The sequence below is a fragment of the Marmota monax genome, unplaced genomic scaffold (assembly GCF_021218885.2).
Source record: "Marmota monax isolate L192 unplaced genomic scaffold, Marmota_monax_Labrador192_F-V1.1 WCK01_AAM20220418_F8-fsc01149, whole genome shotgun sequence".
NCBI classification, from domain to species: Eukaryota; Metazoa; Chordata; class Mammalia; order Rodentia; family Sciuridae; genus Marmota; species Marmota monax.
This window is the reverse complement of record NW_026694724.1, coordinates 1,205-73,293: the sequence shown is the minus strand read 5'-3', so window position 1 is coordinate 73,293 and position 72,089 is coordinate 1,205. Positions and strand designations below refer to the sequence as shown.

The window sequence follows — 72,089 nt, the reverse complement described above, 5'->3', positions numbered from 1 at the left end:
ATACTTATTGGGCTTACTATATCTTTGCTAAATAGTTTTAACAGATGAATGGATAAAGAAATTGTGGTATACATACACAGTGGAATATTACTCAGCCATAAATAAGGATGAAATTATGGCATTTGTCAACAAATGGATGAAACTGGAGACTATCATGCTTAGTGAAATAAGCCAATCTCAAAACACCAAAGGCCAAATGTTCTCTCTGGTATGTGGATGCTAACACACAATAAAGGGTGAGGGAGGGAAGAATAGAAGTTCATTGGATTAGACAAAGGGGAATGAAGGGAAGGGACAGGGGATGGAAATAGAAAAGACAGTGGAATGAACTGGACATAACTTTCCTATGTTCATACATGAATTCATGAGTAGTGTAACTCCACATCATGTTCAACCACAAGAATGGGGTCCTAATTAGAATAAGTTATACTCCATGTATGTGTAATATATGTTAATAATAATATACTCTACTGTCATGTATTATCTAAAAAGGACAAAAAATAGCTTAAAATGTTCTCAGTTTTACAGTCAAATGCAGAAAATATGATATTATCCACATAAACAAAATTTTTGAGTTTCTTTGAGTTGCTTTGAGTTTCTCAATAAGTTTTAAGATTGGAAACGGGTCTGGAGACCAAAAAGTTTCAGAACCCTCACTCAGATCAATCAACACCCAGCCCTTGAGGCTGCAGCCAGCATCCCCTAGAGTTCTAAGGCTTCAAAGGAGGGTTAAATCAGGGTCCTAATGAAATTAGTAAGGGTGAAATAATTACTGAGCAGGAAACCAACAGTGATCACTATAGTACACAATAATTTATATAACTAAACTGAGAAATGAGGTGTTTTGCCCAAGGTCACACACAAGTTCTGGTAAAATCAGAACGTAAAATCAGGTCTTTGGACTACTGGTCAAAATTAGTCACCCTTCTGACTGCCATACTTTCTGCAAAGCCACATTGCTTTCTTGCAAAAGGGCTGAAACTTATTTAGAATTTCTAGTAAAGTTGGAGTAAGCTGAGCATGTTCATAAAATGCAGGTCAAATGATACATGGTACAGTCTTTCCAGAAAGCAATTTGGCAATATGCATCAGGCACTTTAAAATGTTTGTATCCTTTAACCCAGTAATTCCATTTCTAGGAATCTACACAAAGGAAATAATCAGAAATGTGAATAGAATCTATGTATGAGGATACTCATCAAAATGTTATCTTCAATAATGAGAAATTGGAAACAACCTGAATGTCCGATAATGTGAGAATGGCTAAATGAATTCTGATGAATTAAAAATTAGTCACCCTTCTGACTGGCTGTTTATAGTGGCTTGAGATGGGAGATGTGCTAAGTGTGAATATTTTACAAGAAACATATATCTTCAAAAAATAATGAAAATAAACATATAATTTTGACTTTGAAAGAACTTAATGACATGGGAAAATCTAATATGGCATTGAGTAAAAAACCATGGCACAGGGGCCTAGTACGTGCAAGGCCCTGGATTCCATCCCCAGGACCACACACACACACACACACACACACACAGCCATGATAAAATACTAGGCATATAATAAAACATCACTAACATACCTGTGGGAAATCTTTCTGGAAGGAACTATTCCAAAATGTTATCATTTGCCCATTATCTCTAGGTAGGAGATTATTTGGGATTTTGCTTCCATTCCCTCCCAAATATTCCAAGGGTCTAGAACAAGCATTCTATGCCTTTGTAATTCTGGGAGGAAAGAAGGTTATTTAACGGAAAGATTGGTGAACAGGAGGGAAATGAGAATGTGGCAAAGCCCAACATTGCTGCTTACCAGGCAGGGAGAGGGGAGCAGCAGCCGTGGCCCACCTGGGGCAGACACTGTTGGTTGCCTTGTTGGTGAAAGTCAGTTTCTCAAGCTCCAAGATGTTCTAGCTCCACGAGAAACACTCCCTTAGGTTCCCTGTGGCCAGAGGTGGTCACGTGGTAAACTTCTGGCCAAGGAGACAAGAGCAGAATTTTACTCAGGGCTCTAGAAAGCAATTCCTGCCTTGTTTCCCTTTTATACCTGACTTACAAACAAATATGAAGGCGAGTACAGTGGCACACACCTATAATCCCAGGGGTGGGGGTGGGGGGGCTGAGACAGGAGGACCGCAAGTTCAAAGCCAGCCTCAGCAAAAGTGAGGTGATAAGCAACTCAGAGAGATGCTGTCTCTAAATAAAATACAGAATAGGGCTGGGGATGTGGCTCAGTGGTCAAGTGCCCTGGGTTCAGTCCTCAGTACCTTCACCCCCACTCCCACCACACCCCCAAAAAAGGAATATGATGCCTGGCACAAGAGCAGCCATCTTTCAAACATCAGGTAGAAGTCAAATAATCAGTGATGTAAGCCCTGACATGGCTTCATTGAGTTGATGAACCACCACCAACATTATGTGAGAAAATACCTCCCTCTGTGTTTGAGCCATTGTGGTTTTCTGCTAATTGCAACCAAATGCATTCCTGATACACCACCAAGCAGGAATGTGGAGAGGATTAAGAGAGACCATGCACATGAAAGTGTTTTGGAAATGGTAAAATATTATCACACAAGAGAGATAATGACATCCATCAAAAACAACTAGTGCAAAACAGAAAAAAAATTTCTCAAGACAATTGTTGGGAATCTGAATGAAGGGATAGATTATCTCCTTTGCGGAGGGGTTGGGGAGTTCCAATCAGAGAATGAACCCAGGGTGCTTAACCACTGAGCAACATCCCCAGCACTTTTAAATAATTTATTTATTTTTAAATTTTGAGACAGGGTTTCACTAAGTTCCTTAGGGCCTCACTAAGTTGCTGAGGCTGGCCTTGAACTTGTGATCCTCCTGCCTCAACCTTCTAAGCCACTGGGATTGCAGTTGTGCACCACTGTACCAGGCAAATGATCTCCATTTTGTAACTGACCATTGGATATAGACATGCAGAGTCAGGGTGCACTTCTCTGAATTAAATCTAAATATCTTAAGCACATGGCTATAGACAAGACACTTCTCTTTGGGCCTCAGTTTCTCCATCTGAGAATAGGATTATTCCTCTTAGCCCTCAGATATTCCATTCCTGTTCTGGCTCCCAGATTCCTGAACTGAAACAGCAGGGTAAAGGGACAGAGTTGCACCCCATAGGGACCACAGCTCAAGTTCTACATCTTCCCCAACAGTGCTAATGTCAAATAGTCTGTACCACTGTCCCAACGAGTATGTTCATACAGTATAGATGATGTGTCTTGATGTTGTTTCAAATATTGCTGACAGAAAACACAGAAAATCTCTATAGAGAGACACTGTCTTGTGCGTAACTAAAATATTGGATGTGCCTATGGTTCTATTTTAAAATGTTCCTATTGCCAGCCATGGTGGTAGAGGCCTGTAATCCCAGCAACTCAGGAGGCTGAGGCAGGAGAATCAAGCTTGAGGCCAGCTTTGGCAATTTAGGCGGGGGTGGGTGGGTGGGATGTAGCTTAGTGGTAGAGCACTTTGGGTAAAATTCCTTGTACCACAAAAACAAAAATAAAAAAAAAAATAAATAATTAAATAAATAATTAAAATGTTAAAAACAAAACCTTCCCCTGCTTCAGATTCTCTTTAGCATTCTGAGATGAAACTGACATGAGGTGGGAAAAATCCTAAACATCAGTGAAGCATGGCCAGGAAATGAACTCAGAAGCTGTTGTGAAAATTAAGCTTACAGAGCTCAGACTTTCGGTTCCACCTGAGCCCACTGGGCCCTGACCCTTCTCCATATCCTGCCTGAAATGGTCACACTGGGACCTCAAGAGCTGGGACTATTCGAAGTCCTCTTCCTGGGGCTCTGCCTCACAGCTAGTGTGTGTCCCCATGGGAACAATGTCATCCTACAGTCCAACCTGCCACCTCCATGGCCAAGTCCAAGAATAATCTGCTTCATCTTTCCACATGATATAAAAATGGCTGAGGATTTTTAATTTTTTTTAATTGGAGGGGGTCACCAGGGATTGGACTCAGGGGTGCTTAACCATGGAGCCACATACTCTAGGCCTTTTTATATTTTATTTTGAGACAGGGCCTCGCTAAGTTTCTAAGACTGGCTTTGAACTTGCAATCCTCCTGCCTCAGGCTCCCGAGATGCTGGGATAATTTGAAGATTTTTTTTTTTTAATCAAATGTGAAGAAGTGTTTTAGAACAGTCTGACTTAAAATATCGTACATACTGGGTTGACTCTTTTCCTGTTACCTTAATATTCAGGGTACCAAAAAAAAGGTCCAGAAACCCTTACAATTGAAAGCAAATTTGGATGAGTCAGGGCCAAACACCTCAGCCCCCACCACAGGCTTCAAAAAGGCAGCCAAAGCCGCCCCTCCACTAGATCCGTGCCCTTCACCTCATCTCCCAGCAAAATTGGAAGAGGCAACTGGAAGGGAGAAGCCACTGGCCTTTCCTGGGAGGCAAGTTACACAGAGAGAGGGGAGGAGGATCCAAAGCCCCTGAGGCTCAGGGAGAGCAGCTCATATCAGTGAGGTCAACCAGGAGGGCCAAACCTCTTCCACTCCCAATTTCACTCCAGGCTTTTGCTAACAGAGTCCCAAGGCAGTGGAGATGGACACTACCAAGAGCCAGAGTGCTTGAGCCCTCTGGAGTCTCTAGGTCAAGGTCACTGAGCATTCTTGTTGGGGTGGAGGATTTGTTTTGAAAGTAAGGAGTCCTGAGGAGCTGAGTACAGAGCCATCATGGCCCTTCTGGATCCCTAGGAGGGTACCATGTTGGGGAACAATGGGCAAGCTATCACCAAGCCTAACCTTGCTAGCTCTTTCAGCATAGTCATGTTCTGGGGGAAGTGTTGAGTGTCAGGTAAAATTTGGTTTATGTTTAGGAATCATGCTATATTTTTCAAAATGCAATTTTTAAAAATGCCAGAAGGTGAACTATGACTGATGGAGTACTAAGAAAATTCTTATTTCCTACCTTTTCTGACTCCAGAGAAAGTTATTTAATTTGTGGAGAAAAGTGGAGAAATACATTTAACTAAAGTTTACCAATTCCTTTACGAAATCAAGTGCCCTTTCCTGATACACACATTAGGGACCATCATAATGTGGTGAACCAAAACACAAGCATGAAGAATTATAGACAGGGTTTTATTCCACAGGACTGTTCAAAAGAAAGATGGCAGATAAGATCAGGTTGTCCAGGGGTCATTGTCTTAGTTACTCTGATCATTAGCTCACCCACAAATGGCCAGTTCTCCTGGGCTCCATCACCAGAACTACCAAGATCTAGTTATTCCTGGGAAGCGTCCTGTGCAAAACCGGACAGGCCTGTGCTTCAATCCCTGCACTGCATTTACTAGCGGTGTTTGGCCTCAAGTAGCTCCTCCTTCTCTCTGGACCTCGGTTTAATAGTATGATTAGCAAAATTAGGAAATTGTGGGGGGCATGTGAGAAATGCTAATGACCTTATTTTTCATAGCATACTTTTTCATAGCATAACATATTGTTACTTGTGTGTGTATGTGTGTGTGTGTGTGTACACCAATTATATGTATGCAATGGTTCTAACGTCAACATTGTCATAATTTCATAACGTATTTTCCTTAAATGTGGATTTTATTGCAACAATGTCTCTTGTTGAAATACATTTAACTAAAGTTTACCAATTCCTTCATTGGATTTCCAGTCCTTTTTCATCTGTTGAATCCTAGTGAAATTTAATTAAGCATTTTTGTTTTTAAAATGTTATATGATCCAATTTAAATAAAAGTATTTCTATTAACTTGTCTGTTTTTCTATCCATCAAGATATACATAGACACACCAGAATAATGTTCATTCAAGGGTAGATATTTATAGGTAGTGAGTCGTTTATCTTTCTTTTGTGTTTTTTCTTTCTTTGTTCTTTTCACCTTTTTCTTCAAGTATCTGTAAGCACTATATTCACAAACAATGTTATTTAAGAAAGAAAGAGATCAGAAGGAAGTGCACTAAGCTGTAATCAAATAATTTTTATATTCAGAGAAATCATGATTTGTTTTATCCCTCTATTTTTATTTTTTAAAAGTTGTTCATTTTTCAGATGTCAGCTTAACCATTATTATTTCTTCCTGGTCCTTCACTGACCCCTCTATATGGGATCCATTTTCTCACTTTCTCATGGGTCTGTATTCTACCTCTATAGTAGCATTTATTGTGACATGTGATGTTACTGATAAAGTTGTCTTTCTTCCCTGAAATGTATTAACCACTTTGAGAGCAGAGGTCTTGCTTTCCCACTGCCCCAACTCCCTCCCTCCCCTCCACACTTTTCTCTTTTCAATGCTAAAATACCACAAAGTAACTCTACCCAATATTTGTTAGGTCAACATACATGCTGAAGTTGTATCACAGAGCAAATACTACTGCTGCACAGCACGTGCCTTTCTAAATTGAATTATTATTTGAATTATTTTCTAAATTTCTAAATTGAATCCCCTGACTTACCAAGCCCATTGGACTCTAAGGTCTGTGAACAGTTTAAGGAGGAAATAATTTTAAAATTCAGAATGTAGTCCCTGGCTTCCACTTCTCTGCTTAAAGAAGACAGTCAGACATTGGCCCTATAAGTCCTTCCAAAGCCAAAGTCCCATGATTAGAACAAATGAAATAACTGAGGGTTGGTAGTAATATTTCTCTAAAAATTTTCTTTTTGTGATCTAACACACACAGCATTTTCCTTTTAAATTTGTTAATTGTTTGACTTGGAAAATCACCCTCTGTCTTTCTCCATCATTGTTTTCCTCACTTCAAAAGAACACCCACATGGGGGTAGGAAAGACAGTGGAGTGAGATGGTCATCCTTACCTTAAGTACATGTAGAAAGACACGAGTGGTGTGACTCTACTTTGTGTAAAACCAGAGATATGAAAAATTGTGCTATGTGGAATATGAATTGAAATGCAATCTGCTGTCATATATAAAAAATTAGAATATTAAAAAAAAAGAATGCCCACAGTATCTGGTCCCATTTTTTCCTTTTTCCATTTGTCTTCACTTATCCTCCACCCAATTCAGTCTCCAATTCTATTCCATTGAAACACCTCTTTGCAAAATCATAAATGGAAGTTTGCAGATTCTTTGGTCCCATAGTTCATATCTCCTCCTAAAAATATTTGACATGGTTGATTGGATCCTCTTTCTGGAAATCTTGCTTCCTTTAGCCCCTACTCTCTCATTTTCCTTCCCCCCCCCCCTTATCATTGAGGATCCATTCTGATCTCTAGAGAGAGTCTAAGACTGTTGTTGGGACATGGAATCTGTGGAGGAATGGAGTCTCTTAGGGGAATGGAGTAAAAACCAAATGGTTTGTTCCTCTGAGGGGTGTACACTAGGGTTCTGATACCAGCAGCTAGGGCTTTTTAGTAGGTAAAATAAACTATACATGAAAACAGTTTATGGATTAAATCTCACCACGCCCTCTTCCTAGCCACCAAAATCCCTTTTAGGCATCACCTGGAGCTTGAGCAACTGCACAGGAGTGTCTAAGACAGTGGTCAACAACAAATGAAGAGGCCAGAAACCCAGAAATATATTCTATATAGCATCCCCCCCCAAAAATAGAATAAAAACCCTTTAAGGCTAAAAGCAAAGCCAAACTAGTCACTACTAATCTTAAGATAAACTTTGTGAATGATGAAAGTGTTAATGGAATGAATGAAGCATTTGCAAATATATGAAAGGGACCTGCACACATCTTAAAGTCCCTTCTTGTGGACCTCTGCAGAAAGAGCTGATTACTCAACAGCATCCGGGAAGTCAATTACTTAATGTTGATGAAGCTGTAAGATCAATAGGTTCAGTTGTGATACAGTGAGATGTATCAAATTTCCCCCAAAAGATCAATAGATTAAATGTTTTATTTTAAAACCCCTTTTATTCCTTTCCTTCTCTCCTTGCCCAGATAGAAGCCTACTGGATATGAGATTTAGGATGGAGAAGGAGGTGGCTAGATCAGCTCTGCTCTAGCCCTTGATCTTCCCTTTATTTTAAAGTGTTTATTCATCTCCTCCTTTGGCAACTGTGGAGGTAAGACCCCAAGGGTCAAGACCAGGAGGAAGCATGAGGAAAGAGGCTGAGAGGAAGCTGCCCTATCAACATCTCAAGTCAATCATGGGCCTTTTGGACTCAGCACTGGCCATGCCAGGTCACCAGTGTGTAAGCTCCAGCTCAAGGCAAAGACGGTGCAATTCCACAGGGCGTCTTCTCCACATCTTCTCTTCTTTAGGAATCCACTATATGTAACCAAGGGAGTTAATCCAAGAGTCAGAAATCAGGTTTCTACATTTCTTAATCTTGCTTAGGGGTTCCTCTTCCTCCATTCTCTTCTGAAATACCAGTACTCCATATCCTGGGTCTTCCTCTGTTAGTCCATTGCTCTCCCTGGATGATCCAACCTTAGGATTGCTTCAACTATCACCTTTATGCCAATAACTTCCACTTCTCTACTTGGAGGCCTGGTCTCTCTCCTGAAAGTCACACAATCACCTATATCCTCCAAGCCTAACAATACCAAACCCCTCATTTTTCTGACCAGATCTACTCCCTAATGTCTTCTAGGCTAGTGATGGTACCCATAGCTCCCAGAGGCACCCAGCTCACTAACCAGGGCTCATCCTTCATTTCTTCCTGTGTTCCCTTCCCATATATATACTCACTTCTGTGAGTCCTTTCTGAAAATCTGTCATAGCCCTGCATTTTTTTCCTAGGTCAAATGGTTCATGCTGTAGTCGACAGCCTGTTACCTTCTCTCATTTAGAGCTTTTGAGAAAATGTTTGATATCCCTGCACAGCTTTATTCCTTCTCAGTTTCATTCCCAGAGTGACCATTCTGAAATATAATCATATTAATTCCATGCTTGAAATTTCCAGGTGTCCCTATAGGCTGAAGGTTATAATTCAATTTCCTTCACATGCCGTAGAAAACCACTTCTAATCCAACTCTGACCACCTTTCCCCTGATTTTCCAATGCTGCTCTCCTCATTTTATTCCTTGGCCATATGGAAATTCTTATGGTTCTTCAAATATGTCTTGTTCTTTGATGATTTTGTGCCTTTCTACATGTCATCTCCTCTCTTGAATGCTCTCACCTGTATCACACTTGGCTCTTACTCTGTGGTCCACCCTCTGTGAAGCCCAGCCTCACTTTCCTTGCTGGTCTAGAAGCTCTTCCTGCTGGGCTCCCAGAGTATTTTTTTTTTAAATCCAATTTGTTATATATGACAACAGGGTGCATTTCAATTCATAGTACGCATATAGAGCACAATTTTTTCATGTCTCTGGTTGTACATAAAGTAGAATCACACCATTCGTGTCTTCGTACATGTACTTAGGGTAATGATGTCCATCTCATTCCACTGCCTTTCCTACTCCCATACCCCCTTCCTTCCTCTCCCTCCCCTTTGCCCTATCTAAAGTTCCTCCATTCCTCCCATGCTCCACTCCACCCCCCTTATTGATCAGCATCTTCATATCAGAGAAAGCATTCCTCATTTGTTTTTTTTGGGATTGGCTTACTTCACTTATCATGATATTCTCCAACTCCATCCATTTTGAGTACAATCACTCACAGTGGTTGTCTCCTCTGCAGGTGCTTCCTCCACCACACTTGAAGCTCCTCGAAGGCAAGAACAATGTCTTTTCACCCATGGACCCCTGGATGTATTACAGCATCATATATGTCAGGCATTCAATGTGTATTCATTGGATAAACATTCACTTTGCCTCACCCTGAAAGACCTTTATGGGGTGGGAATGGAACTATAATATGAATATGCTCATGTTTTTTTAGAGACTGTTGGATGCTTTAAGAAAATACAAGGAATGGCAGGAAATATTGAGTAGGTATTATGAGCCAGATACTTTGCCTAAGAGATATTCTATCTTCATTTTATAGACATGTTTTCTAAGGTCTGAGAGACCAAGTATCTCATCCAAGATGACAGCCAGTTCTATGGTTCAGATAAGTGTTCCCTAAAAGCCCATGGTTATAGGTTTGGTCCACAGCCTGGGGTGCTATCAGGAGATAGAAGAACTTTAAAAAACAGGGCCTGGTGAGAGGTCTTCTAGTCATTGGGAGTATGTCTCTCAAGGGGTTATTGGGACCCCAGCCCTTCCTCTTTCCCTCTGTTCTGCATCCTGGCTGAGAGGTAAACAATTTTACCATACCTTGCCACCATGATGTGCTGCCTCACCAGAGGCCCAAAAGTAATGGGGCCAGCCAACCATGGGCTAGAACCTTCAAAACTGTGAGACAAAGTAAACCTTCCTCTTTATGCATTGATTACCTCAAGTATTTGTTACAGTGATGGAAACCTGACCCGCACAGGGCAAGTAGATGAGTATGGGCAAAGAGAATTAACACATCAGACATGGAGCCAGAGCCCCCACACCATATGACCCATCAGAAGAACACTGGTCTATTCCACATCCCTTCAGGATTCCCCAGCTGGAATGCACAGAAAAGCAGAGCACTGGACCCAGTTCATTGGCTACGACACCTCCAGTCAGCCAGTAACCTGTTCCAGGTCTCCCTGCTCTTGTGCATAAGTGAAGGTGAACGTACCAGTCTTGTCTCCTTACAGAGTGATGAAGTTCAAGAGTGTCTTTGAAAGACAGCAAGGGAGTGAAAGGTTCTCACATGGTGCCAGGTGATGGTGAATGGATGAATTCCTCAAAAATACAGGGATACATCTAAAGAAAACATGTGTGCTACCAACACTCTGTTCAGGAAGCTGCATGGAGCCCTGAACACAGTAATGTGAACAGAGGTTGAACAGAACAGACATGTTTCCTGGAGTGGGAAATGTGAAATGTGAAAGAATTGGACGTAAAGAATAATCTGTCACTGGGCATGCTGGCACACCTGTTACCCCAGCTCCTTGAGAGGCGGGGGCAGGAGGATTACACATTTGAGGCCAGCCTGGGCAACTTAGCAAGACTCTGTATCAAAACAAAACAAAACAAAACAAAAAAAAGCCTGGGGATGTAGCTCAGTGTTGAGGGCTCACCTAGCATGTGTAAGTTGCTGGGTTCTATCCCCAATACCCAAAAACAGAAAAGAAAAAAATTCATCTTGAACTGTACAGCTCCTGTTTCCATAGCAGTGTCACACTAAGCTCATTTGTCCTCATGAGCCTTCAAAGAAGACTGGGCAGAAGGGACTGTCCTTACTTGACAAACAGGCCAGTGCAGAACACTGAGAACACGAGTTCAAGTTTACTTGGCCATTCCACAACAGCAGCCACGTGGCACCATTGGGATTTGAACCCAGGGCTTTGTTTTTGTTTTCTACATTATTTATTGGAGCATCAAAATTGTACATAATTGTGGATTTGTTGTTACATCTTTGTACATGCACACAATACAGCAGTATGATTTGGCCAACATCACTCCCCTGGCATGTCCCCCCTCCAACACCTCCTTCAGCCCCACCCCCACCGTCCCTTTCCTCTATTCTATTGATCTCCCTCTGGTTTTCATGAGATCCCCGCCCCCCCACCTTTCTTTTCCATTTTCCTCTCTAGCTTCCACATGTGAGAGAAAACATATGACCCTTGACCTTCTGAGTTTGGTTTATTTCATTTAATATAATGGTCTCAAGTTCCATCCATTTTCCATATGCAAATTACATAATTTCACTTTAATCTATGATATTTTTGTTTTATTGCTGAGTTCAGTGTTCTTTCCATCAGATCACACTAAGGGAAGAATTCATTCTTTCATTTACTGAATACTTTCTAGGCATCTAAAATGGATCCAGCATCAGAGATAACTCTGGAAATAGCAATAACCTTGAAAGTCACCTGCAAGGAATTCATGATAGGAGGGTGAAGAAAAGAGACAACAGCAACAACAGTAATAAAATCTACTCTATACCAAGCAGCTCTATGTGACCTCTTCACATGAGATTAAGTATTCTATGGCAGATTATTAAACTCTCCCCACAATCTAAGGAGGCTGGTACAATTTTATTATCTCCATTTTTCAGATAAGGAAACTGAGGCTCAGAGAGGTGATGTAACTTGACAAAGATGGCCTGTGTGCTGTAAAGCACAGCTTGACCCAGAGCCCACAAGGCTATGTTAACTCTCAGCCTGCTAAAGAGAAAAAAGGTGCTCCCCAGGGAAGGGCTGCGGTGGGCAGAGCACAGAGCACTGAGGCTAAGCTCTGTCTCCTGGTGGCCACCAGCTCTTCCCACGCAGCAGGAGCATCCTGTCTGTTCCTCACCCCCACATCTCAGCAACCCTGACCTCCAGCAGGCGGCGGCGGGGGGGGGGGTGCCTGCCCCCGGAAGCCCCAACATCCTGCACTCTGCTGAACCCACAACGTGTCAGGCTGCCCATCCCAGCTGCGGCACACAGACAGCCTGAGCTGACAGGCTGGGGCTGAATTACCGGCCCCTCAGCTAGAAATAGCCCTCTGAGAAGTGTGTGGTGGCTACGTGTCCACAGAGAGGGGAGGAGGCAGGACAGGGGAGCCAAGGAGTCCCAGGATCCTGAGATAACATGAGTCTGGATGTGCAGCATCCCAAACACCATAGGCTAGCCCAGGTCATGGGCTCCAGGGAGGTGAGTAGGAACCAGGATGTCTGTTCCCCGATGTGGGCTGCGTGACAAGCCCCAGGCATCCTGAGAGGGTGGGCTGGGTCCTGTTGGGCAGCCTTGGAGCGCCAATCAGATTGGGCAGCCTGTGTGGGGACACACACACACACACACACGCACACACACGTGCGTGCACACAAGGTTCCTCTTAGTCCAGTTTCTATTGTTCCTTCCTTGGGCAGAATCTCAGCTTTGGAAGCATGACTGATCTCTCAGACAAAAGAACACAATGGGAGAAGAGGGGTAGGAGCAGTCCGCAGAGACTGCAGGTACAGTAACTCAGGGCTCCAACCACTGCTCCTTCTTCCTCTACCTAAGGAAGACACATTCAGAGCTTACCTGAGGAGCGCTGTTCCCAGGGCTGCGAATCCCCTGCCTCCCCCCTATCATGGCCCTCTGCACACCAGGTGCCCAGCCTGGTGGCTTCAGCACTGAAGATACAATCTTGAAACAGGGACATTCACAAACCAGGTGTCCTTGATAGAGCTTGAATACAGAGAAAGAAGACAAGGATCACACTAGGTGTGTGATCTTGGTCAAGTCACAAATTGCTCCTCAGTATCTTCATAGGAAAGATGAGGATCCTTAATATGTCGTGGGTTCTGGAGAAAAACCAAGAGACTGCATCTGAGGATGTTTTACAAAGAGCATGCAGCTAGAAAGTTCTTTGTAAATGTGAGACGTGATGCAAAATGGAGATAATAAAATTGTACCAGCCTCCTTAGATTGAGACTCCACTAAGTCTCACCTACATCTTGGCTTTTCACTGAGTGGAACAAACATAACGCTGTTCTTATCACCCAAAGAGAATCTTTTATGAAGACTTTCATGAGGCTGGGTCTCCCCTGCCTGGGGATACACATTGTTTCATCTCCCATAAGCTGCAGAGGCTGGAGAGGGATTTCAGTAAGGAGGAGGCTGTGAGCAGGAGAGGGGAGAAGGGGAGGAGCTGAGAGGGGAGGAAAGGAATTGAGGCTGCCATTACTGATCAGTTGCAAGTGATCCTTCACCCTTCACTCTCAAGCTCTTCTGTGATCTTGCTAGTGTCCCCAGTAGAAGGCATCTGAGAATCCTCTTCTTGTCCAGGCAAAACAAGCTTCTGGTTATGGAACCAGAAGCTTTAGCAATATCATGGATTCTGCAAAGTTACAGAACTCACTCGCATTTCATTCTGAAATGTCCGGTGGGAGTCTATCTGTGTTTTTAGATTTACACTTGAGGAAATTTGTTGGGTTGAGACTGATATTATAGTGACTTTAAAAAGTATGTAATATAATAATTATATTAAATATTAGATTAAAGAAACCTGCCTTCCTTCCATTTATCCCTCACCTGGGACAGACATTTTAAGCAAGACATGGGAGAGAAACAAGTCTCTTAGGAAATTTAAACTCTTCCAGTCACCAGCCACATTTGATGATCAAGCAAAACAGGTGAGAAAGCAAACAATTGGAGGGGCTGCAAGACCAGCGAGCACTCCACATCCAGACAAAGCCCCTGGAGGAACCTTAGAGATTCTTCCCTCTCCCCACCTCACACACAATTTCTCCTGTTATTAACATCGTACACTAGCGTGGAACATTTGTTATAACTGAAGAACACTATTGACATATTGTTATTAGAGCACCTCTACAGTTCAAATTAGGACTCTACTCTCATTTTGTACATTTCTTGGTGTTTGACTAATGCATAACACCATGGATTCAGAATAGTGTCACTGCTCTAGAAAATCTTGTGTGCTGCAGTTGTATTTTGTGTGCCCTCTCTGCAATCAGTTCTCCTCATTGTGCAGTGGGCCAAGCATATGTCACAAATGACAGCATGAAGGGATGTCAGGCACATACATCCAGCTCCAGCCCCTAATGTCTTGCAGAGTCATGTTCATTGTGAAAAGCATTTGCAGAGCTCTTGGCTGTATCACTGGCATTGGCTGACTTTATGTACTCCTGGGTGATATCTGTCACCTGCATCTGCTGCTGATAAATCCTGCAAGCCTTTCAAGGCTTCTTTCTCCATTGGTATTTTCCCCCCAGTCATCCTCTATCAGATCTCTCTTGCAAGGTTCTTTAGAATTCTTAATCTCAGCCAAGGTACAAGTGGTGCACATCTGTCATCCTAGCAGCTCGGGAGGCTGAGGCAGGAGGATCGCAAGTTCAAAGCCAGTCTCAGCAATTTAGGGAGGCTCTGTCTCAAAAAAAAAAAAAAAAAAAAAAAATTATACTCACTCCAGCTGTTTTAAACCCTAAACTCCTAAATAAACAAGCACTCAGCTATGCATGTTTAATTATACTTTCTCGAACATTTGGCATTCTTATAAAAATCTTTATGCTCTTAACTATATAGGTAGCAAAAATTTAATGTTATGCATTTGGAAAATTAAAGCTTATTTTCAAGTTAAGTACTTAGCCCTTCTCATCAACTGTCAGTGTCAATATAAATTCACACATGAGGTCCCTAGAAATCACTGGAAGCTTGGGGATTCAATGGCAGGAAAGGCGGGAGTGAAAATCATTCACTGTGGAGGATCGTGGAGGAGCACCTTAACATTTTATGGTTTTGAACCCGTTTTGGGGCCCAATCTCCCACTTCACTTGAGTTCTTGGCTCCCTTGCCCAGGATGTCTTAGAAGCAGACCTTCCTCTCTTGGGCCCTTATTTTGGAAAGGCTGCTATGACGAAAACAAATGGAAAAATTTGTCTTGGGGAGGAGAAGCTGGAACATACCAATAGGAAAGAAAGAAGGGAAGTGAGGGAGATTGACTCCATGAGACATATTGGTTCTTGAGTAAGAGATGGTAAGTTCTTGAAGTAGCAGAGAACGGTGGTGACCCCAGCCACCAGGGCCACCCCTGCAGGGCCATTACTGTGCATGTATTCAGGTATGTGTATACGTAAATTTGAATATGTGGACACGTGTGTAGTCATGCATGTATCTTATAAAGTCCTGTGGCCTTGAGAATCACCCTCAGATCTCTGGGGCAGAGCTTGGAAGGGAGGAAATAAGGCTTTAAGAAAAGCTGACCCTCTTATGGAGTAGAATGGAATTCTTAAGATGAATTCTAGATAGGGAAGAGGGATGAGAAGGAAAGGGAGGGGCAGGGGATTAGCAAGGATGGTGGAATGTGATGGACATCATTATCCAAAGTACATGTATGAAGACTCGAATTGGGTATCAACATACTTTATATATAAGCAGAGATGTGAAAAATTGTGGTATATATGTGTAATAAGAATTGTAATGCAAAAAAACCCACAAAGTACATGTATAAAGGCATGAATTGGCATGAACATACTCTATATACAAAGATATGAAAATTGTGCTCTATATGTGCAATAAGAATTGTAATGCATTCTGCTGTCGTGTATATCATCCTGATTCAAAAAAAAAGAGGGAGAGACATACATACTGACCTGGAAAGATAGTCAAATAGACTTTGGCATGGACGGAATGTGCTTATGCTAAATAGTTTGCCCTCAATGTTGACTTTTTAAAAGAACATCTATCTATTACATGAATATATATATATATATATATATATATATATATGAATTATATGTGTGTGTGTATAATTATCCCCCAAGCTACAAATATTATTTTACCTTTGGTAACATCTTACCTCCACAGGGTAGAGCCTATATAGGAGATATTCACCTTCTATTTCATATTTTCTTCAGTGATTAGTTTTTTAAACCAACAGACTGAAAATAATGTGTTTTTTTCCTTTCTTATTTTCCTTTAAATCCTGACAACACAGGATGTGTATATAAGGATCCAGGATTCTCTTGGGAAAGTCACCCCAAACACCTTCCAGCATATCTCACAGGGCTGTTTTGAGCACCAACTGACACAGATGTTGTGAGCATCTATTGTAGGTGTGAAGTGCTGGGCAAATGCAAAATCCATTCTGTTCAGTAAACTGCAGGTTCCCTGAAGATCACAGCTGAACTTTTCATTCTTATGCTTCCCTGAAGATTTTCTACAAGGTATTACCATGTAATAGGCTTTGGCTAAATAGTGATGTGTTCATTGAATAGGTAGTATATTAAAGCAAGAGAATCTGCTTGGATATAAATAAGTGTATTTTTGTTTTGTTTTTATTTGTTACCTCACTGAAAGAGGAATCCAGGGCCTCACTGGCTCTATCACTAAGCTACACCCACACCCCCAAAAGCATGTTTTAACTGACAGGATGACAAGACACATAAGAATGACATTTTCTGGAAGGTTGCAGCACCCGCCCAGAGAACTTCAGAAAACAAGGAACAACCATTTGCCTTTAGAGAAACATCTGTCTGCATGCAGGGACTGGGCGAGGTCACCCCTGTGACAGTGAGGTACCGGTGAACCCTTTCTAACCTGATGGAGATAGATCATGAGAAGGAGAGGCACAGGGCACAGAAGTCTGACAAGGTCTCCCATTGGTGACAAGGTCTTTAGACAGAGTCTCAAGAGAAGACTTTGAACCACACTAGACCACCTCCCCTCCTACCTCCCAGGTCTTCTTTCATCTTGATTCCTCAATATTTTTCACCATAGCTAATGATGGTCAAGCCAATGTTACTTTTTGTAAATTGTTATCAAGTCTTTTTATTGAGAAAATTTGATCTGGTAGAGATAATATTCCTCAATACCTTCTCAGAGTGGATTCTGAGAAAAAGAAGACAGGAGATGAAGGAAATGGGTGAACTTGAAGGATTAGAGATCCCTACCATCCCCAATTCATCTTTAGAGCTGGGTCCTCTGAGTGGAAGTGCAGGGCCTGGACCAGAGGCCTCCACACAGGGGGACTCTCCTGAGGTCAGAGCAGAGGCTCCCAAGGCAGGCAGATAAGCACGTTTGCACACCTGCCTTGGGACAATCCTTTCTGTTGCATCTGGCAGTCACTGGGAACTGAGGGTGGGGACATCCAGAAGTGCAAATCAGCAGCCTCCTCCATGAGCTTCCTGTTCACATCTGCCATCTGTTTCACTTTGGGCTCCTAAGGTTGCAGTAGTTCCCAGATCCTGAACCGTGGCCAAGGGGGCCTCTAGATTCAGAGACAAGGAACCCACACACCGGTGTCTTTCCCCTCGTACTCTGGAGCTTCAGAAACCACAGAGGCTCCAGTTAAAGGCTGTTTGTGGGCACAGAGCACTGACCAACCGGGCATGCACTACTCAGATTCCCTAGAAAGGCCCATCTCAATCTACACGTAGGCTGGAAACTCTGGAAGGGAATGGGACAGTGAGCAGCCCAGTGACGGGGCCTTGGTTTCTGTGTACTCATTCCAGTGTGTGGTTGAGACTCAGAGCCTGTTCACTGATAAATACTTAAATATGAGACACTCCCAGGTGGCTCTGCAAGGAAAGGCACAAATAGCTGTCCTTCACCCCTGTAGATTTAAGATCAGCCCTGGGATGTTTTGGGTTTTAAAGCTCCACGGGTGATTCTAATGGGAAACCAGGTCTGGAGCCCTTTGGTAGGGAGTTTCAGCCAGGGAGGTGGAAGTTCTGCCTCTCTGCATGCAACTGGGCAACTCTCATCTTTGCTCTCAACTGTTCTATATTACAAATGCAAAGAATTATTCGGACAGTCTTGCATTTCCCTTTACTCTCTCCAAGTGGGGACTGTCTCATCACCCCCCCTCCCTCCCCAGACCCCTTAGAAATAAACCTACTCCCAGGAAATAAACCCACTCCCCAGGCCACACTCTGCCTTCACAACCAGCTGCTGTGAATTCACGGGTTTTCCTTGGAGGAAAGTCTTTGGAAGTATAGTGATGGCACAATTCTCTTTCCTAATAGCAGGAGTTCAACTGGTCAGGGACATGTGCCCCATCCACAGTCACCCCAGGAACTCCTTTCTGGACACCTGCACATCCTCCCCTCTGCGCCTTGGGTGCTGGTCAACACCCTGCCCCTTGTACAAACCTCACTCTCTCCTTCCCCAAAGCACCTTGAGTCCAGCATTCACACCCAAAATCTCTCCCTCGTGAATGCCTGTGGCATTTCTTACACGTCCTAGTAATTTAGCTCTTACATAGAACATGGCCACGAGCAAAGTTTTTCTCAGCTTAACCATATTGTCAAACTCAGAAGATAAATTTGGTCTACTTTTTATTCCTGTAACTCTCTCTCTCCCATCTCTCAGAGAAGTTTCTCAGTAGCTGCTGATTGCTTCACAGGTACTTCCCATCCCTCTACCATTTGCACCAGGAAGAGGAAATGCAGGGTTATCAATTGGCCAATATTTCTGAATGATGTGCATTTCAATTCTGAAAGCTAGCTGTTTCTTCATATAGCTAAACTATGATGCTGTATTTATAAACCATTCTGTGACTTCTATGAAGGAAGTCTGTTTTAGACATAAGCACTTAAATGTTATCCATCTTCCATTTAAACCCTAGAGACAAGCACATATATGCTAGAGACATACCCTGGGTAAAAATGTTGATTTACTAGAGAAAAGCACTCTGTCTCATTGCTACTTGTACTTACCAAGTGTCATCGCTCTGGCTGTAACATACTGGGTGGGCTTGCACATCTTGCAAAGAGCTAAGCAGAGCTAAGTCAGAACTGGATTCAGATCCATCCTCTTCCATGAATTAGTTGTGTATTTGTGCAAGTTACTTAAGCCATGTGCTCCAGTTTCCTCATCTCTATAAAGGGAATAACAGTACCTCCTTAAAGGGTTATTCTAAAGATTAAGTAAATTACTACAAGCATTAAAATAGGAAGTGGAAGGATAAGTTCTCGAGCATTTGCTGCCCCTGAGATTCTTACTAGAGAAGTAGCACAGGGAATCAAAAGATCCTGTCCTTCCTCTACCAGTTATTTGCTCAACCGACATCTTCATCTCTTCACAAATAACATTAAAATAGTAACAATACCTGAAGTACCTCTCTCATAGTTTGCAGTAAAGTTAAAATGAGCTAGCTGATTTGAAAATACTTTGTAAACTATAAAAACCTGTACCCCCGTGGGGTTACAAAGGCCATTTTGGCTTGCCCGAGTCTGTCTGACGGTGCATGCTTTGTATGATAGTTACTTAATTTTATCTGCCTCCTCCATTAGATTGAGACAGGATCATATCTCATTCTCTTTTAATTAACAACAATGTCTAGCTTTATGCTTTATTCTTATCTGTAGTATATGCTCAGTAAAATGAGAAACTGAAAGAATGGCAGTCTTCCTGGGGCATGTTTTTCTGGAAACTCTGGAAGGGAATGGGACAGTGAGCAGCTCAGTGATGGGGCTTGGTTTCTGTGTACTAATTCCAGTGTGTGGTTGGTTGCCTCTCCTTGGACTGTATGTGCTAAGACCACCACCACCACCACCACCACCACCACCCCACGGCCACAACCCTGTGTCAGACGCGTAGTTCCACAGGACATTCCTGGGAGCATCCTCTGCAAGAAGGCACCAGTCATAGAGCTAGACACCCCGTGTGAACACTCTGCTGAGGGTGCTTCCAGCACTCTGCCCACTTCTGCTCAGCCAGCAGCCCTGCTAATCCCCATAAGCCTCTGATTTCATCTCCTGCCTATTGGAGAGACCAAGATTACCAGTTCAGTTGCCCTAAATCTCCCAACTAGGGAAACCGAGAAATCGGACCTTGGTATTTTCAGTGACCTCAAAGCCTTGTTTTACTTTGCCCACTTTGAAATCTTCCCAAATGGCAACTTTGGGTTTTGTGTCCCTGATCCCAGCTTGAATATCTTTCCTGAGGTGGGAGTCTCAGCGGATGCCACTTGCCTGATGGCGTCACATATCTCTATATCGATCAAGACACCCACCTAATGCTGCACACACAGAAAGCACCGGGTACATACATGGCAATTAGAGTTAAAAGGACTGAGGAAACCAACATGAGTAGACTGGGTGAGAGATGACCAGCCGAGGAGGTGGGATACTACATGACCGGAGCTGGATTTTTTGGGACCACTGGCTGCCTTCACATTTCCTGGTGGAAGTGGGACAGGTCATCAGATGACCCAGTGTCATAGATAACTTTTGCCCACACATCACTCACTTTTGGGAGCACTGGTCTGAAACTGAGGGGTGTGTGTACGTGTGTGTGTGTGTGTAACTGACGTGCCTTCCGTGAGCCTCAGAAGTCTCTGCACTTTCTTTGAATGGCTGATTACAACACAGAGGATGTGGACAGTGGAGTTTTTCCTGTTTGATGTCACGCTGCTACCCTTTAAAAGTCTGAGGGGGGAAAGGAGGGAATCCAGCCTAGGTTCCTCACTCTGCTATTTGCCAGAACGGAGAAGACAGGGCTAGGCCTGGGGAGTCAAGGAGGGAGTGTCAGGTTTCAAACTCAGCACTAGCCATTCAGAAAACAGCGATGTTGGGGACCTGCCTCAGGCTCCTGGTCTGTGCTCTGTGTGGTGTCTGCAGCATGCGCATCATCAGAGCCTATCCCAACACCTCTCCACTGTTGGCCTCCAACTGGGGCGGCCTGACTCACCTGTACACCACCACGGACAGGAACAGCTACCACCTGCAGATCCACAAGGACTGCCAAGTGGATGGCACACCCCATCAGACCATCTACAGTGAGTAGGGGCTTCAGGCTGGGAAGTTGGGAAATGGGGGAACTCTCCTTTGTCTACCTGGGGGGGAAGCCTTGGGGTAGACCAGAGGGCTAATCCAGCCTGGTAGCCTCTTTGCCTTGAACCCCTTAATGGTATCTGTAGGCTTTTTGTAAAACCTTAGGGGCGGGGGCAAGGTGGTATTGTGGCACATGCCTGGTGGCTCCAGAGGCTGAGACAGGAGGATCTTGAGTTCAAAGCCGGCCTCAGCAACTCAGCCAGGCCCTAAGCAACTCAGCAAGACCCTGTCTCCAAATAAAATATATAAAAAAAGGGTTGGGGATGTAGCTCAGAGGTTAAGTAAGCACCCCAGGGCTAAATAGAAAGAGAGAAAGAGAGAAGGAGAGAAAGAGAGAAAGGAAGGAAGGAAGGAAGGAAGGAAGGAAGGAAGGAAGGAAGGAAGGGAGGTAGGTATGCCCACCTCCCTAATTAGTATTTACTAATTTCTTTCAACACGAATAATTTAATAATTTGTCTTGACTAAAATACTCTTCCCATAATAGAAACCACTTATACTTTGACTTGTCCCAAGATTTAAAAAAAAAATGTACAGAAAGACAGGCAAGGTATCTAAAAGGAGAAGAAGCCAGATAGATGATCAATAGACACTAAGTTTTAGCTCATGAACTTTGAACAGGGCTAACTAGGGATGTTATGAAGATTCCTGTATCATTCCAAGGATTGGAATAGATGAATTCAGAGGTTCTTTCCAACTCTGAGCTTCTAGTATTCGGATTTTGTTAAAATTATTAAGAAGAAATGTATTAAAGGCAGTTTGCCCAGATACATTGTCTTGGTGAGTCTGACCAGGTATACAATCTATTTGTCCACTCATCTGTCCATCCATGCATCCATCCATCCATGTATCCATCCAACAGGTTTATGAGGTGCTTCAGTGGTGCCCCATATAGGTACTCAGTTCTGGTCAGTGGAGCTGAAAGGTGTCTAATCAGTAACAAATTGAGCTATCTGCAAACTCATTGACAACATGAGACAACCAGAATGTTTTTAAAGATTGGGTTTGATGAAAGTTGGATAACAGTCCACAATAGTCTGTCAAGTAGCTGTGATTCAAATGACCATCCTTTGCTGTGTGCCTAGGTAAGAGACAAAGGAATTAGAAGGGAGATGGGTATGAAGAAGGGTGTTCTATTTTTGGAGAACATGTTAAAATTACTCTAAGAATTCAGAAAAATATAAGATGATCCAATGTAGTTCAAGCAGAAGAAATAAAATAGCAATCAAATCTCTATTTCAACAATGGAGGTGTCTCATGCCTATGACCTTGGAAGGGCATGGGATTTGGGATTCAGATGTCCTCTAGGTTATTTACTACCTGTGTGGCCCTGAACCAGTTACATTGGAGAATGCACTCAACACTAGATGCATTAAAATGACTAAGAAGCAAAATGGACTGAATGGACTTCAGATTTGTGTGTGTGTGTGCGCGCACACACACATACACACACACACACAATTGTGTTTAGGTTTGTTTTGTCTGACATACAAGCCATCCAAGTATTGTTTTTTTGGGGGGGAAGATGAACACACTAGCTTGGGATGGGTGACTCAGAGTCAGGGATACAGGAGAGGCACTTACTTTCCCTAATTTATATAAGCTTTGGTGATGTTCCATCAGTTATCAGGTGTATTTTTAAAAAAGGGAAAAAAGTGTGCATTAAGATTAAGTTATCAAGAAAGGAAAGAAGAAACACTAATGCATGTAGATAAGTCTGGTAAAAGATTTTGGATGACATCATTGATAAACATAAAGCAGTGCTCTCCACACTGATGGAAAAACATGTTATTTCCCCTTCCCAAATAATTTTACATTTCCAGTGAAATCTGATTCTTTTTACTATTGTGTTTTAGTAGATCACTGATTAAGGGTTGAGTGTTCAACCCCTCTTGGAGTCACTGATCTTAATAAAATGAAATTATCTATGAGATTCTACCAGAGCCCCTGGGGTTCACTGAGCTGAAGTCAGGAGGTTTCCCCAGTACCTACACACTTGTTCCACTGTGAACAAGTCCACCCTCCTATTCTCCATTAATCTAACTCTGTAGAAACAACAGGAAATAGACGCTCATTACTATTAATTAATATCCCATTCTTTTTAATTCTCCCTGAGGTGTTGGGGATCTCATGTATACTAAGCAAGAGTTCAACCACTGAGCTGTACCCCCTGCCCACGCTTAGTTAATATCAATTCCTCGATCCTAATATTTTTGCTTCCTCCATTCTCCAATTCTTCTGTACTGGAAGCTGAACTACTCAGGGTCTTTAAGCCTTCTTCATAGTTTATCTTTTGAGGCGCTCAAAACCCTTTACATTTACCATCTTATTTATCACATACTGGCTATGAAAGTAGAAATAAGCAGATAATGTTCTACTTTTTAGCAGAAATTGAAATGAAACAGTAATAGTAACAATTACTTTCCAAATTGCATTTAGAAAGCTCTTTAAATGGGTGAAAACTCATCTCATTACATCCTCAGCAGGACTAGAGGTGGTTTAAACACCTCCATTTCAGACATGAAAAACAAAAGTTAAAGAATGTAACTGGTTCAGGGCCACACAGGTAGTAAATAATCTAGAGGACATCTGGATCCCAAATCCCATGCCCTTCCAAGGTCATAGGCATGGGACACCTCCATTGTTGAAATAATGTTCCTTAAGCCTGTCAAGTGCCAACGGGGAGAGCAGATGACTTCCACGGCCAAAGTGCTTTTTTGCTTCTTTCTGCTGAAATTTCCCTTGGATGTGTGCAGACTGAGAAAACATGCCTACTAAAAACACAAAGGGGAGAAAATCCATCTAAATTACATTTTCTAACCTTTCACACTGGCTTACATTGGTTTGATTCAAGAGCCTGTGTACCACACCCCACTCTACCCCAACCACAGTGGCTGCAGGTTGTTTTCTACTGGGACTGGCCCTGGACCAGGAGCATGTCCAGTGCTGGCCCCAAGCATCAGACCAGCATGACGATTGCATGTGGGTTTGGCACAAACAGCAGGTCAGCTGCACCATGATGCACAACACTGTCAAGGCCCTTAGCAACCATTAACCCATTCAATCCTTGTGATAACTTACAATGTGGGCAGGACGGCTGTACTTTTTTGTTCATTTCACAGCTGAGGAAACCCAGGCTGAAACAAAGTTACCGGAGCCCACAAGTTCTTAAAGTGGTAGAATTGATACCAGAGTCCAAGTCTCTGGGCTCAGTGCCTCTTCCCTGCACCCCAGGGGCACTGAAACTGGTGTTTTCGGGACCTACAGCATGTCTTTTGCATTTTTGTCTTCTCATACTTGTGATGAATCCTGCTTTATCATTTAAGTTGGGATGCTTCTACTACTACTAAAATAATATTAACAGCAATACAACAGCTATTTTGAGAATTCTAAATGTGAAAAACACTTAGACTGCAACCACTCCAAAATCATTAGTAAGTGTAATTTTTTCTCGATAGGACTAAAAAGCCATAGGGTGGAAACTACCTCTTATATATTCCTTATGTTTTTCCTTAGAGTTTAACCACAAAATTGACCATACATTTGAGACACATAGACAGTCACCAATTTGGAGGAATTTAAATATCTTCTGTACCTCCCACACCTCACCACACTTTCCAGAAGCTTCCCTGGAGGCTAACCTTCAGTCAAATAAATTAACTGCTCTTCTTGGCTCTCTTCTGTTCCCTTTCTTCTGGGTTTGCTTCCACCCTCCATCCCTGTGTCCCATGTCATTCCAACTTCAGTCCACATCAGGCTCAGTCTAATCATTGCCCAGCCACTCTCCCCCCAGAGGTCTTTGTATTGAGCCCTCACAGGGTAGGAGAGGAGCCCAGGACTTCAAGTCACCCCAAGGCTCCCCCAGAGGCTCCACCACTTGCTAGGCACAGATGATGGGCATTTACAACCTCTCCAGGGGGTGTTTGCAGAAAACAGATTCTAATTCCTGGCTGGGCAACCCCCCTTAACCACCACCATGGGGTGGGGGGGGGGCTGTCAAATGAGATGCACAGAAATCCCCTGGTAGGCAAAAGGAAAGGTTTGGGGTTTTTTTGTTTGTTTGTTTTTTGACAGGAAATGTGAGACTCTCTAAACAAGCTAGATCCCTGAAAGACATCTTAGCATAGAAATAAAAAATAACAAAAGCAGAAAGCTTGGGAGGACACGTCCACTACCACAGACATTAAGAGGTATTTGCCAGGCAAGGGGAGAAATAAAGTTCAGGTGGAGAGAGAGAAATGTGTGTGGGGCACAGGAAAAAGAAAGTGGTGAGGGGCTGGGGCTGGGGATGAGCGGTAGCGCACTTGCCGGGCGTATGAGAGGCACTGGGTTCGATTCTCAGCAGCACATATAAATACATGAAGAAAATAAAGGTCCATCAACAGCTAAAAAAAAAAAAATATTAAAAAATAAAAAGAAGAAAGTGGTGAGCTCCATTGGTCCCCATACAGGTAAGAGGACGAAGTGGGAGTGAATGAGCAGGGAAAGGGGCCACAGGAAATGAGGGGGAACAAGCAGGAAGGGATTTATGTGAAGTCTTCCCCACAAGGAGGTTTCATGAGGTGGAAACTTGAGTCTGTGACCTGAATAATTTTCTCCACAGGTGCCCTGCTGATCAGATCAGAGGATGCTGGCTTTGTGGTGATCACAGGTGTGATGAGTAGGAGATTCCTCTGTATGGATTTCAGAGGCAACATTTTTGGATCAGTGAGTTTCTTTTTATGTTGGTCACCATTTGCAATTATTTCTTTGGCAGAGCATAGACTTTCTAGTTTAAAGGCTCTACTTGCAGTGTCCCTGGGTGATCCGTTTTCACTTAGTACTTTATTCAGACTAAGTATCAAATGTGCAGCTGTATGGGGTGGGGGTTACAGCCTGGTTCTGCGGCCCGGGCTTCCTCCAGTCTGTTCTGCCTTATTTCCTACTTTTGCATCTAGTGTGGCCCCCTGAATGTATTTGTAGATTCTCAGGTTGTGTAAATTCATGCTGCAACATAGATTAGAAAACGTTGAAAGGCCAGTGGTGTCTTCTGGAATCTGTTACCAACTGTGACCTTGGGCAAGTCCTCTCACTTCTCCAGTCTCTTCCCTTGGAAACAGTGAAGTAGAATGGACCACATTATCTGTGATGCTCCCTCCCATTAAAGATCTCTTAATTAACTACCTGTGCCCTAGTGGGGATCTCTGGTCCTTAAGACTGGTAAGCACGAATGACTTGGCCTGAGCTTGTAGGTTTTACCCCTCCATGGTATTTCAGAAATAAAAGGGATGGGGCAGGTGTTTGCTCCTGGATCACGCCACCTGAACACCTACAAAAGTAGGTAGAGCAGCACTAAAATGATCATTTGGGAATAATCAGACTTTTGCTCCCTCATAGAAAGAGAGTTAAACCTTGAAGAAGAGAAAAAAACAGACTGAATATTTCCCACCCACAGACTACAAGAGTTCCTTTCTTTTCCCATAAATTTCTCCCTTACATAAAGAAAAGAACAGCTGAAGTTTAACTGAAAACAATTGGTGGGGTGAAGACAGGAGAGACTAGGGGAAGAAAAAAGTGAATATATCTTGTGTGTGTGTGTGTGTGTGTGTGTACATGTGCATACTCTTGTGTGTGGTGTGTAGTCAGTTTTATGATACATAAAAGTCTGCGTGATTACCAATCCTTGCTGAATAAAGATATCACTGTAATATAGGTGTTTGCTTAGAGACTTATTGTTTATACAAAACTTTTTTTTAACATCTTAACTCATTTAACATTGACTATCACATAGCTTTTCATTTCTAGGATAATTGACTCGACCTCCTGCCAAAATTTATAAATAGAATAAAATACGAGGCAGTCCTTTCAAGCATGGAATAGCACAGGACTATGATCCTTGGGAGAAAGGAGACTCACAAGTTGAATCCCATGTTTCCTAGCTTTCTACTTTAGGAATACTTGAGAGCCTCAAAATAGGGAGATGGGTCCCAAGCAGAGTGGTGATCGTTCTTACTGAGCTGAGGAAGCAGATGGATTTGTGGGGCAGGGTAGCTGGAAAGAGGGAGCTATGAAAAAGGGAGTTTCAGAATTTGTCATGAGCATTCACTGCAGGTCTTTAGCCAAAAACCGAGCAGCACATACACAGGTGAGGCATCCTAAGAAAGATCACTGGCTATAGCACTAGGAGATGGACAGCAAGCCACACCAGAGACCATACAACACTGAAAAACATCGAAGATTCACCAAGCCAGGTTAAAAGAACTTACTGAGTGCATCGACATTCAAAAGCCTGTCTTAGTTTAAAGACTAAGCTCTAGAGAAAGGAAATATACCCTAAAATTAAATTCAAAACTGAAATAGACTTCCTCTAATAGGATTGTAATAATAATAATAATAATAATAATAATAATAATAATAATAATAACAAAACTATAAGGATTGGGCAATAATTTAACTGACTGCCAAAACAAAGCTCAATACCTTTTAAAGGAAGATGTCATGATCCAGACTCAATACATGATGTCATCTACATCAATAACAGCAACAAAAACTATACATGAGAAGACATAGTTGCCTTATGTTTGCCACTAACCCACAGTCAAGAGAAAACAGTCACTAGAAACCAATCTAGATGTTAGAATCAGCAGGTAAGAACTTTAAAGCAGCTAGTGAAAATATGCTTGAGAATATTAAGAGAAATCATGATCATAATAAATAGATTGGGAATCTCTACAGAGAAAGAAAAAAGAACCAAACAAAAATTCTAGAATTCAAAAACAAACTATCTGAAATGAACATTTTACTGAATGAGCTTAACATCAGATTGAAGATAAGAGAAGAACAGGTCATTTAAGATAAAGAATGTTAATATAAACTATCTTATGTAAAGAACATTAATATAAAATTGTCTTATCTGAAGAACAGACAAAAAAATAAATTTAAAATAGCAAATAGAGCCTCAATAATCTGTGAGACATCACCAAGTTGCACAACAAATGTGTAAGCTGAGCCCCAGAAAGAGAAAAGAACAAAATGTCAGAAAATTAGAAATATTTGAAAATAAGATGATTGAAAAGTTCCCCAAATTGGTTTAACATAAATGTTCTGGTATAAGTGGATCAGAAAACCCCAAGCAAGAAAAATACAAAGATCATACTTGGATTGACCATATTCAAACGTCTGAAAACAAAAGAAAACACTGAAAGCTGGTACTAAAAAAAATGATACTTAAATATCAGGGAACAACTATAGAGTAATGGAAGAAATAATTCCAATCAATTTTCAAAGACCATGAAAATCAGAAGACAATGGCATGACACATTGAAAAGGTTGAAAGAAAAGATACCTATTCAAAATTACATAGGCAGGAAAAATACACTTCAAAATGAAGGCGTAATAAAAACTAAGATAAATTGTTACTAGGCTGAAAATAAATCACACCAGATGAAAATTTAGAATTAAAGAAAGCCTACTAGAAAATTGTAAATTTAAATAATTTAATACATTATGTACTTTCTTCCCCTGATTTCTTTAAAAGACTGCTTAAGGCAAAAACTATGATACTATGGGGTTTATAACATATGTAGATATAAATATATGGAAAGGGCAAGTGAAATGATTTGTGCACATGATTATAACTATATGTGAGAAAGTAAGACCAGTCTCTAAATGGACTAATAAGTTATAATCCCTATGATGGCCACTAAAATAATAATTTAAAAAGAGGTATGAGAAACAAACCAACAGAAATATTAGAATACAAAAAATATTCAATTATTCCAAAATAAGGAAAGAAAGGAGGAACGGCAGAACTAAAATCAAATGGGACAAACAGAAGGTTGGTAGACTAAATCAGATCAATTCGATAATAACATTAAATATAAATAAGCCGAACACTGCAACTAAAGGCAGAAATGATCACACTGGCTTAGAAAAAATATCCAACTATCTGCCTATAAAAGAGGCACTTGAAAGAATGAAAAGATCTCCAGCATAAACAGTGAGCATAAAAAATAGAAACTTACTACACTAATGTCATACAAAATAGGCTTCAAGTTAAGGAATACTGCTATAGAGAAACACTTTGTAACTATAAAAGGTCCAGTTCATCAGGAAGACATTAAAGTCATAATGCTTATGTCCCTAAAAACAAAGAAACAAAATACAGAAAGCAAAACTGACAAAACTGAGAGGAGAAACAGAAAAGTCCAAACCTTAGCTGGAAATATATACACCCCTCTCTCAGTAATTGATTAAGCAGGTAACAAAAAAACAGTAAGGATATAAGTATCTGAACAACCTTGTTAACTAACTTCATTGAGTTGACATTTATAGACCACTAAATGCAATAACTACAGAATACATTCTCTTTCCAAGTACAAATCAATGTCCACCAAGATAGGTCATGTGCTAGGCCAATAAACAAGTTCCTATTGACTTAAAATTCAGAAGCTCTCCTGCCATTTGATTAGAGATCAATAACTGGCAGACACTTGGAAAATCCTTAAATATGTTAAATGAAAAATAGCACATTTATAACTAATACATAAATCAAAGAACAAACTAAAATTAGAAAATATTTCTAATAAATGATAATGAAAACATAATACATCAGAATTTGTGATATGGAGCTAACAGCGGTGCTTAGAAGAAACTCTATATTTTAAAAGCTTATATTAAAAAAAAAGGAAGATCAAAATCATCCTAAGTTTCTTCCTTAAGAAACTTGGAAGGGGGAAAAAAAAAGGAAATTAGGTCCCAAAGAAGTAGATGGAAATAAATAACATAAAGAGAAGAAATCAGTAAATTAGAAAACAAATGAAAGGTTGCTTTAAAAAAAAAAAAAACACTAATACAACCGAAAAATCTTTAGCAAGGAATATTAAGAAAATATGAAATGCCGGTATGAATAACAGAAGAGAGGAAATCACCACATATCCTTCATAAACTAAAAAGATAATATGTGAACTTCAAAAATAACTTTATGCTAAGAAATTTGACTTCAAAGAAAAAGATAAATTGTTTAAAAAGTGTGAACTTACCAAAACTGACACAAGATGACAAAATGGCCCTGTATCTATTTAAAAAGTTAAAATAATTACCAAAACAAAAATCCCACAAAGAAAACTCCAGGTTCAGATGTCTCATTAGTGAATTCTAGTAAACATTTCAAATAACACCAGTCCTACCCAAATGTTCCAGAGGAGTAGTGCCTCCCAGCTTACTTTATAATGACAGAATGAACTTGAATCCAAAATTTGACAAAGGAATTACAAAAAAATACAACTATATTGGGCTGGGGATGTGGCTCAAATGGTAGCGCGCTCGCCTGGCATGAGTGTGGCCCGGGTTCGATCCTCAGCACCACATACAAACAAAGATGTTGTGTCTGCCGAAAACTGGAAAATAAATATTAAAAAATTCTCTCTCTCTCTCTCTCTCTCTCTCTCTCTCTCTCTCCCTCTCCCTCTCAAAAAAAAAATACAACTATAAATCATCCTTACAAATAAAGATACAAAATCAAAATAGAGAAAAACAAATCCAACAATATATTAAAATGATAACAATACATCAGGACCAAGTAGGATTTATTCCAAGAATGAAAGGTTAACATTTGAAAGCCAGTATCATTCACATTCACATTTTCTCCCAATGTAACAAAACAAAGGAGAAATATCACCATCATCAGTCCATAGACGCAGGAAAAAATTACACAGAATTTAATATTCATTTGTGACAAAACTCTCAGCAAACTAGGGATGTAAGAGAATTTCATCCACCAATAAAGTGCACCTATGAAAAACCTGCAGCTGACATATCTTAACATAGCTTAACATCCTGATCTTAATTAGGAACACAGCAAGAAAGTTTTCGTTCACTGCTCCTATGTAACTGTTTTGCAGGTCCTAGGCAATGCAAAGGCAAGGAACAAATGGAATACAAATATTAAAATCTCTCTATTTTCAGATGACACCTTGTCAGTGTATAACACCCTAAGGAGTCTACAAAGCAACCCTCAGAACTAAAATAAAACTAAAAATAATATGCAATGTGAGCAAATTCACTACACATAAAAAATAGGCAGGTGTAGCTCAATGGCAGTGTGTGCTTAGCATGTGTTAGGCTCTTGTTCAGATCCCAGCACCAAAATAAGTACATAAGTAAATAGGCTGTTAAAAAGCAGCATGAACAATTGGAAAGTAAAAGTTTAATGTGAGGATTCCATCCATAACAAGGTCACATACTCAAGCACAAACAAAAACATAAAATAATTATGGGCAGATTTAACAAAATACGTATTATGAAGCATCATGGAGAGAAATTAAAGTCATCAATACTTGGGGAGATCCATGAACTTCCTGATTTGGAAGATTCAACATTGCTAGGTCAGAGTCTCCACAGGCAGGCTATTAAATGGACAAGCTGATTTACAATGCACATCAAACAAGAGGACCTAGTTAGTTGATAGAGCTGGCTACATACACAAATACTTACAGATCTGTATCTGTACATGGTGTTTTAGTCCGCCTTTTCATCCCTGTGACCAAAAGACCCGACAAGAACAATTTTAGAGGAAGAAAAGTTTATTTGGGGCTCCCAGTTTTGTAAGTCTCAGTCCATAGATGGCCAACTCCATTGCTCTTGACTCAAAAGGTGAAGCAGAACATCACAGCAGAAGTGTGCAGAGGAGGAAAGCAGCTCAGGACACGGCAGAAAGGAAGCAGACAGTGAGCTCCACTCACCAGGGACAAATTATATAGCCCAAAGTCATATCTCCAGGGACCCACCTCACATCCTGACTGCCTAAAGGTACCTCTCAGTTAATTCCTATTAGTGGGTTAATGTTCTGATTAGGTTTAGGCTCTCACAACCCAATTGATTTACCTCTGAACGCCCTCTCATTGTCTCTACATGAGTTTTGGAGGGAGACCTCATAGTTAAACCATAACACAAGGTTAATAGACACACATATTTTCTTGCTCAGTCAGCTGAGAAGAAGGCTTAAAAGAAATAACACTCAAAAGAGTAATGAGCACACCTGACACCCAGACCTTGGTTTTAATGTCATTCTCTAATAAAAGGAACCATAGCTTTTTGAAGAAATGGCTGATTCAAGGGACTGGGACACAAAATAAAGCAAGATGATCCTGGAGTGTCTTGTACTGATGGGAAGTATGGAAGTGCTAAAAACAAAAAACCAGCCTGAGATGATGGAGGTAGAGGCCAACTGAAAGAGTTCCCAATGGCTAAAGTGGAACAATCTGAGCAACAACAACAATAGTATTATGGAACTTTAGCCCAGTACAAAACACCATTCACAAGTCCAGCTGATTCCAATGACTGAAAGAATACGTAAATCAACAGAATGAGAGGCAAACCTTCCTTTCACGGAATTCTGGGTAATTTCAGTTGTCCTGTGTCCTCAGGCTCCTCTAGACTTAAGCGTTTCCATTCTCTAAGTCCTTGCTCCTTGAGTGCACACATCTACTTCCTTCCAAGGAATGTTGTTGAAAAAGATGGAAAAAATAAGCAATCCTGCTTCAGGGGAACCTGGCAGATATTACCTTACCCACATAACTGAGGCCAACACCAACAATCAAATGAAACAAGTTGTGTTTATAGTGGGCCGCTGATATGATAAAATGTAAATGATCTTTCTTCCAAAAACTCACAATTACAGTCTAATTCTGGGGAAAACACCAGACAAATTCCAACAGAGACAACAAAATATCTCGCCTGTATTCTTCAAAACTTCCGGGATCATGAAACAAATAAAACACAAAGAAAATATAGAAACTGATAAGTCAATTTTTCTGATTTGATATTTATTCCCACATATATAAAATTGTGTATGTGTCTGGTGCTAAAGAGTAAACTCAAAAGTTATACTTACAGGCACCCACAGAAAGATGGGGGAATAGTTAAGGAGTAATAGTTATAGAACCCTGTTATAATTTGGCTCTGAAACGTCACCCGAAGGCTCATGTGTTAAGGCCTGGACCCCAGGGTGGTACTATTGAAAGGTGGTGGGTCCGTTAAGAGGTGGGGCCTACAAGGAGGTTTTAGACCCTTGGGAATACACCCTCCATTGGGGGCATGCCCTCAAAGGAGATTGTGGAGCCTGCCCTCTTTTGCTTCTTGGCTATGAGGTGAGGGCTTTCTTTCTCCACAAGTTCCTGCCATGATGTGTCACCTCAACGTAGGCCCAAAACAATGAGGCCAACCATGAACTGAAACTTCTAAAATTGTGGGCCAAAACAAACTTCTTTTTCTTTATAAGTTCATTATTCATTTATTTTATTTTATTTGAGATGAGGTCTTGCAATGTTGCCCACAGTCTTGAATTCCTGGGCTCAAGTGTTCCTCCCAGCTCAGCCTCCTGAGTACCGGGGACTATAGGTGCACCACCATGCCTGGCTAGGAACAGACTTGCAAAAATGTGCTGGGGTGGGCTGGGGTTGTGGCTCAGCGGTAGAGTGCCTGCCTAGCAAGTTCAAGGCCCTAGGTTCAATCCTCACCACCACATAAAATATTTATTTTGTGACAACTACAACTAAAAAATAAATATTAAAAAAATGTGCTGGGGTAACTGTTTCACCCACATGGAAAACAACATAAAACTGGATCTATACTTTATACTTAAAAAATAAAATAAAATCCAGGTAATTTTAAAATTTGACATTCAAAACCCCCCTAAAACTATGAGAGAAAAGAAAGAAGATTATTCCACGATTTTATCATGGAGAAGGCTTCTTCAAGATCCAAGTGCACACACACACACACACATAAAAGAACAAGATATACTGGTTTGACTTGAACAAGCCAATAGAAAACCAGGCAAAGAACATAAACCAGTGAATCAGCAATCTAAGGAGACCGGAACTGTCATTCATTTGGAAAAAAAAAATGCCCAGGTTCATTAACAATCACAGAAAAACTTAATAGTGAGATAATGTTTTTTACTCATCAGATTAGCAAAAACCAGTTAGATGGTACCGAGTATTGACAAGATATGGAAGGGAGGCATTCATGGTACTGCCAGTGGCATTGACAAGTAGCACAGCCACCATGAAGAGACATCTGGCACAATTTCCACTCTGCACAAGGAGCCAGACTAAAGATTCTTCCTTGTGACAGTGTTTCAATGGAGAAATATTGAAGAGACCTAAATGTCCACTCGCAGAATAATAAACCAAATGTGCTATATTTATTCATGAGAGTACAGTGGTTATAATTAACTAGGTCTATATATATCAACATAGAGAGTGCCCCAACACAGAATAGGTAAAAATAAAGAACACAGACAGCTCGATGGTATTTATGTACATTTCTAAAGCACCAAACAATACTGCTGCCTCGAAGACACGAGGTGAACACAAGAAGAAGAGATGAACGCATTCACTCACTCACTGCAGTGGTTGCCTCTGCAGGGGAACAGCACTGTGAGAATTAATTAAAGGAAACTCTTCTTACATCTCAATGTTTTATTTCTTTGGAGGGAAAAAAAAAGAGAAAGGAATTACTTGGGGACGGTGAGAATGAGGATATTATTTGTTCTTTTAGGTTATCATTTCAAGTACTTATTTCTAGTGTACTTCCTCTAGTGCTCAAATCCACGCTCTGTTTCCAATCCTGGCAGAAAACATGGTAGTGTGGACACACAGAGAATGCTGAAATATACAACTTTATAAAAGATTTAAATGATATTCAAAGGAGATATCAACCAAAAGTGATCTTAGCCTTAACTGACAGGCTTAGCATTTATCCTCTTGTAAGCTGAAATTTATGGCACTCTGCAACATGATTACTTAAAAGCAAACTACATGTAAGACACTGCCTTCATTTAGACAAGGACTTTTGAAGGACCAAGCTCATGTCCAAATTAGGTTAGTCAAAATTCCTTTCCTTCAGCGCCATCTAGTGGAAAGCAGAGGTAACTTCATTTGTACCTTCCACCAAAAACCACAGTTGCCTGATGCTTTTCAATGAAGCTCCCTCTAGGTTCTGAGGTTCCCACAGAGTTGATAGTTCCCTTTCTCTGGAGCCTTCCCCAAACTGGAAATTCTTCAGCCTACAGGTTAAAGAAGAAGCAAGTGGATAGTGGTCTTTACTCTCTGAGTCAAACTTCTTTTGGGGACTTTCTTGGCTTCCACTGACTTTGTGTTTTGCAAGATAGAAGAGCACACTGCTCTTTTATCTTCTGCCCAGAGCTTCCATCTGTGATGTGTTTTAGTCAAATGATGTCTTAACCTCCTCCCCCAGGTTGCTCTGCACTCATAATCTGCATTCATCTACATTTCAAGCCCTCTTGAAAAAAAAAAAAAATCCAACAGCTTGTTTCTAAGTAAAAGATTTCAGTGTTATTTTATCATTTTACTTTATATATAGACTTATAATGGTATGAATTTTCCATTTAAAGAACTTTTCTTTCAAGATATAACAGTAACTATAAATATGCAATGGGAAATATAAATAGTTCTTTCAAGACTTGGATGTGATAGTAAAAAATATACATTATCTTACCAAGAATCAATCAATGAAATAGGCTAATTTTTTCATTAAAGAACAAACACACAAACAAACATTTTTTAAAAGGGGAAAAAAAATTTCTATAACAAGGATGTGAATCCCCCAACTTGCAACACTGAGTTCCTTCCATTTATCACTCAGAGATGGGATCAAGCAGGCTGCACTCAAGACAACATAAGTCAATTCTAAATGGCTTTCCACTACTGTGTGATGTGGCTGACATTCCAGAAGAGTTTATAATATGATTTTTAACTATTTCCGAATTAGCACTAGCAAAGGACGGAAATAAAGTAAGCCAAAGGCACTCCCTTCAGAAGCTCAAAACTGTTAGAATTTTGATGCAGATCTAAACTGAGAGTGTTTTGGTCACTTCATTTAGATGATCCTGTAGGTTCATACAAACACACTTCGGTATAGGTTCTTTTCCTTTCTCAAAGCTTATGATGAAGAGACTGATCCCAGTATTGGGAGTGACTGACGAAAGTTCAAATTTTCTCAGAGATGCTGGCAAGGAAAACTTAAGGTCAGTCAGAAAATAACCAAACAGGCTTCTCATGTAAGCACCATGACTCACGACTGAGACACTGGCCACTAATCCTGGAGCGCCACTGTCGGAATTAACTTCAGAGCTGTAGTTTGTTTCTAAAGGAAATATCTCTGCCAAAGCACGATGTATAAATACTGCAGTTTGGATCAGGCATGTCCCCCCAGTGCTCATGAGTTTAAGAACTGATCCCCAGTGCCAATGTTCAAGAGGTGGGGCTTTGGGGAAGTGACTGGCTCATGAGGACTCTGACCTCATTGGTGGATTGATCCAGGGATAACTGAATGGGAGGTTGTGGACTCTAGGCAGGTAGGCCTGTGTGGAGGAAGTAGGTTACTGGGGACTATATTTTTCCCTTGGGAACTATATTTTGTTCCTGGCCCCTCCTCTCTCTATCCCTTCCCTCCCCCACCCTCTCTCTCCATCTTGGCTACCATGAGGTGAAGCAGCTTTCCTCCATATGATATTCTCACTCATCTCAGTTCCAAAGCAATGGAACCAGCCAACCATGGACTGGTACTTCTGAAACCATAAGCCAAAATAAATCTTTCTTCTATGTTGTTTTTCTCAGGTATTTGTCACAGCAATGAAAATCTGGCATACACAATAAATAAGTCACTGTACTGTCATATGTTTGCAAAACAGGTTATGCTTCAAAATCCCATGCATGGTCTGCAAAGCAAAACACAACTGTTTCTTATACAAATGTTAATCACTATGAAACGTCAACACAATACATGACACTTTCATTAATTAAAAAATATAATAAGACCAAAGAACAAGCAATACATTTCCCTTGTAAATGCTGCCTCTTGGGCTGGGGATGTCTCTAGTGGTATATAACTTGCCTAGCATGCACAGGGTTCCTTCCCTAGCAACACAAAAACCAACCAACAATAACAAATGGTCCCCCTTCTGTTCTGCTCCTCCTTTTGTCTCTCCATGACTGACTCTGGTATTTTCTGCTAAACTATCTCTTAGTTCACATGTTAGCAAACTATAGCACACAAGCCAAATCCAAACTGTCAGCTGCTTTGTAAATAAAGTTTTATTGGAACACAGACACAAGTTCCACATAAGTATTGTCTCTGGCTGCTTTCACACTCCAACAGTAGGGGGTGAACAGTTGTGACAGAGAGCTCAGAGCCCACAAGATCTAAAGTATGTATCACATGGCTCCTTATAGAAAAGGTTGGCTAACCTGTTCCATTTCCTAAATCTCCACTCAAGTGTCTAAACTGCTATTTAACATCCATTAGTCTCAACTGCAGTGCTATTTTTGGTTCTAGAATTTGAACTTTTGTTTAAAATTTACTGTTTACAGTTCTCTGCTGAGATTCTGGGTCATCGCTCATCTGTGTGTAACATGGGTGTGTTACTCCTGTGGCTGTTTTGTCTTTTATTTTGCTCATTTGTGTCCATGTTTCCTTCTTTCAGTTTATCTGGCTACTTTTAGTGGACATAAAACACTGTATTTGCAAAACTACAGAAATTGTTTAAATCCACTTCTACCTTGCATTTTCACCCCCTCCCCATAAGTTAGACATTATCATTACTGTCATATACGTGTTGTATTTCTTTGTGTTTATCTATGCTATGAACCTTTGCCAATTTCTTTGCTCACTGATCTTTTTCTGAAACTCGGACCTTCCTTCTAGAATTATTTTCAATTTTTTTTTGAAAATGCCTTGAAGGTCTGTTTGTCTGAACGGTCTTCACCTGTTTTCTAGAAAAAGGTTTAAAACCCTAGGTTAATCCTTGCCCTCTCTCAGCATACTGAAGAGGATGTTACTGACATTGACAGACCTGTAGACAGCCTAACTGCTTGACTAGTGAATGATGTTTGTCTTCCTTATTCTTTGGAATCTTGGCTTGGCTACGATGAATACAGAGGTGGATTTCTTTTGTATTTACCAATTGGGACTGCTTACACTTTCTGGATCTGAGATCCACTGTCTTTTAATGATTCTGTAAGACCAGCTATGACCTCTTTGAATATTGCCTCATCCTCAACTCTCTGACGTCTCCTCTTGAAAGACATTACAACTTCCCATCATGTTCCTCACGTCTTAAATCAGTCATGTATGTCACCCTTAGGTTTACTGTCTTAACAATCATGTCAGCTGTGTGTAATCGGTAACTCAATATGTTCACTGAGGTTTTGGCTAACTTATTCCATGCATTAAATTGACTTTATTGATACATAATTTACAACAGTAAAATGCACCTATTTTAAGTCTACAGTTCATTTGAGTTTTGACAAATGTATGCACCCACCTAGGTGCTAAAAATTAAAATACAGAAGAATTTTATCACCCCAAAATATATCTTCATACCCATGCCAGTAAATCCTTCTCACCCCTGGCCCAAGCAATCACTGAACTGCTTTATGTAACTCTACATCAGTCTTTTACCAGAGTTTCATATAAACAGAATCATGTATTATGTTCTCTTTAGTGCCTGGTTTCCTTTGTTTAGCATGTTTTTGAGAGACTCATCCATGTTGATGCCTATCTAGTGTTCCATCTTCAGTGCTGAGTTGTATTCCACTATATGAACACACCACAGTTCATTTGTTCATTTACCTCCTGATAAACACAGAGTCTATTATATGGCTGTTATAAACAAAAGTCCTACTGAACAATGGTACACAAGTCTTTATGCAGACATACGTTCTTATTTCTCTTGGATAAGTCTCTGGGACTAAAACTGCTGGGTAACAATAAGCATATGTTAAACTATTTTCCAAAGTAGTTGGTTTCTTTTACATTCTCACCTGCAGTGTGTGACTTTTAGATACTCTACAATCTCTTCACATTTTAGTCATTCAAATGTTATGTACAGTGGTATCTCAACTGTGGTTGTAATTTGCATTTATGTGACAATCGAGGATGCCGAGCATCTTTTCATTTGTATCATTTTTATTGTCCTTGCATGTATCTTCTTTTATGAAGTTCCTGTTCTAATTAAAATATTTTGCCCCTTTAAAAGTTTGTCTAATTATTGAGGAGAAAGAATTCATACGCACACAGTATCTTATATATATGTACATATATACACACACATATATGTACATATGATGTATACATTATTTACATATAATACACTTATTTATACTTTCCTTCCAATCTGTGGTTTGCCTTTTCATTTTACAAATGGTACTTGCAAAGAACAGACAACTTTTACTCGAATAAAATCCAGTTTATATAATCAATTTCAAACTAGTTTTTGTGTGTGGTGCAAGCTAAGGGTTGACGTTCATTTTCGTTGTGTCAGCACCATTATTGAAAAGACTATCTTTATCTAATAAATTACTCTAGGACCTTTGTCAAAATCCTACTGACCACAAACACAAAACCAATAATTTACTATATAAGTGTGGCTCTGTTTTTGGCCTCTCCAATTTTGCTTGAAAAAAAAAAAAAGTCTTCTTTTTAGTTTTCAAAGTATTTTCAATCTTTATACCTTCAGAATATATTTCGAAAAATTCCTGTAGAATTCCTACTCTTGCCTCCTCTTCCCCATTTTCCTCTCAGGACTCCCAACCAACATGTGTGTTGGATTGTCTGACACTGTTCCATACTTTGCTGAGACTGTTTTTCTTCCTATTTTAGTCTGTCTTTCTGCTCCATAGTAAATTCAGAATGTTCTGTTGCTAAGTCTTCATGTTCAATGACCTCTTCTACAGTGCCTACCCTGTTAGTCCCATCTTGTGACATTTTTATTTCAGGACATCATATTTTTCATCTCTAGATCAATCTGGTTCTTTTTTAAAATTCTAATTTGCTATATACGACAGCAGAACGCGTTACAATTCATATTACACATATGGAGCTCAACCTGGTTCCTTTTTAAGATTTTTGGTTTTTAATCGTCTATTTCTCTCATTTTTCTTCCTTATTCACTGCTAGGAAGTGACCATTCTGGAATCACTACTGCGTGCCCTGTTTATTCCACAAAATCCCTGCACGTTGACTGGTGGGGACTCACGTGCTTCCCCACCCTCTGTGAGCTCTAGGAATAGCTCCACTTTTCCCTCCCCAGGAACCAGTCTCTCCTCTGCAGCTGTGTCTTGCTTGTTCTCATGCGGTGTCATTCCACCCATATGCAGATAACAGTCTCCCTAAGAGTTTCTTCTTGGTTGAATTTTTAAAAATTTGTTCATTTCAGTTATCCATGACAGAAGAACGTATTTTGACATATTTAAGCAGACTGCTATGTATACTTCTAGAGTTCTTTCTCTGTCTAGCTCTTCTACTTCTCTGAACCTCAAATTTTAGTCACCTGATATCCCCAAATTCCACGCTTTCCCTCCTCAAATCACGGGGACCACCGAGCTCTATTTTGTGCCCCCTACCAGAGTCTGGAAACAGCTTTGGACAATCCTGGGGCTCAGCTTATTTGTTCCACCTCATCTAGGCATCACAGAGCCATGATGCCCGGAGTCCAAGGTCTCACTTACTGGATTTTATTCGAGTAAAAGTTGTCTGTTCTTTGCAAGTACCATTTGTAAAATGAAAAGGCAAACCACAGATTGGAAGAAAATTATAAATAAGTGTAATATATGTATATAATATATATAATAACATATACTTTTTTTAGTTGTAGATGGACACAATACCTCTATTTATTTATTTATATGCAGTACTGAGGATCAAACTCAGTGCCACACATGTGCTAGTCTTCCACTGAGCCACAACTCCAGCCCCACTGAGATTTTGCACTTATTGTTGAGTTTTCTAGTTATTTACACAGGGAGGTAAATTCCAATCCTATTATTCCCTCATGATTAGTCACAAAAGTCTCCTTCCATTGAGTTTTAACAAGTTGATTTGGTTCTTTTTAATAAAATCTGGGTGTAATTTTTATAGAGATCTGTTCTCTAAAGACATTTACATCATGTCACATATTTCTTTATGGAATCAGAATGTTTTTTTACTCTGTCTGGCTTTTCTATTATCTGATGTGACTGTGGGTTGATCTCCTGCCTGTCATTTCTCCTGGATTTTTCCTGATACCTTATTTTTATTTTTTTGTTAAGCATATTTTTTCCAAAGCTACTCTAACTTAAAAATAAAACAAAACAAAAACAAAAAACAAACAAAAAAAAACTAAGTTCAACGAGAAGAAAAGGAAAGAGTTCACATGGAGATGAGAGAGTGGGGAGAAGGTGCTGTCTATGTGATTTAATTCCCTGCGGGCTCTGGTGGCAGATCTTTCAAGCTTATACTCTTGAGACTTGAGACCTCTTAGCCTAAACCTTCACCCTACACTCACCTGCTTTGCCCGTGTGCGATCGCTGGAGAAAGCATGAGTAAACCTCACTTTACTCATAAATCTACCAGCAGCAGCCGCTTATTTAAATCCAGTCTCTGAAAGAGGTTCATCTATTCCTTGTCCTGTGGTGAAACAAAGCATTCAAAAACATAACCGAGGGGTACAGATAAAGCCACATATAAGAGAACAGAAACTGTGCCTATCTCTATTTTAATGAAAAGTTTCCTCGAGCACTTTTCTACACGACTTTTCAGAGAGCCAAGGAGCCGACAGTACCTACTGTGAAGTTAAGCTGATTCTATCAAGGCTCAGATTCAAATGTTTTCCAAAAGAGTTGTTTGCCTGCTGGGAATAAGGTGATGCTAACAACATCTCGGTTTTAGCTCTTCCCTCTTTTGTGTTTGCCCATGTCCTCATTGGTTGCATTTTATAAATGGTGACTCTGACCCTACATGTGCTGCTATCATTACCATAAGAGTTTTGCCTTCTATATCTCTATTGTCCAAATGTTCAATATTATAATGATGGTACTTCTTTCTTCCCTGCCCCCTTCCCTTTCTTTTTCATTAAAAAAAAACAAAAAAACAAAAAAAAAAAAACAAAAAAAAACAAAAAACAACAACAAAAAAAAAAACAAAACACTATGAAACCTACACTTCCAGGAGAAAAAGCAGATTGGACACTGAGAAGGGACTTATTATTACAGAATAAGTGATGTATGCTTGGTGTGAGTGGGCTCACAGAATGCAAGGAAATCCCCAAGGGACGAAGCCAAGCCATCAAAGACCCCTGGGCTGAAATGTGAAAAGTGATATGGAAATTTGGAGTTGCTGCAACATCAGCTCAGGTTGGAAGGGTTTCTGGAGGAGGCCTGCTCATGAGACAGCAAGGTGGGAGGACCAAACTGCACTGAAGCAAGGGGTCCTAGAAGGAGGCTACTGTCATCTCAGGCCAGTGGCCTAATGCAAATCCTGCTCAGAACAAACCACTCACAACAGAGGATAACAAGCTCTCCACTAATTTTAGAGCAAATAATAGGTCAGCCAAAGACTCAACACATACACAAGAAAATAATCCATAATGAATGAATGAGAGTCATAATAATGAATGAGAGTCAGCAGAAAAAAAGAACAGATTTAGAATCATTAAGAATTCACACACTGAAATCAGCAAAGAAAAGCTATGAAATTAATTATGAATAAGACATAAATGTTATAGGCAGAATATTCCTGATCACACCAGAAAGATTTCAGATGTGTTGCTCAGAGTAACAGGCATGAATTTATTAGAAGGGATAGGAAAAGGGGAGAGCAGGTCCTCTCAGGAGAAGGATGGCATGCCTCTCCTACCCTCTGATTATATTGGGGGTCCCAGAGAAGTTTCCAGAAAGACCCACCCAGGTCCACCTCTTGACTTTTGACTGACAGGCAGCAGGATGACAGCAGACTTTCAAGTTTTCTCTGCACATGGGAACTCTAGGTTGGTTTGTCCTGTGCTGAGTGGTTCTAACTGGAACTTGTTCTTAGAGATGTTATGGTTAGGGGAATTATCCTTACCTTTCAGAGTTCTGGGATCCGTCTGTGGAAGGGTCACAAAATTCCCCCCTTATAGGGTAACTAATGTTTTTATTGGCATTTTAGGCCTGCATTTCTCCTGCAGATAACAGGTTGTTATGCCAGGCAGGGCTGCAGGTAAATTGCTTTTTTAAAAAAGAAACCACATGAGAGTCAGCACAGGAGACTCATTTTATAGAATTATTCCTTTAACCTCATGTTTCCACTGCTCACATCTGTCTGTTCCCTACCACAAAGACAGATTCAGCAAGATAAGCAATTAACAGAAAGCATTAAAAACAACCAGATGGCTTTCTAAAAGATAAAATAAATCTTTAATAAGGAAAAACAGAATGCTAAGAAAAGAAAAAAAAAATCCCTCAGTGGTTTGAGTGATGTGGTTGAGGGGAGATGTAATGAACTCCAAGACAAAGCTGCACATACTACCCAGAATGCAGCACAGATACAAGGAGAAGGAATGTGGATATACTGGTGATGAATGGGAAAGAATGAGAATTCCCCACATGCATTGTTTAGTTCAGGCTACTGTAACAAAATACCATAGATTAGATGGCTTATAAACAACAAACATTCATGTCTCACAGTTCACGATCAGGGTGTCAGCATGGCTGGGTTCTGGTGAAGGCTTCTTCCAGGGTACAGAGTGCTGACTTCTCCCCTTATGTGCTCAAATGGCAAAAGAAGGTATAAGAGCTCTTCAGGGCCCCCTTTTAATAATCCTGCCCACAAGGGCTACACCCTCATGACCTAATCACCTCCCAAAGATTCCATCTTTCAGAGATGAAATCTTTGGAGGTAGAAAATGGAGAAAATAAACATGTAAAATGGAAAACAGAGAAAATAAACATAAAGAGATAATGGCTGGGGCTGGGGATGTGGTAGCTGTAGCGCGCTCGCCTGGCATGCGTGTGGCCCGGGGTTCGATCCTCAGCACCACATACAAACAAAGATGTTGTGTCTGCCGAAAACTAAAAAAATAAATATTAAAAATTCTCTCTCTCTCTCAAAAAAAAAAAAAAAAAAAAAAGAGATAATGGCTGAGTTTTCCAAAAATGAGAGAAGACACCCATGTACAGATAAAGGAAACACAATGCATATCAAATAGAATAATTAAAAAAAAACCCTCCTAGATAAACCAAATCAAAGATTTTCAGAACAGTTATAGAGAAAGATGTAAATGTAGAATGCCACCTGACGGGCCAGACTTCCTCACAGGAACAATGAAAGCCCAAATAAGAATAGATTAACATCTTCCAAGTGTTGAAGAACCGTCCAACCAAAACTGTATGCACTAAGATCACCTTTACCATCAGTCTAGCCACACACACCGGGGAACCTTTCAGAAAACATAATTCTGGAAAGAAGGTCTGAGATACAAAAGAAGCGATGAACAGCAAAGCTAGCAAACACTGCCTGAATGACAAGTGGAGGCAATAATGTCCACATCAAGTGGTTTAAAAAAAAAAAAAAGACTAAGATGACAGACAATGATAACATAAGTTCCTGTATTTTTCGAGAGGGGACATTAATGATGTTATTCTTCATTAGGTGTTGTTAGGGTGAATATCCATGTCTCCCTAAAATTGGTATTTTGGGGAGTTGGGCCTGTGGGAGATGATTAGATTTTAGGGTCAATCCCTCATGAATGTGATGAATGACCCATGAGAAGGGACAGCTCTTAGCTGGGCCTGGTGGCATACACCTGTAATCTAGTGATTCAGGAGGCTGAGGCAGGAGGATCACAAGGTGGATACCTGCCTCAGCAACCTTGCAAGATGCTGTCTCAAAATAAAAAAGGGCTGGGAATGAACTCAGTGGTAGAATGCCCTAGCACAGAGGAAAAAAAGAGAGAACAAAAGCATGCTCGGGCACAAGAGCTCTTATTGTCTGTTCTAAGTCGTGGGAGGATGCCATCAAAAGACAGCAGTCTGCAAACCAGGAAGCAGACTGGGAAGACCTTGATCTTGGACTTGGCCTCCACAGCTGTGAGGAAATAAACGTGTGGTTTCACCTGCCCAGTCCATTATCATAAACTGACTAAAACGAGTATGAATGGGAACCATTAAAAGACAAGAAATGGTGGAACCACTAGGGAAGGTAAGACAAGCCTGAGAAATAAGGACTTAAGATATAAAAGCCAGTAAGAATAAAGAGAAAGACTACAAAAAGAAGGAGGAAAAGAACAACAAAGGAAAGAAGTTCAAACATATCAGTAACCAGAATAAAGGCAAATAGACTATTACCAGCTAAAAAGATTATGTATATTTTTTAAAGAACTAAGCATCCAACTAAGATAGGAGAAGAATTAAAACAAAAAAAAAAGAATAAACTAAAAAATGAATGTGAACACAAAAGACTTTATTCACATTCCACGGTCAGCTTCAAATGAAGTAAGACAAAGGAGTAGTACTAAAGGACAAGGTGGTGGCAACCTATCAAAGCCAGAGAATAACTTGGGTCAAGTACAAGTCATTCAAAAGCAGGTTCATTTAAGTGTCAGACTAGTTAGTCTCCAGAAAAGGGAGTTAAGCACCCTGGGAATGAAAACCAGTTTATATTATCCCCAGGTCACTACCCCTCAAACAAAACTAAATGCTTTTATAATCACAGCATAGAAAATAGCAGTTCTACCTGAAAGTTTACTCAGGATATTCTTTAAAAAGCTGAGCTAGATCACAGGACAACTAAAAACTTGGGGTCCATACTAACAGAACTCAAGAGGAAGAATCAGTTCAGAATAAAATAATGAGCACACATGAGAATTAAAGCTCTTGGTTACTACTAAAACTAAAATATCTGAGCTGGAAAATACCATTAACACCAGCCAGAAAACGTCACATTTCCAAATAGGAACCATTTTAAATCTAGACAGTTATATTTTAAGGCATCTAGAACCAATATAACTTTCTAATCAGCTGACTAGGCCTCTTAGAAGCTGGATGTAAAGAGCAATTTGGAGAAGTGGTTTCTGGGTTTTTTTGTTGGTGGTGGTGGTGATGCTAAGGTTTGAACTCAGGGGTACTTTACCACTGAGCTGTCCCCAGCCCTTTTTATTTTTTGAGACAGGGTCTCACTAAGTTGCTCAGGGCCTCACTTTGCTGAGGGTACCCTTGAACTTAAGATCCTCCTGCCTCAACCTCCCAAATCACTGGGATTACAGGCCTGCATCACTACGCCCAGCTGAAGAGCTGTTGTGTCTATTTAGTTCAGTCAAGAGATTTATTCCTCTTGGTTACCAGTTGCTCTGATCATATTCTGTGGCTGTTATATACTTTATTTCTGAAATCTCAATCTAAGTCAATCCCAGTACAGTGCTGCCCCCAGGCTACCCTACCCACTGAATCTGATTAATTTGCATATCACTTTAACAACTAAAGCAGAGATTTAGAATAACAACCAGATTATACCAACCTTGAAGTACTTTCTCTTTGTTCAATCTTGTTTCCCCACTAAAATAGAAAGAGGGAGGAAAAAACTTTAATATCAAGTTATGTCATTTTTGAAAAGAAGAAAACTAGCTATGAAGGGTAATGATATTCATAAAGATCATCTGAATCATACCACACTTCATAATTGAACCTATAAAAATGCAATTCATTCTAGAGCTCTACTGATGAGCTCAAAATTTCAAACTACCCCAAATTAAAATGTATAGATTAGGAATCAATCTTAAATAAACTGCAAGAGTATAATGCTATTTTTAAAATATTTATATATGTGCATACATTATTTTTGTTAAATAATCTTGTCAAAATAAATATATTACTCAAAATTACTTTCAAAGACAGAACCAAAACATGAAGATCAGTCCTTATATTGCTGACCTTGAACTGAGCAAGGGAAAGGGCATTGGAATGGAATGGGAAAGAAGGAACATTTTGTAGTACTGAACACTATCCTGCAAACCACAGCACACTGAACTGAGGCTTGGACACTACAATTTTAGGAGTTAAAAAACAAAACAAATTCAAACAGCCTTGAAACAATGAGAAGGGTGAGAGGACTAGAAAAACTGGTTACCAGGTAACTGGGGAAATGGAGGTTGGAAAGGAAAGAGGAGAGGGGAGTACATGGGCAAGACCAGATGACACGGTAGACCAATAAAAGCAATCCTCAAGTAAGTAAAAAGTAGAATCAAGGAGAATTCAGTTAAAACTCTTGTGCTTTAATCAAATGTTTCTTGAGCCATGACTAGGCTGCGTAGGCTCCTGACCATTGTGATCAATGGCTGCCTGGAGCAATGGATCTCAAACTTGAGCCTCATCAGAATTAACTGGTGGGCTTATTAAACCACAGCCCTGATGCTAGGAATACCTGCATTCACTCATATTAAAATTATTTCTAATAGAAAAGATTATAAATATTCCAAATGTACATTGACAGGAAGTTGGTTTCCCTAACCGTAGCTCAAATAACCATTTATTAATGGTTTCATTAACAAATAAATAGTGATATATCTACCTAATGGAATAATGTGTAGCAAGCAGTGTCTTTAAGAGAGAGACTTACGTAAAGATACTAATTAAATAGAAAAATCATGGTATAGAATAAAATAAAAAGAACATCACCTTTTTAGGAAGGAGGGAAATAATATTTGGATCTGCACAAGAAACACTGGAAGGATACACAATGAAACTAAGAAACAGTCATCTATGGGTGGGGAAAGAACAACAGGGAGAATTGTTTTGATTTCTAAAAATGTTTATTTATTAGCTTACAAATAAAAGTATGATAAATGAAATTACTATACATAGAAGTATTTACGCCTTGGCAAAACAAATAGTACTAATTCATCATTATTATCCAGAATTCATTTGGAATCCTAATGGACACAAAAGTGAAAATTAACCTCTACCCTGCAGATGGATCAGAAGCATCCAGGGCAAGTTTGAGGAACTCTGTCATCTCTCACCTAGAAAATGGTGTTACGCATTAGATTCACTTTGTATCTCAACCTCATAATCTTGCTGAGATGAAGAATAAAAGAACTGCTGCTAAAGTTACCAAAAATGAAACAACAGTAATTTGATAGTTTTGTAAAGGCACTTCCCACCATCTAATGATTTTGGCAAAAGGAGAAAAATAGCTGTGATGTAATGCGGGACTTCTTTTAGCTATTTGTCAATAAAGACTGCTACAGAACTAACTGTATTATTATAATCACTGGCTTTTGCTTTTAACTTGTGTTGGGTATTTGCCTTCAAACTACTTTATAAATATTACACAGTAGGAATCCAAAAGTTGCATTTTCCCTAAAACTTTTATTAAAATTTTAGAGCTTTTATTAGCTTTACCAAGATTACATAAATCCTTGAAGCAAGTGTTTAAAATTAGTTTGGGGAGTGGAAACTAGATGGATAAAATAGTTTTAACTATTAATCCATTTTCCTTAACCAAAGCTTGGCTTATGACAGAGGCAGAGAAGAGGTGGCAGCTGAAAGGTCAGAGGGATATATTCTGAAGGAGTCAAGAATAACACCACTCATTTTCAAAACTGTAGTGTGATCCACTTCCAAAATACAACACCCAACTCTGCAGGAATCTAAAGACTTATGCCAAGAAGTGAAGTCTTATGACGAGCCATTTATAGGCCCACAAATATGCATCATTCATTTTGTAGTTTATCATACTGTTTTTCACTTAAAAGTTTTTTTTTTTTTTTTTAGTCCAGATTTATATTCTGTGGAATTTCTTTAGAAATCATATGAAGCTTAATTTCCCCATTATGTCCTCTTGAGGGATTCAAATTCAACAGACAATACTCAGTTTGCCATACCAGAGAGACAAATCAAGGGAAATAAGTATTTACTCATTAGTATACATTTTCAGAATAAATATGCTTTATTGTACATGGAAATATAAAACTTTCTGATATTTACTCATGAATACAGCTTAATTCTAATTCCTTTACAATTAATTCATTTGCAAACAGAAGATTTCAAAGGTTAGTAATATATGGACTTTCAGTAGACAGTTTGAGTGGAAAAACACTCATAAGGCCAGGCACAGGGTGCATGCCTTTAAAATTAGCAACCTGGACAGTTGAGGCAGGGTGATCATTAGTTCAAAGCCAGTATCAGCAACTTAGCAAGACCCTAAGCAACTTAGCGAGGCCCTTAGCAACTTAGCAAGATCCTGTCTCAAAATAAAATATAAAAAGGGCTGGGGATGTGGCTCAAAGGTTAAGCACCCCTGGGTTCAATTTCTGATACAAAATAAAACAAAAATAAAAACACTTGTAAAATAGCCAACTCCTGATACATTTTTTGTTTATATATAGAGCATCCTGGTTGCAAAGGCTCCCCTCAGTTGACCACCCCAATACCTAGGAACCAATATCACAGTAATATAGCAATTACATATATCTTTATAAAAATATTAAATTGCAGATAATTTAATACTGCTTTGCTTTTTTAATGTCTAAATCAATGACTAACATTTAACAAAAAGTAATTGCTAACAGGTAGAATAAGAAAGGGCAGTTTGGCTATGCACAGCTTTACTAACTGATCATCTTTAAGTCATCAAATATAAATTAAATATACTTTATAGAAAAAGAGTTTTATAAGTCAGTTGGAAGTAAAATGATGGCTTGCAAGTGACTGACTGCAAACAGTAACAAAAAACAGTTCAAGGAACCAGGGCCTTCAACAGCCTTGTGTCGGGTGTTCCAGAGCAAGGGCCAACTGCAGGGATGAGGCAGCCACAGCCCTCTTCTCTCACTGGTCTTCTGAGTGGGAACCTGATCATTCTCCTGCTCCAATGCATTTGTATTGCCAAGAACCCATTCCCCTTGTGATTTCACCCATCTCATCTCCAGCATGCCATCTGGGACCACTTTTCATTGCCTGTAAGCTCCTAAACCACATCCTGCCCTTTGGTATGGGGACAGGAGAAAAGCAAAATATGAGATTTAGGGTATGGGAAGTACCTTCAAGACCTGTGACACCTCATTAGACACAATGAGATAAAGAGATTAGACTTGGGGACTTACCAAAGAACTTCTGTCTCCTGGAGGCCATCTGAATGAAGTGGGCTGGCGGCAGACCCAGCACCTTCAACAAGCACAGCATAGTTGGTTCACTCTTGGTGAAGTCACAGATTCAAAGACTGTTAAGAGCTAGGTGGGACTTTGGCCACATTTTGCCTTTTACAGATAAGAACTTGAGGATATTAAGTGATGACATCAAGTCAGTAGCATGGCGGACCCAGAGCTCATGTCTCCAGGGCTGTCTCAGTATCTTAAGATTCACATGCTATTCTAAACATACATCAGCACCAACAAAGGCAAGCCACCTTGATAGCAGCCAGATCTCAATGTCGGTACATGCTGATCACATTGAATTAGGAATGACACACCCCAGCATGGAACACCTGGAAGAGAAGGGAGGGAAAGGAGATACAAATCACCAGAGAAGGCATTTCTTGTAAGATAAATTCCTTCTTGGAAAGAAAAGTGTAGGCCTACTTATTCACTTTTCTCTACTGAACCTTATAGGAGTGTACAGATAAAGAAATTTATGGGTTGCTCTCAGCCCTAGGTTTCTGGCCATAATCCATGCACAATCCTGCCTTCTTGCTCCTCAACCCTACAGATATCAAGGGGAAACTGAGTCAGTCCTGGGGCAGTGGGAAGCTCAAGCCAGATGCCCCATTCACCTTGGTATTAGAAGCAGGAATGGTTCAGGGATATTTCATAAAATCATTACTAACCTTAGAAGTCATCTGGTCTGACCCCTTCATTTTCCAGTCCAGAGTGGGAAATGACTTGCCAAAAAGTCAGAACAAGGGCTAGACCCCAAACTTACTAACTCCCAGGCCAGTGTTGATTCCACCATAGTTACCATTTCTAGATATTTTCATCTAAATTATTTTAATATTTTATTATTAGTTTCAAACAACAAATGAAATCATTTATATTTAATACTTCTCAAAGGCATGTGTCACTGATTAACTTTGAGACAATCTAGAAAACAGAAATTTAGCTTTTGATTTAGAGAGATTCACGGTCAAACTTTTATCAGTTTACTAGGAAAATCCTAAAATTTGAATTTTTCAAATTTTTAGTTATTTTCTCCATTTTGTCTAGTTTAGCTCTACAAGAAAACTTCATTGAAAAAAAAAATGAGATGTGATTAATAATCCTGTGATGAGTCTTAGTAAAGCCTTTTTACTGGGAAATAGTCCTCCCAGGTTAAAAGAGCAAAAGTCATTACTGAACGCTACCTATTTTTTGTCAGATAATTTCCAATTATTTGTTTCAGCTGATAGGTTGATAAAAATAATTTCTGATGATAGATCATTATTCAACTGTTACACAGAATTCAAAAAAAGTCATAGAATGAGACAACATAACTAGAACAGCTTTCCTTCCTGGGTTCACATCTTTGGAATCAATGTATTGTAATGGCCTGGTCCTGAGCCTGTTCATTGTAGCAAGAAGTAATGTTGGGGCTGGGTTTGTGGCTCAGTGGTACAGCACTTGCCTAGCATGTGTGAGGCACTGGGTTCAATTCTCAGCACCACATATAAATAAATAAAATATAGGTCTATCAACAACTAAAAAAAATTTTTTTAAAAGAAGTAGTGTTCACTTACAGGTATAAAAATTAATGGGAAAAAGAGAAAACTCAGCTCCATTTATTCTTCTAAGAGGTATATACAATGTGAAGTAAAATTTCACATTTTATGCCTACTAATTATCTTAATTTATGCACTAGTTCTATTTTAGTGATCTCTTGAGAAAAAAATTCTACACATGGAGCTTATGATAATAAAAATTTGAAGTTATAGTGATTGATATATTTAAAAATAAAGCTATATTAAATTAGAATAAAATTCTATATATGAGGTAGAATTTAAAAAGTTCATTCAAGGAGGAAAAAGAGTTAAAGAAAGGTACAACTGTTAAAGAACTTATTCATGTCCTTTTAAAGGTAGATTTTGGTGGGTATTAGGTCACTCTTTTTTTTTTTTTTAATTCTTTTGGCTATATTTGAAAGATTGCTTTAACAGTTTTATTTTTAAATGTCACAATTTACATTAAGGGGGAAATGGCATCCTTTGAAACTATGTAAATTTATAATAAAAATGTTAGTTCTCAAAAATGTACAAGAAGTATGTAACTTCAAAAACACTTTTAGGGAAACTTTGACCAAAGGAAAAAAAAAATAGTATGCAGGCCACTGCCCTTGATGAGTCTGATGTAGCTCCATGTCAGGACTGAAGCCATCCAAGGACATCAACCAAGCAGGCCTTCCTCCTCACCTCCATGATGCAGGCCAGCTGCTCCACCTCATTCTCCCCGGGGAACAGAGGGTAACCCGTGTACAGCTCTGCCAAGATGCAGCCCAGGCTCCACATATCAATGGCCATATTGTAGGGGTGACCCAGAATCACCTCAGGGGTTTGGTAGAACCGGCTCTGGATATAGGTGTATACTGTTAGGGCAAAAAGAGAAATCTGATGTGGGCAAGCTGGCTTTCTCTCCAGGGCCCCCTCTCCAGGATAGTTTGGCAATTAAAGATGGCAGATAATTTAGAATCCCCCTATCCCCACCTTCTTACCCTATTGAGCTCTGCAAGATGAAAGTAACATCAAAAACAAAACATCATCAAATCCTCACAACAACCTGATGATTGATAAGGAACTCCAAAGTAGGCATTGTTCTGAGCAAGTTAAAGCAGGGTACTTTAAAATACTTTATGTCAGACAAGTTTTTAAAGAAGCAAACCATAACACTAATATAAACTAAGTTTTCAAACTGTCAGGTGAGCTTTGGAAAGATAATTTCTGACAGTATTGTGATTTGGCACTGGGGGAAGCATATCAGAATTGGAAGTGTACAAAATGCAAAATTTAAATTCAATGTCTATTCAATATATTATATATATATGTATAGATATATATATAGTATATATATATATCTATATATATATACTATATATATATCTATACATATATATATATATATATATATATACTATATATATATACATATATATATATAGTATATATATATATATAGATATATATATATTTATTGTATAATGAAGTACTAAAAGAAAAGCTCAACAAAAATCTCAGCAAATAAAGATAGAAAGAAGATTATATCGTAGGGGGCCTACATTTTATAGATAAGGAATCTAAAACCAGGGAAATGGAACATTTTGATTTTTCCTATGTTGTGATTTCCTGGATTGAGAGGGGCTATAATCACTTCTTTAATGTTTAGATTGGTTATAAGAATGTAATAATTCTGTAACTTAAAATAAATGTTTGATTAAAAACAACTTTTATACCATGCCTTTTCCAAAATGAATTTGAGTACTATGCCAAGTTCATATATATAGGGTACTTTAAACCATAAATTTAATGGCACCTGTGTGGTGCTTAGCATGTGCCAGGCACTATCCCAAGTGCTTTATGTAGATGAATTCTTCCAATCCTTACAAAAGCCCTATGAAGCAGGTACAATTTTTGTCTCAATTTTAAAGATAAGAAAACTGAGGTTAAATGAATTGTCAAGGTCATTCAGCTTCCAGTGAACAGAGCTGGGAATTGAAACCAAGAAGTCCAATTCCAGTATCCATACTCCATAGTGCCTCATAGTCAAAGATAAAAGGAAAGTCAGGAGAAATATAAAGGAGGACGTTACTGTCAGAAAGCAAGTATACAGTAATTGCAAACTCAGTTCTGAGCATCCTGGCAGCCCAAGATAAATAGCAACTAATAGGTTAATACAGTTGCCAATATCTAAAAAGAGTAAACATACAAGTTCTTTATGGGGAGCATTGTTTTCTGGATGGAATTCTTATAGGATCCATATGGAAAAATATATTAAGGAGATAGGTCCTCCAAAGTGGTTCTGCAGACTATTTGGGAATACCTATCCGATAGTCCTTTCTGCAGCCTAAGAGGGCTCCCTCTGACACATTCTGACACCAGGAAGGCTGGTCCCACAGTCTTTTTGTGTGTGCGTGCCCTTAATAGAGCCTGTGTATCTTCCCAATCATTCTACCTATTTTATTTTACTTTTTTTTTTTAATCTTTCTGTCTCTTACATTATACATAAGCAACCCAGGACAGGTAATATTTCATGTTTTGGTTTTGGTACCCAAACCAGCAAATGATGAATACCAGGAAATAGACATTTGTTGAATGGTACATGTTTTCTACATCAGTCTTGACAAAAGCCAAGTTAATTGAACTTAAATCAAATCCAATAAAGGTTGATGCAAATGTGCTCCAGGGCTACTTCCTGCATTCTAGTTTGGAAAAAAAGTACAAAGCCTAGAGAATCTAGGACAGTAAATCCCAAACATTAGAATGGCTGTTTTCTAAAGTGCAAACTCCTGTGCACTCTCCAGAAATTTAGTAGGGTGAGGTCCTGGAAACTATAATTTTTCAAAGCCCCAAGGTGTTTCTGATACACATGTAGTTAGTTTTGTGACCCAATGTTTATTGGTAACTTCATGTCCACAGAATATAAGATCTTTAAAGAGCCTCTATGGTATTTGAATCTAATTTCTCATTTTATAGATGAGGAAACTTAGGCTCAGAGAAGTGAAACACCTTGTTCAAAATCATACTAGTAACCCTGGATGGCTGATCCTAGATTGGAACCCAGGTAGTCTTGTGTGTAAACGAAGAGAAATTGCAATGGGAGAACTCAGACAGTGGGGAACCTACCTTTCTGGTGCTCATAACAACTGGACCCAAAGTCAATAACTTTAACTGCGATTTGGCCCTTTTGGTATAGCACTATATTTTCCTAGCACAAAGAGAAAAAAGACAGGTCAAGTTTATAAAAATTAATGTTGTCCAAGGTGCTCCACTTACTTAAATGCTCACCCCTACAGGGCCTAGTTCAAATCTGACCACCTTCAAACTCCTCCTCTGGCATCTTCTCCACATTCCATTGTACTCTCTTGCTCTTATTTCCCATTGATTTGTAGTCTACACCTTCTTTGGATTCATTATTCACTGTTTTGCATGTATCTTTCCCCATATTGATTATGTAACTCCTGAAGATGGTGGGTTTATTAATATCTTCTTCCACACCCAGTTCTGTGCCTCACTTGCCTTACAAATATCACTGAATTGGTTTAATGCCCCTGTAGACCTACCACTATGACAATAAAGAACATAAATAAACAAATAAATAAATAAGTAACTAAATAAGTTAGATTGGGGTTTGTGTGTCTCACACTGACTTTGCGGAACCCATGAAATGACAAGGTCGAACTTCTGGGCTATCCTTTCAGCACTGGCTGAGGTTGGAAGATTAAAGTCCTACTTGTGCCTCAAGGATCTCACGTCAAATGAATGGATCATGTGATTGCGTGCTGAGTACATAACATGGCACATATGACATAGCAGGCCTCTTCTGAAGCCTCTGGTACCAAAACTAAAAATCCAAATTTGCTCCACGGTATCTTTTCTAAAGAATGTTTGTGTTGATGCAAGGAGGATAATTAGCAGAAATCTTAAAAGAATTTCTAGTAAGTCTCTAGCCCAATGGAAAGAAGACCCCTTCACTAGATGGGGCTGGCCCTTTGTTATGATAAAAGCCCAAAGTTTGCTGTGTGGAAGGCTTAGTCATCAGCCTATGGCACTGTGGAGAGGTGGTAGGTCCTTTAGGAGCTGGGACTAATTGGAGGAAGTTAGGTCACTGAGGTTGTGCCTTTGAAGGGGATATTGGGACCCTGTCTCTTTCTTTGGTTCCCAGCCGCATGAGGTAACAGCTTTGCTCTGCCATGAACTCCTAATGCCAGGTTCTGCCTCATCACATGGTTGAAGCCATTCAACCATGGAGTGAAACCTCTGAAAACTGTGATCCAAAACAAATCTTTCCTCTTTGTAAGTAGTTTATCTCAGGTATTTTATCACAGGGACCAAAAGCTGACTACCATACCCTCTCATCTCCCATCTTTTTGGTAGAAAGAATTCCAGGGAAGGGACAAATGCAATGAGCTATCATAGCTCATCCATACTAACCATGAAGTCCATAAGAATAATTCCCTGATTCTTTACTCACAAAATACCCTGCTGGTTGTGTGTATGTTTTCCAAAGGGATGCACCTATTTGGTCTACTTGATATACTTTGCCAAGGAAATCTGTTACTTTATATTTTAGCCATTAAGTGTCTTACAGATTTCCTTGGTGAAAGTCACTTCCCTAAGCCCAAGAACCATGGGCATTGTGAATTTTTGGAACCGCAAAGCTAAAGGTTAGGAATTTGGAAATGGAGAACAAAGCAATGTCCTCCCATATCTTTACAATATTAAGTTACAAAAAATATCCTCAATTTTATTTATGAGTAACAGTTTAAAAAAATTAAATCATGTTTGGGGGTGCAGAGAAGGGAGTAAGGAACTTAAGGGATATTCACCTTGTGAAGGTCAGATTACTTTTGGAACGAGCGTTCCTCACATGTTGTCCTTAGCTACCTCTATAGTATTACTTCTTCATATTGGCAATCATTGGCTCATTTAACAAGCATTTATTTATTGCTTTCCATTATTCTCACAGGCACCATATTAGGTCCTGGGGACATAACAGTCTGACCTTGGGAGAGCTTGCAGTCCAGTGGGAGACACAGAATGAGCTAAGAATACAATACTAGCATGACAAGTAAGAAGGGCACAGCCACTGAAGGAGAGGAAGTGGTCTGAGGTGGGCCATACCTGAGGAGCAACACAGAGTACAGTGGATCTAGTAAGGACTTAGCAGAGCAGAGTAGTAGAATGATCCATCTACGTGAATGGCACAAGCCTCTGCAGAACAGATAAGGGAAAACTCTAGAATCCAGCAAGAATTCTTAAGAACTATAAGCGACTAATGATTGAAAGGGCAAAAGTGGGTAAACCCAGACCCCCACAACTACTTGTGGAACATCTTGATGCTCAAGACAGCCACCACCCACCCCTACCACTTCTGCAGGAAACCCCTCTGGTTCTTAGCTGCCTCAAGTACACTACACCTCTCTTAGTCCTGCTTCACTGCATCTCACTTAGCCTATAAGCAGGAAATTTAGGGCTGCCACTCTGGAAGCCCTGGCCATGCTGGCTGCCCTAACTGCCACTAAAGAGAACCTGCTCTCCTGGCAGGACAGAGGTTATACTCACAGGCTTGAGATCACAGTGGATGATTTTCTCTACGTAAAGCATTTGCAAGCACTTCAATACAGAGAGCATGAAGTGCCGAACTACCGATAGACTGAAACCTTGAAAGCTATTACTCTTCATCAACTCATATAAGTTGATTCTGGGAAAGACAGAAAAAGTGATGAGTATAAAAAGCATCCAAGTTTGAACCTTCAAGTAATCCTGTGTTATCTGGATTCCCTTCTAGAAGCAAGTAAATCTCAAATCAGTAGGCAAGGTTTTTCTTTCTGATAAACTGAGCCTTCTCAGTGACTCAGGGTAGACCCAGATTGGCACTCAAACATGCTGGATTCTCCAATGCACCCTGATTTCTTACATGACAAAGCCACTTAAGTACTTCATTTACATGTGTGGGTTCAGAGATTGGATCAAATTTCTATAATAGTCATAGTTCTCAGGCCCTTGGAAGGGCCCCGGAAGCCCACTAGTCACTCAACCAAGTCATTCCTACCCTGACCTAACAAGATTATCTAAATATTGTAGGTAAAGGAGAAAGAGAGTGTGCTGACAAGAGCTAAGGTAAATGAGGGACTCCTACTCCATTAAAGACAAGTGTGGCTGCTTGGTCCCATCTAACTGTGGCTTTGCTATAATGAAGGCTGGCTCTTGCCAGATAATCCTCAGTTCTCTAGAGAGGTAGAATCCTGAAATATTATATAAAAGCATATTCAATTATATGAAATCTGCTAACTTACAAGTCTTGGAAACTAATGCTAAGCATTTTAAAAAGAAAAACTTGTTTGTAAATTGCCAGTTTGTGATCTCTCTGCAAACTGTGAGACAAAGATAGGAAGGAAAGAAAAGGACCTAGAAATGACTCTGCAGGCTCTTCCTGATCTTCCATTTCTAAGATTATCTAGCCTTGGTGGTATTTAGAAAGCCATATTTTTTGTACCAGGAATTGAACCCAGGGACACTTAACCACTGAGCCACATCCCCAACACTTTTTTATATTTTATTTAGAGATAGGGTCTCAATAAGTTGCTTAGGGCCTTGCTAATGGCTGAGGCTGGCTTTGAACTTGCAATCCTCCTTTCTCAGTCTCTTGAGCTGCTGGGATTACAGGTGTGCACCATTGTGCCTGGCAAGCCATTCATTCTTGAGAGGTACACCATCCTGACCTGGGCACCTCCACCTTACTAGGCTTAGGATTCTCCTTCTACACACTGGCCTCTCTTGACCTCACAGAGCCCTTTTAAAGTACAATGATGTCCTAACTGGGCATTGTGATTAATGGGCAAGAAAGGCAGCCTGGACTGTCTGTTTTGCTCCACAGAAGACGATGCCCTGTTGCATATGGTAGGATAGAACACATTTTGTAATTATCAGAGATGGTGAGGGGAGTGCCCATGCTCCCTCTCAAATATAGCCTGTTCCTAGAACCTCACTATCAGTGATGGTGTCGTGGGAGCACCAAGTACTAACTCAGGGAATCCAGAAACATATGTCTTCTAAGGGTTCACCCTGATTTTTCTCCTTTGCTAAATGTCTTCTGGGCTTGTTTAAATTGCAGCATATTGACTTCTCAGAGAAGAATAATCAAATTAGCATGCATTTTCCCATTTAGAATGCTTTTTCAGTTCCAATATTCACCCAAATGATTTCAATCTATTTAAATCAAGACTCTGCTCTCTTACCCAAAATATCTGCCCTTCTCCTTCTTTACTCAGAATTAAAGTCCTTTTCCCACTCTGATCATCCAGCTTCCTGTTCTTTTAGGTTTCAGCCTCTATACCATAGAGATGGGAAGCCAGTGTGTGGGGAACATGATAGCAAAGAAAGTCCTTTTAAACATGTTTCAAGTTAGCTCTTGAGGGCAGAGGCCTTGTTTTGGACTTTCCACCTACTCAGTACTTAGTCCTCAGCACCAGGGAAGCACAACATGAGTATGCTGGCAGATAACAGGTTTACTGAGGAATGGGGTGAGATCTCCGTTTTGGGTCCCGTTCTCCCCACTCCTGGACCTGCTAGATAACTGTGCGACTGCTATGTCTACACTAGTCACTAGATATTCACGCCCAGAAAAATCTAGTTTTATGACTTCAAAGTTTTTCTTCAAGTTCCCTTAAGCAACTTTTCAAAAGAAAATGAATCAAAAAGACTGACCCCAAAAGTTCAAAGGTGATGCAGAGGTGATTCCGGAAGTAGAAAAAGTCCTTCATGTGTACCACATTGTACTTGTTGTCTTTATCCTTCCTTCTGAGGACTTCCAGGATCCTCAGCTCCACCAGGGCCTGGTAGTGAAATCTGAGGTGATTGGGGAGTGGCAGGGAGGGTGGGGAATGAGGACAGAAAACACAGGTATCATGTCATAGCGCAGCAATTAGCCCGTTTTCTCAGACCCTACCACAACCCCAACAGAAATGTCTAACACCGCAGAAAGCACTAATAACTCCACACTCTTACTTCCGCTTTGCCCCTTCATGGACTCAGACATGAAGAGAGAGAAATAGGAAAGGGAGAATAAAGAGAAATATAAGAGGAAGAGGCAGAGGCAGAAAGGTTTAGAGTCCTGAAGCAGCTAGAAGCCAGGCAATCCATCTTCTATGGCCTATGTCATCCATGGAGCCACACCTCTTTTTGTTCCTGATGATTTTCAGGGCCATCAACTCATTGTTTTTGTGATCCAAGCACTTGGCCACCTGTCCAAAGGACCCTTTTCCAATCATCTCCAGAACCTCGTAGCGGTAGGCAATGTGGTCATGCAGGACCTGCAGAAGCCAGGCCAGAGGTGAGGAAAAGAGCCAGACCCTAGGGCCCTTGGATCCCCATCCCTAGGTCATGGGTCACTCCTTGGAGGGGAGTGGTTCTGAACTCCCACCCTTCTTTCTGTTACTGTAGTGATTAGGTGATCTCCTGGATCCAAGACCACCCATGTGGTGCCAGGGGCAGTTAGTTCCACAGGCTCCATCCATGTCAAGCAGTGAAAAGAACATTAGTTAGTCTTTGGAAATGTTGGGTGCTAGTCCCAGCCCTTTGGTTTCCTGCATGTCTTTCTTGGGACCTAAAAAGTAAGGGGGGCTGGATAAAACTGAAAGTCCTTTCTATTTTGGACATTTCATGACTCTTCAAGTTCAACATCAGCTCCCTTTTAGGGGAGTTCTATCTCTGACCCTTGATGTGCCTCTATCAATCAGAGAAGGCTTTATGCCTGTTCTGTTCCTTCCTGACCAGATTTGTTCCTCTCTTATACTTATTCATATTTAGTCCCCTTCTGAAGTTAATACAGACTTCTTGGTGAGAGTAATATTTTCTAAGAGCCAGAATCACCCATGACTATCCTTGTGCAAGAAACCAGGTGTTTAGTTAAAACCACAGGAAATTTTCCATTAAAGACTTGAGCTAGATGGCTTCAAATAAGTCACTTATGTACTCTGAGCTAGAGTGACGGCATCTGTGAAGATGAAGATGAGAATCTGGATAAGATGATTTCTAAGGTCATCAGGCTCTTGATCTCAGCTTTCTACAATTACACATGAATTTGAAAGAGGTGAGGGATGAGCGTGTACAAGTTTTCAGGTTGGTTTGTGACTGTGTGTTTGAGGATAAAGGATTATTCACAAAGAAGAATCAACACCATAAATTTGAGCATGTAAAACATTTTACTGATACATCAGAGAGGGTTAGTCTAGACTAAAAGATCTTTCATGAAAATGGGACAGAATCTGCACAAATTTGGCATATATTTTTCAAGAATTTACATTTATCTTCTTCATGTCATCAGTTTGGTTGCCTCATAATTATTGGCTTACATGTCAACTTGGACTTTGGTTGTGCTTACTTGACTCATGATAGTTCCCTTTGTATTTTCAGAGTCTAATAGATTCCAAGCTTATGACAGGTGCTCAGTAAATAATTTTACAATTAACATTTGTTGTGAGAATGTAGCTATCATTTGTTTAGGAATTATATATTTGTGTATATGCTGGAATAAAATAGGAATAAAAATTGGAGCTTACAGAGAATGCACATTATCCCTCTCTCCCCATGCAAATCATACTTCTCTAAGATTTGGGACTAAAGAACTGAGTTCCAGTGAATTCCCATAAAGGTAGTATTGACACCCCAGCTAATTTCTTAGAGACTCTAGACTCAGGTAGGGCAAAGCAAAGGAAGGAGCAAGGAGTGAGGGGTTGTGGACATGTGGTTGAATTGGAGAAAATGTTTATATTGAAGATTCTTAACCAAGGACCCATTAATGCCCCAAAGCATTGCACATACACAGCTTAATGTTTCTGGGATGAAGATACTCAAAGGGATCCTTGACCTAAAATTGTTAAAAACCAGGGTTCTAGATGAAGAGTGAGTGATAAAATCACATCCTTGCTTCTTAGAAGTGTTACCTAAGGACCTGTGGTATAGGCTTCACCAAGATGCTTTTCAGAAATGCAAAATCTCAGATCCCACCCCAGACCTGCTAAACACAAATCTGCACCTGAACAGAAACCCAAAGTGATTTGTGTGCACAGTCAAACTTGAGAAACATGATGTTAAGAAAATTTATCTCTTCTATGAAGCCCTCAAAGATTCATATCCTAAAACCAAATTGTGATGGAATTTCCAGAAGTAGGAAAGTGCAGACAGCTCACAGCCTGGTGGACTAAGTGTCACTCATGCAGGCATCCTCAGAAGAGGGGGTCACTGTCCAGAATTCATCCTCAGGTGAGAAAGAGGCATTACCCTGGGATCCCCAGGGGTACAGTCAGAAAAAGAGGAGTCTCTGCAATCAATTTTTGAAAAATGGAATGAAGTAAAGCACTGTGCACGAGGGACACTACAGTGACAAAAACTATTCTTATCTGTGGAGGGAATGACATCTGCTATAAAACACAAAAGGAGCCATGAATAGGCTTGTGTGGAGGAGACAAAAAGGGAGATTGAGGGGCAAGTGCATCTTACTCCAGTCTGATCTTTTCCAAGGGGTCCAGGACAGTGCAAGAGAATAGCCTGTGAGAGTTCACTCAGGATGCAAACTTGTTATCCCAAATACCCTTGAAGAAAATCACCATTCTGTTAGAAGATTTTGCATACTAAATTTCATGTTTAAACAAGGTGTTTATTTGGTTTAGCACTCATTAGCATCTGTTGGAATGTCTAGTTCCTGTCATCTCAACACAAAACATTATAAAATATCCCCTTTTGCTTTCCTTTCCATACTCTCTGTTGCACCCAAGCCACCTGAGGTCACCATGACCTCCTCCCTCATCACCTTCAGATAGGAGCCATGTTCATCATCAAAACTTGTCTTGCTGAATTTCTCTGGAGCCACATTGAGTTTCTCAGCATCAAGCCCCAGGGACCATAGCTCTGTGTAGCCCAGGATTTCACTTTGCTCATAAGGAGACAGCTTACTCTTAAAATTCTTTAGGGCTTCTAAGTGAAAAAACAGGATAATTGTTAGTTAAGTTGAGGCAACAAGGGTATTACCGAAAGTGCAGATGATGTGATGTCTTTTCTAGTTCATGAGCCTTTTCCTCAAATAGGTGGTTTCTTAAAGATAATGCATGGAGAATATTCCCACGAGGAAATATAACAAGGATAAATGCCAAGGGTTTGGAACTATTTTAAAAAATTCAATATGACAACACAAACGTAAGGGAAAAGAGAATTTAGTGCCCCAAGAGCTATGGGTTGCTGCAAAATATGAATTATTATTATTATCATTATTATTATAAATATTTAAAATAATAAGTCCAGAAGTAAAGCCTATAACAATAGTGTACCATTAAGGTGATATTTGTCCAAGTTCATGTGGAATCAGGTCAGACAAATAGTTTATTTTGAGAAGGTTTGAAAACTACAAGTTTTCTGGACCAGGCAGGTGACATAAAAGCAACTTTAAAAGTCCAGTGGTATAGTCCAAGGAGAAGGATACCTGGGTCAAACTAACAGTGGTTCTAGTCCCAGATTTCCAAGGAATCTCCATACTGCTTTCTAAATTGGCTGTACCAATTTGCAGTCCCACCAGTAATGTATGAGTGTACCTTTTTTAAAAAACAGCATACTATAGGAACACAGCCACATCCATGTTTATAGCAGCACAATTCACAATAGCTAAACTGTGGAGTCAACCTAGATGCTCTTCAGTGGATGAATGGATAAAAAAAATGTGGCATATATACACAATGGAATTTTACTCAGCAATAAAAGAGAATAAAATCATGGCATTTACAGGTAAATGGATGGCATTGGAGAAGATAATGCTAAGTGAAGTTAGCCAATCCCCAAAAAACAAATGCTGAATGTTTTCTCTGATATAAGGAGGCAGAGTCATAGTGGGGTAAGGAGGGGGAGCATGGGAGGATTAGATGAATTCTAGATAGGGGAGAGGGGTGGGAGGGAAAGGGAGAGGGCAGGGGATTAGCAAGGTGGTGGAACATGATGGACATCATTATCCAAAGTACATGTATGAAGACTCAAATTGGGTGTTAATATACTTTATATATAAACAGATATGAAAAACTGTGGTATATAAGAATTGTAATGCAAAAAAGTACATGTATAAAAGCATGAATTGGCATGAACATACTCTATATACAAAGATATGAAACATTGTGCTCTATATGTAATGCACTTCTCTATCGTGTATTTAAAAAAAACAAAATCAATAAAACTAAAAAAAAAAAAAAGAAAAAAGAAAAAAAGTCCTGTGGTTACTCCCAATCCGGCCTGCAGGGGAGCCAGCTAATACTTCAAACCATAGAGGAAATGCTTGTTAGTGCCTCTCTAATCTACATGAGACAGATCACATGAGCGTTTGTGTTAGGGCAAGGGGGGCCAGGTGGGGAGTGAGATTCACACTTGAATAAAATGAAGAGTACTCAGAGACAGGAAGCCAGGATCAGGGTAGCAGGCACCATGTTATTTGACAAACTGCTGAAAAGTTGAACTGTGAGGAGAAAGAAAGAAAAAAAGACATAGAGCACAAGGCCACTGTCTTCATATACCCGAAGAGCAGTCATGTCAAAGCTAAATAAGGCATGTTCCTTGCCCAAAGGACAGAATCAGGACCCAAGATAGAAGGAGGCAGATACCATCTCTGTAAAGGCAGAATGAACTCAGAACTGAAATCATCTCCTGGCAGGAGGGTCACTCCTGAGATCATTTAAAAAGGACAACAATTTCAACTTCAGCACTGTGGCAGAAAAGCTGTGAGCAGTGGACAGTGTTGGCATATGGTAAGTGCTAAGTGGACTTTGGTTCTCTTCCTTTGAATCCTAAGAGGTCATGAAATCTCTGAACTTCGTGAGGAGTGTAGCTCCTGCCAGAAGACTGTGTGTGATCTTTCAGACCTCACAATAGACAATTACCCAGGCTTAATCTGGCAGGCTCCACAGAGGCAGCTGTCTTCCCACACCAGACTTGGTCCACAGCCTGAGCTTGTAGTCTCTGACCAGAGCTGCAGCTGAGGACCAAATTCTCCTGGCAGGCGACTGATTCTCTAAGGCATCTGAGCCTGTCTAACCCAGAAGGCCCCACTCAGAGCCCTCTATTGGAGACCCAGCTGAGGCCTGCCTCAAGCACCTCTGCCAAGACCCCCTTGTCAAGAGAAAGGCAGAATTTTCAGGACACTTTACTTTCAGTATTCTGGACTTGTCCACTCCTAGCTCCTCCCCACTCACTTTCCTCTGTTCCTAAGTCCATAAAATGACAGAAGTCTTTCGTTGGGGCTCCCCAGGCAGTGAGACAGTGCCCTCTGTCTGCACTAATGCATCTGACGCTTACCTTGAATAGTTCCAAGGTAGGTAATAGAACAATGTGATGCTGGTACTTCCTCTTACCCAACCTCTTGTTTATACTGTTTCAGTAAGAGGGTAAAGGCTTAACTTCTTTCATTTTGATTTGTAGCCTTAGTTGACTACTCCAACATATGGCCACTAAGCCCTCTCCAGGTCAGCTCAGCTCTTAACACTGACCCCCCCCCCCCCCAACCACCGCCTATGCTGCCACTGCCCACCCCACCAGTGTCATACCTGCTGCCGTCAGAGGCACCTTGTGCTTCTTTGGTGGTTTCTCTTCTACCTTGTGTTCATGAGTCTTCATGCTAGGGTGGAAAGGTGCTTCTAAAGCCTTGTACTCAGAAGCTTACGACTGTGCGTTTGAATTTCTTGTCCAAGGAAAGAAATTGGTAATAAAGAACTACTTCAACTTCTTCTGGGGGACATAAACTATTTATATGCCCCCAAACACTCACATCCAGACAGGATTTGTCCTACCTTTCCAGGGAGAAAACAGTAGTTAAGAGACAGTAGGTTTTCTCCACCTTTCTCCCAAAGGAAGTATCTAATTCTCATCTCATGCCCCAAAAGACATGCACATTAGAGCATACAGTTGACAACCCCAGGGGTGTGTCACTGTAGAAAGAGATGAGAACAGTTTTTATCATTGCTATTGAGGAGGCCAGCTCCTAACTAGATAAAGTAACTTGCTTAAGGACATGTAAACTTGAATTTATATAACAACACCTCTTACGACTTTCCTACATAGTATCTTATTGGGTCCCTATAAAAAAATGGTAGATGACATGGAAGGAAAACAACATTTTGTTTTCTTCTATCATTTATACACCACAACTTCATTTTTCCTTTCCTCAATGAATCACCCCTGACGACTCCCTAAAGGCCCACTTTGTAGGTAAGAAAAAGTAAAACGCATATTTACCCAAGTTCATATTCAGTACAAAGAGTGAGAAAAGGACTTGAACCCAACTCTTTAGCTGCTACTCCTTTCCCCCACCTTCCTGGACTTTTCTAGATGTGGTTCTGAACTGAAGCTAGGTCTTTCACCTGTCTGCTCAGGAGCATGTCCACTGCCCTGTACTCACCCGGGACAGCACACCAGGCTTCAGCAGAATTTTGTTGCTGATGTGTGGGAGGTTGATCACATTCTTCTTCTCCTTGGTATCCATAAAAGGGAGTGAAGTAATATTGGTGTTTGTACCCTATAGAAGGAGAAATTGGATAGGTATAGAAACCTCAGATAAGAAAATTCTCCAGAGGTCATTTCTTCTAGACTCCTCCCCACAACAAGGATGAGCCTAAACCCAGATTCTTGGAGGGAAAAAAAAAAAGATTCCAGGGAGCAGAGTAATCTAGCACACAGGATCTGGGGTTGACTCCCCATTCCACTACTCACTAGCTGTAGACACTGAATGGGTCACATTGATTCTTTCTCTCAGCCTTAATTATTTCATCACTCTCAAAAATGGGACCTACCTCATAGCTTTTGTGAAACTATGTAGAGTATTCCATAAGTGATAGCCATTATTATTCTCATTCCAATATTTTACCTTCCAAACATGGGGAAGGCCTTTTTGCTATACAATGCAAATCTTTCTTGATGCAACAAAACCTCCCATTTCCTCTATGGCTACTTTATAGACTTGACCTTCTCACTTGGGTCACTGCCCTCCTACATTGATTGATTAACTGATTGGGAAAGAGATAATCTAACTATCAACAAATAGCCATGTTTAAAACTGTGTGGAGAGAAGCATGGTGATATGGATAAAGGGCTCTCATTGTCATGCTGAGTTGGCCAAAAGTGCCTGTAAAAAGCTATTTCTTCCATCCACTGCCCGCGTCCTTTCCTAAAGTCACTAACCAACACTTCCTATCTTATGCAAATGTCGGGTCATTTTGAGGTTCTTGATCTTGGAGGGTGGCTTCTGGACTTGAGCCAAAGGCTTATTTTCAACCTGAGTCAAGTAGAAGAAAAGTGTAATAAGGTCCCAAGCCACCTGGACCTTTATTTCATTTCCTTACAATAAGCAAGGTATACTTGAAGCCAGCTTTCCTGATCCCAAGCTAGGAAGAGTTCAAAGAAGCTCAAAGAAGTACTCAATGCATGAAATGAATTACTACCCACAAATAATCTTTCCAGAAGTGCTAATGATGGATCCACTTGTCTTATGATTTTCACACCTTAAAAAATCAATATATGCTTTCTTCCAACACAGTCTTAACCAGCATCCTTGTAGATGGTAAGGAATAGAAGTAGAGCTAATGTTATCTTGCTCTTTAGGAAAGAAAATGCTCTTAGTCTTGCCCAGAACTCAAAATGCCCAAAGATGCCTTAGTGGAACCTGCCAGGACACAGGTGCCCAGCCTGAATACCAGTGCTCTCATCAGAAAGGCTTCACATCTAGAAAGGGGTAGAGAGGAAAAGGCCACAATCTTAGAACAATTTTTTCCAAGGTAGTAAGCACACCACAGGGGTAGGTGACATAATTCTGTGCAGGATGCAGATAGACAATCACCTAATGGCTATGCATTTATTTTGCTATCCATTTGAAAAACTATAAGAAGCACTTTAAGCATGTGATTTTTGCAGTTGTTATTACTTAGGATGAAATCAAAATTCAAGTAAAAAAATAAAAGGGAGCATGAGATATGGCAAAAATTATGAAGGCAGCACTGAAATAACTAAAGTTTAGCAAACAGCCTTCAGTTTGAACACAAGTTCTGTTCTTTGAAACAAAACTTAGAATTCTCTTTCTTCCAGACCTTCCCTAGAGACCTGAAGGAAGCACATCTAAAGCTGAGATACAGGGGGCCAGACCCTTTTAAATTGGCAACTGAGGTACAACATTTATTGTCCTTTAGCACAGCTGAGTCCTCCACAGAGCGGTACTGATGGGGGCATTTAGAATATTCGGTCTTGACCTCCTGGAATATGAAGGTAATCTGAGGGAGAGAAGATTTCACAGAGCACGGGCCATGGTCTCAGACCACGTTGGTTTATTTGCTAATGTGCACCACATGCAGATGTGGTTATCTATGAATAGACTGTGATGATATCTGAGGAAATATTGCAATTGTGAATCCAACTTCTCATTAAGTAGGTTTACGAATATTAAAACTCGGAGGTATCAGCAGTAACAACAAGCTGGCATTGAGGATGCAATGGAGAGACCAACAGGTGAATGGAAAGTACATCAACAAAATACAGCCCAGACTAAATATCAGACAAAGGACATCAGTGAGTGTCAAGTGTCGATAAAAAAAAAAAAAAAAAAAAAAAGGAAGATACCACCATAAATGCAATGAGCCCAGGAGGAGGGGAAAGGGACTTCTGGAATGCACGGGGCTTGGTCTGGACTGAGAGGATGGGAAGACGACATGCTCATTAGGAGAAGCAACAGTATCCAGGCATGCTCCAGGGGTCTCCACTGCTCAGAAAGGATAAGCTGGAGCACAGGGTTGGCTGTGGGTTGCAGAAGCATTGAAAGCTAGGCTAAGAAACTTGGTCTTATCCTATGGGAAAATGTGAACCACTGAAGGTTTGTACGGTATGTGCAAAGCAAAGCCATCCTTCAGAAAGATTCCTTCAGCAGCTGTGTGGCATGACAATACTCAAGGGCATGAACTTGGAAGTCACACTCTTTCATTTTGAATCCAGTTCCACTATTCATTAATTATCTGAATTTGGACGAGTCATTAACTTCTCCTCCTATTACTCGAGGATATTATTATTAACAAGCTCATAAGGTTGTTGTGAGGAAGAATGACTTTAATGTGTGCACAACACTTCAACTAGTGCCTTGAATGTGAATGAGTGATAGAGTTCAATTTTCCTCATTTGCAAAATGCAGAAAGTGATCTGTGCTCATTTCCCATGAAATTGATGGAGGATGAACAAGATGGCTAAAGGAGCTATGATGCTTAACTTGACAAAAGAATAAAACAAAATAGAAATTCTCATAGATTAACATTATGGTAACTGTCATATACATATATTGGAAATGAACAATTAAGAAGTAGACAGCAGCTGGGCGGGGTGGCAAATGCCTGTAATCCCAGGAGCTCAGGAGGCTGAGGCAGGAGAATCTCGAGTTCAAAACCAGCCTCAGCAATATCAAGGCACCAAGCAACTCAGTGAGACCCTGTCTCTAAATAAAATATAGAACAGAGCTGGGGATATGGCTCAGTGGCTGAGTGCCCCTGAGTTCAATCCCTGGTGCCCATCCCCCCAAAAAGTTGAAGGCAGATGGTAGAAACCAGGTTTCTCTTTGTTGGAATGGAAATTTATGGATCAGAAAAGTCCCATCATGTTATAAGGGACTATAATTGTAGATATAGCTCATGTTTAAGTTAATATAGATACAGATGGCTACGTGTAGAAATATTTATGTATATGTGTGCACGTGTGTGCACATGTCCAGGTGGCTTGGGATAAAGCCCTGTCAAGAAAAGTTTAAGAAAATGTCAGAGCCAAGAGGAGACTAAAGAGACATGTCAACTAAAAGTAATATGGGATCCTGGAACAGACAAAGGACATTAGGTAGAAATTAAGGAAACCTGCAAGAAGTATAGAGTTTGGTTAATTATGACATATCAATATTGGTTCATTATTTATAACAAATGCACTATGAGATATAAATAATAAAGAAAACTGGGTAGATGGTGGGGAGTAGTGTGTGGAAACTTTTATATCTCTCTTTTTTTTTTGGTAAATCTAAGACTATTCTAAAAATTAGTCTTTTATTAAAACAAAACTCCTATAGGAAGGGCAATGTCAGAAGGGCTGCCACTTATGATATAGTACAAATTTCTTCTACGTGGTTCAAAGGACAGAATCAGGTCAAAGTGTGGGAATTATAGGGAAGTAAATGGAAATTTATGGATCAGAAAAGTCAAATCAATATTACCATCATGTTATAATGAACTATAATTGGAGAAATGTCTGGTTCAATAAAATGAAGAATTTTATAAAATTTAGAGTTGCACATAAAAGGTAGGAATCTCTCTGAAGCATTGACTTTCCCATCAGGTGGAATCCACCTGATGATCATCTGCAAAATGTGTATGGAATGGGAGTCTGGGCAAGATGTAATCTACAAAGTCCTATCAGTTTGTAAGATTTATTCAAGTGACTTCCGGATGTGTGTCTTAAGAGCTTTCTTCCGTTTGGATTTTCAGTGTCCTCCAAAGGCCCATGTGTTGAAGGTTTAGTCTCTAGCCTAAGGTACTCCTGGGAGTTGGAACCTTTCAGAACCTGGCCTCCTTCTGTTTCTCTCTTTAATGTTCCAGCTGCCATGAGACGAGAAGCTTTGTTCTAACACATGCTCCCCACTATGATGTTCTGCCTTGCCACAGGCCCAAAGCAAGAGGGACAAGCTACCATGGACTGAAATCCTCTAAAATTCTGAGGCCAAAATCAATCTTTTCCTCCTCATATGATTATCTCAGTTGTTTTGTCATAATAGCAGAAAGCTTGCCAACACAAACTTTATCTTTCCTCTCATAGAACCAAAGCTGCAATCTATTGAACAGAGCCGTGCTTCCCAACCTTTGTCACATCATGACACATACAGAAAAAAATTTAATACTTGTACAGCAACAAGGGTCAAGACAGGAGGCAACTCACAGCCAGGGGTTCCAGCTGCCCCAGGTCTAACCAAGCCACCCCCCAGGATGGGTGGCTTCTACATCTCTGCACCCCATCTCCCATACTCAGATAACAATATGTTGTTGTGCAAGATTATGAGCTTGGTGACTCTGTTTCCTGCAGTTTCTCCAAGAGGCACACAGTGTCCCATCACAACACTACATTCTACCATGGCAGGAAGAAGAGGGTGTGATCTCCCATATTCATAGTAAAATGCCACCTTTCTTTCAGACAGTGAATTTTGGTGTCATTGTCCTTTGGCCCTGCACTGATTTCTAAGTCAATGCAACAGGAGTCTCTTTAATAGTCTCTGTATCTACATTTGAACTCTCCTGTGTAAAAAAGACTTTATTCACAGGGGCACATGGCAAAGTTGGGGCTTCCAGTGCAGCCCATGAACTGTGGCTGGATTCTGGGAAATAAGAAAGGGCACTAGGGAGCTGATAGAGCCTTTTCCACTTCTCTGTGTGCATCTCTGTTCTTAGAAGTTTCCAAAACAGCCAGAAGTCAACTGTAAAGCTCCTGATTTCCCAAACCTTTTATATAAATATGCACTGCTTTTATAATTTAAAAATCCTATTATTTAAAGACAAAAGGGCCAAATATGGTGGCGCAGGACTCTGGGAGGCTGAGGCAGGAGGATCCCAAGTTCAAGGCCAACCCCAGCAATACAGCAAACCCTGTTTCAAAATAAAAGATTTTAAAAAAAAATGTCGGGGTCATGTGGCTCAGTGATAAAATTCCTCTGAGTTCAATACCCAGTACCGAAAAATAAAAATAAAAACAAAAGGTATTACAACAGGTAATTATCAAAGGTTCAAATCAATGATGGGGCAGGAGGTACTCTGGGCAACTGAGAGCCTAGATAGAGTGGATTAGATTATAGAAGAGGACAGTGAGGAACCTGGGCAGGAGAACCTGGGAGGATAGAACAGGAGATGCTGGCTGAGGTTGTTAAGATTCTCCCCACTAGAGGCCCTCATTTAAATTTGAGGCCTCCTCTGTTGTCTCTATCTGTGCTTCCCATAGCCAGGTCATGGACCCACAGGGACTGGACACCACACGAAAATGCAAGTAATTGGCTGATCCGAGCCTGGAGTTTCTTGTCCTGACCCAGGGCCCCTCCTCGCCTCTCTCCTGTCTGTCTTCTGAGCTAGCTGGCTAGTTCTCACTAGGCCAGGCACTTAGGTTCTCACACTTACTTTGTTTTCTCAGACAAAACCTTAAACCGTGGCAGGTGGCAGATTCTATCTGCTGCTTTATAAAAGCCAGCTCACCTTTCTCAAACAGAAGCTGCGTTCAATTTAAAAGCTAATTAGGAGAAAGGTGGGAAATTGAAACCAGCTTCTCCCCCCACCCCTCACCTGTCATTTATGTAAAATAGCTGCAAAGTTGCCAAACTGAT

The 72,089-nt window shown here is 40.3% G+C and overlaps 2 protein-coding genes across 8 annotated transcripts; one reads left to right on the top strand and one right to left on the bottom strand.

Moving 5' to 3' along the window:
* Positions 1–11,563: 11,563 nt before the first annotated feature.
* Positions 11,564–69,216, bottom strand: LOC124078938 (dual specificity tyrosine-phosphorylation-regulated kinase 4). 7 transcript variants are annotated; one of them, XM_058572526.1, is made up of 13 exons: positions 66,120–69,216; positions 65,269–65,339; positions 62,505–62,668; positions 59,870–60,006; positions 59,402–59,542; positions 57,257–57,395; positions 54,818–54,899; positions 52,394–52,566; positions 50,121–50,181; positions 46,538–46,575; positions 41,553–41,674; positions 19,109–19,269; positions 11,564–14,816 (listed from the first exon to the last, which is right to left on the bottom strand). In XM_058572526.1, the coding sequence occupies exons 2-10, from the start codon at positions 65,336–65,338 to the stop codon at positions 46,559–46,561; spliced, it is 984 nt and encodes a 327-aa protein (XP_058428509.1). In that variant the 5' UTR covers position 65,339; positions 66,120–69,216; the 3' UTR covers positions 11,564–14,816; positions 19,109–19,269; positions 41,553–41,674; positions 46,538–46,558. The 7 variants fall into 7 exon arrangements, with proteins under 7 accessions (XP_058428509.1, XP_046279992.1, XP_058428507.1 ...); XM_046424036.2 differs by having other exon boundaries at positions 50,121–50,500; positions 65,269–65,511; positions 66,120–69,215; XM_058572524.1 differs by having other exon boundaries at positions 65,269–65,511; positions 66,120–69,215.
* Positions 20,961–27,016, top strand: LOC124078937 (fibroblast growth factor 23-like). The gene is made up of 3 exons (XM_046424035.1): positions 20,961–21,171; positions 25,827–25,930; positions 27,008–27,016. The coding sequence occupies exons 1-3, from the start codon at positions 20,961–20,963 to the stop codon at positions 27,014–27,016; spliced, it is 324 nt and encodes a 107-aa protein (XP_046279991.1).
* Positions 69,217–72,089: the final 2,873 nt, after the last annotated feature.

Bases quoted from the DNA above. Each gene is read 5' to 3' on its own strand.
- LOC124078937 (XM_046424035.1), top strand. From the start codon at position 20,961: ATGTTGGGGACCTGCCTCAGGCTCCTGGTCTGTGCTCTGTGTGGTGTC. The intron at 21,172-25,826 runs GTGAGTAGGGGC...TTTTCTCCACAG, and splicing joins ACCCCATCAGACCATCTACA to GTGCCCTGCTGATCAGATCA.
- LOC124078938 (XM_058572526.1), bottom strand. From the start codon at position 65,338: ATGAAGACTCATGAACACAAGGTAGAAGAGAAACCACCAAAGAAGCAC. The intron at 54,900-57,256 runs GTGAGTATAACC...TCTTTGTGCTAG, and splicing joins TCCACTGTGATCTCAAGCCT to GAAAATATAGTGCTATACCA. The intron at 52,567-54,817 runs GTAGGTTCCCCA...TTGCCCTAACAG, and splicing joins TTGTTATGAGCACCAGAAAG to TATACACCTATATCCAGAGC.